The sequence below is a fragment of the Dama dama genome, chromosome 22 (assembly GCF_033118175.1).
Source record: "Dama dama isolate Ldn47 chromosome 22, ASM3311817v1, whole genome shotgun sequence".
NCBI lineage: Eukaryota > Metazoa > Chordata > Mammalia > Artiodactyla > Cervidae > Dama > Dama dama.
The window spans coordinates 20,422,433-20,494,521 of record NC_083702.1 but is presented as its reverse complement, the minus strand read 5'-3'; the positions used below and the strand labels follow the sequence as shown (position 1 = coordinate 20,494,521).

The window sequence follows — 72,089 nt, the reverse complement described above, 5'->3', positions numbered from 1 at the left end:
AGTCATGTAAGCCAGACTGTACCTTACTGGCCAAGAAGGCCTGTTGATTAACCGTAGTGGTTATTCTCACTTAACAAATTTAATTTTGAAGAGCTTGTTGAGGTGGCAGTGGTTATTCTCAGATGACTTGAACCCAGGCTGTTTGCAAAGCATTGTAAATGTCTATCTCCAGTAGTTTTAAAATGTCATATAGATATGTCCCTATGAAACCTATACATGTATTTTTGCAGTCAAATTACTCCATCTGCATAAATTCATTTTGTTGGTCCAATAAAACACCATTTATTAGAAAGTATGTCTTCTGAAAGCAATGTCATGTACTTCTGCAGTTTCACATGTCACTGAAATATTACTACTGTTGAGCACATCCTCAGTAAATGATCCACGATGACTGGGGCAGGGTGAATGTGTGCTGAGCATTGAGAAAAATGTTGGAATTTCATTATACATAGTATCTCTTTACACTAGTAAGTTTTAAATGTCTCCCCTGCCTTTTCATTTTTTTAGCTCACATTCCTGACTCAGAACATATCTCTTTAAGAATCCTTAAAGACAGATGTTGACTGGACTTTTGTGGTGATCATTTTGCAATATATGTGAATATTGAATCATTGTTATACATTTGAAACTAATATAATGTTATATGCTAATCATACCTTAATTAATAAATTAATGAAAAATTATTTGCCCTCTATCTTAAAAAAAAAATTCCTTTTCTCACTCTCACTTTATAGAGGGAGATTTACCTATGACACGACACTCCTCATGCTTACGTTGTCTCTTTCCAGAAACTCTTCTTGTAAGTATATTTTTGTGAGTTTTCCACGGGACTCTAAGTTCTTATTTGAAATAAACGAAATGAGTAGACTATTCAGATGTTCTGTTTCTACTTTATTTTTACTTTTTTTTCTTGGTCTTTTATTTAAAAGACACATTGGTTAAACCTAAAGCTGCTAACATAAAAAATAACCCTTCAAGTAAGTGTGATTTAGATTTCCCCATAAAAAAACCCACATTCATTTCCTTTTATAGATCAAATTTTTTTTAAAAATGTGGTTTTAAGAAAATGTCTGCCTGTATTTCTTATGTCAAGGTCTTGCTTTATTCTGTAGCATTGGCAATGGAAAATGTGGATTAGCTGAAAAGAATATTGGTCAAAGACTATCAGAAGATAACTATTTTTTCCCCTCAATGTGTTTTACAGTCACTTGTTTTGTTTATTCTTGAAATTATTTTGCACTCTCTTTTCCATTTTTCTATCACCTACACTAAAATGTAATCTTCATTACAAGGCAAGAAATTTTGCCTAGATTATTTAACATTCTCAAGGTTTAGAAAAGCGTCTAGCAAATAGTTGTCACTAAAGGATATATAGAGAGAGATATATGTATATATATATATATATTAAATACAATTGTTTATTGTTCAAGTTGAAACATATTACCAAATTTGCTTTCCTTCTTTTCCCAGTATATTGTTAAAATTTTTGAGTTTGATAACCTTGCATTTCCTTATAATTTTAGTGTTTTGTTATCTTATATTATATTTTATTTGTGTTTCAAATAAATGTAATAAATGAAATGAAAATAAATAAAATGTATACTGAATCAATCTTATGAATTGATATCAATTTTCATGGATTTACTTATTTTTATGCACACCAGGTTATGATTTAATTTCCTAATTCTGCATATGATGTATATATGGCACAATGTATATATTCACATTTGGGTTTTTATAATGGTTTAAAAATTCACAGCAGTAATTATGTAATAGTACCTGATTTTCTACTCTATCTACAATGATACCTAATCTATTTTTTCATTGATAAACATGATTTTTTGTTTGTATCTTTTCTATTTCAGTTTGCCTGATTTGTTTATGTTCTCATATCATTTTGTTGTAACAAAACTTTGTTGAACGTAGCTTTAGCAAAAGTCTTGATATCTAGAAGAAAAAGGTCACTATTGTTTTTTCTTCTTCAACAGTGACAGGTCTACTCTTGGATTTTTCTTTAAGGAACATAGCATAACAGGGGATATTAATTGGAAGTGAATTTAACCCCTGAACTATTTTAGGATTAATTGGCATATTTATTAGATCCAGTGGTCCTATTAAAACTTAGCTGTGTTTAACAATATTTATATAAAATTATAGAATAAGTTCCATGTAGATCTTATCTATTTCTGTTAGATTGCTCATAAGTATCTAACAATGTTTCTACTATGGCTGTTAATTAATTGTTTCTGTTTATTATTGACCCCTAGTATGAGAGAATTTACAAATTAATGTTACATTCAGTTATACTAATATTATTTCTATTAACTAGTCATTAAATTATTTTTATATTCTATGTTGATAATTATATCATCAGCAAAAACTTTTTTAAGTCCTTATCTTTTAAACTTTTGTGGTGGTCTTAAGGGTGCTGGAGAATCTCCTCAATGATTTTGAAACAAAGTGGTATTATCATCATTTTGTCGTAATGATTTTCTAAAAAGCTACTAATACCTTGAGGTTAAGAATGATGTTTATCAAATTCAGGTCTGTCAGGGGGAAGGGATAGTTAGGGAGTTTGGGGAGATCATTATACACACTACTATATTCAAAATGGATAACCAACAATGACCTATTGTATATTACATGAAACTCTACTCAATGTTTTGTGCCAGCCTGGATAGGAGGGGTGGTGTGGGAGAAAATGGATGCATGTAAATGTATGATTGAGTCTCTTTGCTGTTTACTTGAAACTACCACACCATTTTTAATTGGCCATGCTCCAATACAAAATAAAAGTTTAAACTTTGAAAAAAAAAAGAATGTTTATATAGATTCTGGTATATATACTAAGATTGTTTATCATGAAAAGTTGTTGAATTGTAAGAAGCATGTACTCCATCTTGATGCAATCATGTTCTTTTATTTCTTAAATCTATTGTTTGTAGCATTTTATTTAACATTCTTCTGAAAGATAATTATTGCAATCCTGAAATAAACTGAATTTGGTCATCTATATGCTAAGCAGTTTTATACAGTGTTTGATATGACTTGGGACTGTTTACAATCTTGTAACAATGTTCATAAATAAGGTTAACTTTTCCTTTTTCTAACACATTTTCATCTAATTTGGAAATCAAGGTAACTCTAGTTGTAGTGAAAAAAATAGCAACAACTCCTTTTCCCCCTATAGTTTAGAAAACTTTGTATAATTTATAATGAAAGTCCTTGAAAGTTAATTTCTCTCGCCTATAAAACTATTTGACGTCTGTGCTATCCATACAGAAATTTTTAAAATGATGTATTGATTCCAGAAAAATAGCTATAGCTTTACCAAATATTGCAGAGCTTACTTTTACCTATGTTAATTTTATCTTACACATTTGGTACATAGCAAATAATTACAGTGTCTATGTAATTGCTCTATTAACTAAAAATTATTTCCTGATAATTATCTCTTATTTATTGAATAGGCCATGAATTTACTGGCTGAAGTTCTGTTTTTACAAGCACATGTTCAGTGAGACAACAGACTGGTTCCAAATTGGGAAAGGAGTACGTCAAGGCAGTACATTGTCACCCTGCTTATTTAATTTATATGCAGAGTACATCATGAGAAATGCTAGACTGGATGAAGCACGAGCTGGAATCAAGATTGCCAGGAGCAATATCAATAACTTCAGATATGCAGATGACACCACCCTTATGGCAGAAAACAAAGAAGAACAAAAGAGCCTCTCTATGAAAGTGAAAGAGGAGAGTAAAAAAAGTTGGCTTAAAAGTTAACATTCAGAAAAGTAAGATCATGGCATCCAGTCCCATCACTTCATAGCAGATAGATGGGGAAACAATGAAAACAGTGACAGACTTCACATTTTTGGTCTCCAAAATCACTGCAGATGGTGACTGCAGCCATGAAATTAAAAGATGCTTGCTCCAGAAGAAAAGCTATGACCAAGCTAGACAGCATATTAAAAAGCATTGACGTTACTTTGCCAACAAAGGTCCATGTAGTCAAGGCTATAGTTTTTCCAGTAGTCATGTATGGATGTGAGAGTTGGGCTATGAAGAAAGCTGAGCACTGAAGAATTGATGCTTTTGAATTGTGGTGTTGGAGAAGATTCTTGAGAGTCCCTTGGACAGCAAGGAGATCTAACCAGTCCATCCAAAAGGAAATCAGTCCTGAATATCCATTGGAAGGACTGATGCTGAAGCTGAAACTCCAAAACTTTGGCCACCTGATGTGAAGAACTGACTCATTGGAAAAGACCCTGATGCTGGGAAAGATTGAAGGCAGGAGAAGGGGACAATAGAGAATGAGATGGTTGGATGGCATCACTGACTCTATGGTCTTGAGTTTGAGCAAACTCCAGGAGTTGGTGATGGACAGGGAGGCCTGGCATACTGCAGTCCATGGGGTTGCAAAGAGTTGGACACGACTGAGTGACTGAACTGAACTGAAATGTTCAGTGAGAGTTCATAAAAATGACTCTTTTTTAAAGTTATTTTCCTTTAGAGTACATATTTTTTGTTTTCTCCTTCAAATTGCCCCCTCTAATTTATAATAAAAATAAAGATAATGATAGCTGCTATTCTATAGAATATAATATTATAAAGAAGTACAAAGAGTCCAACTTTCACTAAAACTTACTTTAAATAAATTTTTATCTTAGAATAGTCTTTAATATAAAAAGTACAAAAAATAATACAAAGAGTTCCCATAACCCAGTGTCCAGTTTCTGTTATTATTGGCAGCATATATTAGAATGGTGCTTTTTTCACAACAAATGAACTGATGCTGATATTAAAGAAACTACTTTATTCATATTTCTTTAGTTTTTACTTAATGTCTATTTTCTGTTCCATTATTCCATCCAGGACACCATCTAATGTTTATTACATTTAGTCATTCAATCTCTTTAAACTTTTGAATGTCACAGTTTGATTGTCATTATTTGTTAATGAAATGAAATGCCATCATTTCTTAAATATAAATTATAAATTTATAATTTATAACAGAAGTTATAAATAGCTAAAAACCAGAGCATTAAGGCATTAGTTGATTTTTGTTGCTACTCTGCCAAGAGATTTGTTGCTATTGTTCTGAGCAACAGAGGAGCAGTTATACAATGAGTGGTGTTCAGAAGGAAAAAAGAGAAAAGAGCCCTACTTATGAGCAGAGATAGACCTGAGTCACTCACATACATAGAAAATGAAATTTGGGATGTAAGTTGATAATTATTTACACTAGGCATATGATGATTCATCCTAGAATTTTTATTTTGTGAACACTATTTTCATTATTAAAAAGTCGTGGGTATGCATACATACAAATGTCCGTATAATCAAAGCTATGGTTTCTCCAGTAATCATGTACAGATGTGAGAGTTGGACCATAAAGAAAGCTGAGCACTGAAGAATTGATGCTTTCAAACTGTGATGCTGGAGAAGACCCTTACAAGTCTTTTGGTCTGCAAGGAGATCAAACCAACCCTGAATATTCATTGGAAGGCTGTTGCTGAAGTTAAAGCTCCAATACTTTGGCCACCTGATGTGAAGAACTGACTCATTGGAAAAGAATCTGATGCTGGGAAAGATGGAAGGCAAAAGAATTGGGTGGCAGACAATGAGATGGTTAGATAGCATCATCGACTCAATTGGCATGAATTTAAGCAAACTTGGGGGAAAGTGGAGGACAGAAGAGAGTGGTGTGCTTCAGTTCATGGGGTTGCAAAGAGTCAGACACAACTTAGGGACTGAACACCACTAACATGTACACACATATGTATATATACACATACATGTTTAGGTATATATACCTATATACGTATGTACGTATTAATAGTATATATATGAAAGCTATCTTTCTGTGGTTTCAGTTTATATGATACAGCACAGTTAAGTCCACTCAAATGAAATGATTAAGAAGTTTAATTTTTCACAAAGTGATTAAGAAGTTTAATTTTTTCTCCTTTTTTCTTCCACCCACTACTTACAGCCATGTTTTATAACAAAGTACTCACTTTTGGAAAAAATTCAGAAAGTGATTCTGTTATCCCATCATTTGTTTCTTAAAACTCTGGCTATTTGTTATCACTTAATTTACCATTTTTAAGTCATAAAGTGATGTTAGAACCTAACATTTATTCTATCAAAAGGGAAACATTCTGTGCAATGAGAGGCGGAAGTACTGTGGTTTGTGTGGTGCTTTTTCAACAGAAAGATGAGATGAGAAAAACACCTATCATATCTTTCTTCAGGGATCAAAATTGAGTGGAAATCACTAGTGTCATTTTTAAATGGGAAACTCGGGACATGTCTTTTTTTTTCAGGAGGCTCTTATCCACAAGAATCAGGATCTTCTTTCTCTGATCAGGTGTGTGTCTGTGTGAGTCGCTCTGTGTGTTTCTAACAGCTGTTGTTCAAGAAATAAGAACTCTTGAGGTTTTAACCTCAAGAAAGTTTCTAAAAATATTTATGCTGTAAGGTAATTCTAGTTGTTTCTTAAGTGTTTGAACTGACTTACTGAAGGCAAGGAATACTTATTACTTCAGGGGTATATTATTTTTCACTTTATTTAATGATGGATAAGTAGGATATACTTATTGAAGAATCAGAAGTTATGATGTTGCTATAAGATGAAGTCTTCAAATAAAGCTAAAAGAATAAATCTTTACTTTTGGGACTAGAGAACTGAATTTCAATTTAAAATTTCACACATGAGTTTTCTACTCTTGTGCAAGTCACTTACCCTCTGTGACATACAATATTACTTGCTAAAAGGAAACAAATTATTTTCATTGTTCCCAACAATCATAGTCAAATATAAAACAACATTTTTAAAAATTCTAAGCATTATGCATACTTATTCAACACATTTTGTCTGAGAGCTATGCTAGACAATGTTAAGATATTAATATATAAACAAATGTGAGATTAGTTTTGTTAGTGATGATGATGGTGATAACTTGTAAATGATGGCAATGATATGGACAGAAGCTCAAAAAAAGCATACTAGGAAAAATCATTCAGTAAAAGTTTATATATCCTACCCAGATTTACCTTGCAAAGAAAGCAGTTACCGCTATATCCTGTGAATTAAAAGCAACTATTACATTTTCTAACAGTTTGAAATGATTATTTTTTTATTTTCTAGTAAGGGAAAATTTAAAGCTTAATGCTACTTGATTTTATATGAATTCTCATTTCCATTCTTTCCTTTTTTTAATATCTGCATGCATGAACCTTTTCTGTAGTCTCACTTTTCTAATGTAAACATATCAACTTACCACAAGGAGACAAAACTAGAAAAAAAAATCCCATTTTTATTTTATTCAGGAACCCTTTCTAAAAAATGAAAACTCTGAATTCATCTTTGATATAGATAAGCAGTCATAATTATACAGTGGGATTGGTCTGAGATAGGTGGGTTCATCATGGCAAAGGTACATACTTTCTGTATAAATGGAGTTTACTCTTTCTGTATAATTTTAAAATACCCAGAATTTAATCAAACATATAAGTCACAGAAAGGCAATTTACTTTGAATCACTTATGTTCATATTATATTTTAAATCAAGGCTTCAAAAACTTGAAAGCTTTTTCTCCCCTTCATTAACTAACAAAGTAATGTATCTCACAATTTGAGGCAGCCTAAAATAATAACAGCTTTAGGATTTGGAGTTAGAATTGAATTTTAATCAAGCTTTTACCAGTCTCTAGCTTTGAGATCTGGGACACTCCACAACCTCTATGGACTTAAGTTTCCTTTTCTAGTAAATAGAGATAAAAAACATTTCATATTTACCTTAGTGGATCTCTGTGATATTCAACTCAAGTGACATAAATTTGAAAATGCTTCTTAAACTAAAGTATTATAAATTACTTATAAGTGGTAGCACTATATTAAGTAAGCAGTATGAATTTGGCCACCTCTAAAATTTAATTTCTTCAACCATAAAATATTCTTACCTTATTCACACATTTAATAACAAAGTTTGCTACATTACATATTATGTGAAAGTCTTTGTCGTTCATTCGTGTCTGACTCTTTGTGACCCTGTGGACTGTAGCCCACCTGAATCCTCTCTCCATGGAATTCTCCAGGCAGGAATACTGAAGCAGGTTGCCATTTTCTTCTCCAGGAGATCTTCCTGACCCAGAGATCAAACCCAGGTCTCTCTCATTGCAGGCAGATTCTTTGCCATCTGAGAAAATACTGTTTTAGTTTAATTTTAGGTGTAAAAGGTAATTTGTATTAGCATTTCATTTATAAAGAGGCTTTTACATATTCAGTAATGATTACTGTTCAAAAAGAAAGAAAAAATGAGTTTTCACTTGCTTTGTTCAGAGGGAAGAGTCTTTGCTTATCTTTATCCTAAAATTATAGACCCTATTTTATTCTTTGCAAGTTCTTCACTATGAAGAACATTAGATACACTACTATATACTCTTTACTACCAAATTTACATTATTGACACTAGATGTATATTATTTACTTTAACTTTTTAAAAGATCCACGCCAGACTGTGTTAATATTCTTTGTCTTCCTTCATCCAAACCCCTCCCTTTTTCTTTCTCTTTCTTTCTTCTTGCAATTTGTGAAGTTATTAACTTAGTAAATGGCACTGTGAATCAAACAAGTGTGTAACTCCTTAGAAACCAGTCTTTTTCATGATGCACTGTTTTATTTTGATGTTATATTTCATTACAACACATTAGCACTTTAATAGTACATAAGATCTTGCTAGAGATATTTTGCCATAGCATAAATGTACTTTTGTTTATATCAGTTCAGTTCAGTTCAGCTGCTCAGTTGTGTCTGACTCTTTGCGACCCCATGGACTGCAGGATGCCAGGCCTCCCTGTCCATCACCAACTCCCTGAGTTTACTCAAACTCATGCCCATTGATTCAGTGATGCCATCCAACCATCTCATCCTCTGTCTTCTCTTCCCGACTTCAATCTTTCCCAGCATCAGTCTTTTCAAATGAGTCAGCTATTCGCATCAGGTGGCCAAAGTATTGGAGCTTCAGTTTCAGCATCAGTCCTTCCAGTGAATATCCAGGACTGATTTCCTTTAGGATGGACTGGTTGGATCTCCTTGCAGTCCAAGGGAGTCTCAAGAGTCTTCTCCAACACCACAGTTCAAAAGCATCAATTCTTCAGTGGGCTTTCTTTATAGTCCAACTCTCACATCTATACATGACCACTGGAAAAACCATAGCCTTGACTAGACAGACCTTTGTTGGCAAAGTAATGTCTCTGCTTTTTAATATGCTGTCTAGGTTGGTCATAACTTTTCTCCCAAGGAGTAAACTTCTTTTAATTTCATGGCTGCAGTCAACATCTGCACTGATTTTGGAGCCCCCAAAATTAAAGTCTGCCACTATTGCCACTGCTTTTCCATCTATTACCCATGAAGTGATGGGACCAGATGCCATGTTCTTTGTTTTCTGAATGTTGAGCATTAAGCCAACTTTTTCACTCTCCTCTTTCAGTTTCATCAAGAGGCTCTTTAGTTCTTCTTCACTTTCTGCCATAAGGGTGGTGTCATCTGCCTATCTGAGGTTATTGATATTTCTCCCGGCAATCTTGATTCCAGCTTGGGCTTCATTCAGCCCAGCATTTGTTTACATCACAAAGCATAAAAATCATAAGGTAATACAAAATAAAAGTAATTTGATGTTATGCTTTAAAAAGGATATGGATGGGAATGCCAACTTAAATTTTAACATTTATGAGCTGAGTGGCAGAAAGACCATGACATAGTGGCTTGAACTGTTTTTCTCCAGAGATGAGTGAATCTCATACTTATGCCAGTGAACGAGTAAAGTCTGGTGCTTCTAGACAAAGCCAAAAGAGAACATGTATATTAACCACAAGTCAACGTGGACAAAACCGTAAGTCTTATGTTTCATTTGTCTCTCTCAGTGTCCTGAGGTGAATCTTAGAAACTGTGACTAAATTGATGATAAGCATTCAGTTTATTTTACCTTCATGAAGAAAGCAGATATGAGATTCTCTCTCATATGCTATATGGTCTTCTCTGGTAGCTTATGTGCTATTGGAATATATAATAAAATTTAGCAGAAGCTGTTGTGTTTAGAATCTTTTCATGCCCTAAAAATGAAGAAATCATCATAATAATGAAGACAGTAATTTCTAAGGGATTGCTGAACAACTAGACTTGTGTGTGTGTTCAGTTACTCTTTGCAACTTCATGGACTGTAGCCTGCCAGGTACTTCTGTCCATGGAATTTTCTGGGGAAGGATACTGGAGTGGGTTGCTCCAGGGGTTCAGGGGATCTTCCTAAGCCAGGGATCAAACCTGAGTCTCCTGCATTGGCAGACAGATTCTTTATCACTGAGCCACCTGGGAAGCCATGAAAACCTAGCCTTAAGGAGAAGTAAATAGAAAAGGAAAACAGAAAGGAAATATCAAATTTCCTTCAGTTCAGTTATGTCCTTAAACATTATGGAGGAGATGACTTGACCGCTATTCACAGAAATGTTTCTGGGTGGTGAAGAAGGTATGCTCTCTTAACCAATCTGGAATATGGTGAAAAATAAAGCCTGAGATAGCTTACACAAAAGGAAAAACAACAGGTTACTCTCACCTATAAATTTTGATTAAATGTTCAAAATATATTATCAAATAACATCATTTTACAATGATTAATTACAGGAATGAAACTGTGCACTATGTAATAATCAAAGTGGAAAGATTGTATAAATGTATACATAATGCTAAAAAGGTTTCAGATAAAAATCGATATGAATTTTTAATTAAAAAGAACTTAATTTTAGAAACCTCTAAAATATAAGTACTGCCTTTGATGTATTTTTTTTTCTAAAGCTACCATTATGCTTATTGCTAAATGGCAGCAGCATTTTCACTGTAGTTAGAAAAAGAGAAGAACTTTCATTATTATTACTGTTGAATAATATTGATTGTTTTGCTGGTGTTAGCAGAATTAACAAGAAAAGAAAGAGGTAAATGATATAAAATTGGAGTTAAAAGGCAAAATTAATATTATTTGAAAAAAATATTTTTTAAACCTTCACCTAAAATATTACAAACAATAAAGATATCTAGTAAGTGGACTTGATTGAAAATAAGACAAAATCAATTACCTTACTAACTACAAAACAAGGAAAATGTGATAAAAAACAAATGCCATATGCATAAAACAAAATATCAGGAAAGAATAGCAGCACACTTTTAAATTGAAAACCCTAGAAATAAACTTACTCATTTAAAATTGTACTGGTGAACATAAAATAAGACATGTGTTATAGAAATAGAAACTGTTCAAGGATAAAAGTCATTTTAAAAATGTAAATTATCTCCGTATTAAAGGAGAAGGGGATGACAGAGGATTAGATGGTTGGATGACATCACCAACTGGATGGACTTGAGTTTGAGCAAGCTCCTGGTGTTGGTGATGGACAGGGAAGCCTGGCATGCTGCATGTAGTTCATGGGATCACAAAGAATCAGACACGACTGAGTGAATGAACTGAACTGAATTTATACATTTAGTGTAATTCTATGGAAAAACCATTGTATCATATTTTTAAACTGACAGGTTCTTGGAAGGCTGATATTAAAATTCTTAAGGTATATATGGGGCTTCCCTATTGGCTCAGACAGTAAAGAATCAGCCTGCTAATGAGGAAGACCTGGGTTCAGTCCCTGGGTTGGGAAGATTTCCTGGAGGAGGGCATGTCAACTCACTCTAGTATTCTTGCCTGGAGAATCCCCATGGACAGAGGAGCCTGATGGGCTACAGTCCATGGCGTCGCAGAGTCTGACACGACTGAGCGACTAAGCACAGGCACATATGAAATGTAATGATAGGGAAAATCATCTGAAAAATGAAATATATATTATATTGTGTGCACTAACAAATACTCAAGTATTTTACATATTAGAAAATTTTACATATTGTTTAAATGGAAACATAGACTAAAACGTATAGGAACAAATGCAGGTACAAATTGGAATATATTATATGCTAAAGGTATGTTTCATATCAATGAGAACACATTGATTTATTGAGCAAATATGTTACAAAAAGTCAGTGTCCACTTGGAAAATAAATTTTTTATAAGTTTAGCTCCCACATAACAGTGAACAGACACACACACACACACACACACCCCTAACCAAATAAACCAAATACAAAAGGAAACCACAAAATATCACAAAGGAACATGGGCATAACATATTTTATAAACTCAGAATAATTAAGACACTTTTATTCATATCAGAAAAAGCATAAGCCATAAAGAAATGTTTGATTAAGTCAACCATTACCCATTTTGACATCTCAAAAGTATCATATGTAAAGTTAAAACAAAATGGTATCTGGGACATGTATTTACAAAACATTGACATGAAGTGAACTAATAGTTTTAACCTGAAAAGAAACAGACCAGACATAGACGTCTCAGAGAAATTTTTTTTAAAAAGCATTGTTTAACCTCATGGAAAAATGTTTAATCTCATTCATAACAGGAAAAACAAAGTTAGATTTTAAAAATAATACTGTGCATCAGATATATATATATATACTTAAAATATAAAGAAATAGAAATATTTGGTGTGAAGGAAAGTGTGAAGAAACAGGCTTTTGAATTTATTTTTGGTGCTACATAAATTGGTATGGCTTCTTTTGACTGAAACATTCAATCATTATAAAAATTGAAAAAGCATGTGCCCTTTAATTAATTTCTCCTAGGGAGGTACTTAAAAAACATGCACAGATATATGTGAATATTACTCATATCATTATATCTAAAAGCAAAAACTAAGAAATCATTTAAGTATGTACTGAAAAAAATAAACATCTGCCAATAATTAGATTTTGCTCATATACTGATGAAACACAATGCAAGAAGCTAATTAAAAAAAAATTGACAACTTTGTAAGACATAATATGGAATAATCACCAGGATATTTTCTTAATGTTTCCAGAATATTTTGTGTACTTCCTTAAGCATGTGTTTTTAAAAGAGAATTGAAGGAAACTGTCTGCATTTCTAATTATATCTGTGTGAAAATTTTTAAATTTTTAAAATGATAACTGAAATTTATTCTAATGGAGGAGTAGGACTAGGGAACTTGAAGAAAGGAGTAAGAGTGGATATTACATTTTTATACCCTTATTTTTAAATAATTTACAAAATACTTGTTTTACCTTTCCTGAGAAAAATAATCACAGAGAAGAACTGATATCAAGCCTCACCCCTCAATTAAAAACACTTCTAATATTTAAGTTAAACAGAAAGATAACAGAACCTTTTCTCATCTTTCTCACTCTTTTTTTTTTTTTGTCTTTGACAGCATCTCCATTTGTCCTTGCCAGATCCGTTGCTATAGCTATGGGGATTCGTTTCATTGGAATGGCAATAATCTGCAGTGCCATGATCATAACTCGTAAGTGATAATAGAGAAAGTAATTAGCAGCAATATTGATCTAACCATTGTAATGCATTACTTTGACTAGTATTCAGAGGCACAGAAATATAAACTAGTAATATTGAGTATATTTTTTATTGAGCTTATATTTTTGCTTAGACTATAAGTTACTAACAATATAAATTCTTTCAATAACTATTATTTTAATAGCATTATTCAACCAAGAAGCTCCAATTTCTTTGAAAGGTAAGTGAAAATTTTCTGATATTTTGATGCACAAACTGCATGCATCTATACATGGGTATAGGCACATATCTGATGGCATGAACAAGAAAGTGAATATGAAAATGATGAATTCTTGTCCATAATTCACTGTAGATGTATTTACTTATAATGAGGAGGTACTTGTAAAAAGTAAAGGACATCATTTTGGCATCCCTCCCTGTATAAATCTGTAGAGATATGTCCTTGGGCAGGATCATAATGAGTTAATTATATTGAATTTTAGAGTCGAAATAAAAAAGGTATTTAACCTGTCCAGGTAAAATCTGCTCTTATGTTCAGACCAGGTGGTGCTAGGGGTAAAGAACCCACCTGCTAATGCAGGAGACATAAGAGAGAGCAGGTTAGATCCCTGGGGTAGGAAGATCCCTGGAGGAGGGCATGGCAACTCACTCTAGTATTCTTGCCTAGAGAATCCCATGGAAAGAGGAGCCTGGCAGGCTACAGTCCATGGAGTCACAAAGAGTCAGACACGACTGAAGAAACAGCATGCACACACACATAATGTCCAGACATGCAGAATTAACAATGTACTCTACCTTTCTAGAAAATTACTGTGGTCCATGTCCTAAAAACTGGATATGTTATAGAAATAACTGCTACCAATTTTTTAATGAGAGCAAAAGCTGGTACCAGAGCCAAGCTTCTTGTATGTCTCAAAATTCCAGTCTCCTGAAGATATACAGCAAAGATGACCAGGTTGAGTATTTGTTTTAATTCCCCTTTTTATATATAGTCTTAAGATATGAACTGACTCACTGGAATGTGAACCTGAAACACAAGAGAGGCACTAAGACTCACATATAACAAAACCAAATCTTTCTGCGTTAGAAATAAGAAAGCACAGAAATTCCAGGTATTTTGTATGCGGTGTTTAAGTCAGAATTATGCTAGTGGAGAGAATGCATTCCCCCAAGTGTGGGGGAAATGGTTAAATGGCTATGGCCTTGCATTTATGAAATTCTGAATTCTGATTTTATTTGCGGTTTCAAACAGGATTTCTTTAGATTGGTGAAGTCATATCATTGGATGGGACTAGTACAAGTTTCCACAAATGGTTCCTGGCAGTGGGAAGATGGCTCCATTCTCTCGCCCAACCTGTAAGTTTCCTTAACAATTGGAAGGAAATGTAATATTGTATTTCATGTAATATTGCAAAAAGGACTATCTATCTTCTGACTTCGTTATATACTTGGAATTTGAAACCCCTTGTACATCTTAGAATTGATCTGGGATGGCCTCATTTCTGTGTTACCCAAGGTTTTACTTTTAACAAAAAAGATTTTACTCTCTGGAAATACTAAGATCTTGTATCATCTCATTTCAATATTTTTCATGCTGCAAGTACAAAATTTCATTTTTGCTAAAAGCAAAACAACTAGCATACACAAGTTCTGTTTCTGCATATTATTAATATTTGTTGAGTGTGACTTGGTTCCCAAGGAACTACACAGAAATAACTACAGAGATGAATAGGGCTTAGAGTCTTCAAAAACTTCACACTTCAGAGATATAGTTATAAATAAATAATGTATAATCCAGTGTAATCATTATCCTCATGAAATGTGATGAGAGTTGGTTGGGGAAACAAACACAGAAATTGAAGAAGCTTATGAAAAAATGTGAGAAAAATTGCAGCTTTAATGTACATAGATTGAGACCAACTAAGAGCAGTTACTAAAAAAAATTCTTAATTTTTTTCCCTAGAATGGCTAGTGTTTCCTACATTAACAAAGTTTGTTCTTTCGTCTTTTTAAATACATACGCTATCAAACCTTGTACTTTGCATTTTCTCAGTTTCACACTGATGTAGCATCATTACCCTTTCTTCAACTTTCAATTTCCTACTGGTTCCTAGTAGAAAACAAACCACCATTTATTACATTAATTATATAACTATAAAATATTCAAAATCCTGGGACAAAATAGATATACAGATATAGCAATCTCTACATGGACTACCAGGCTTCCCAGGTAGTGTTACTAGTAAAAAACCTGCCTGCCAATGCAGGAGACTTAAGAGACTCGGGTTCAGTCCCTGAGATGGGAAGCTCCCCAGGAGCAAAGCACAGCAACCCACTCCAGTATTCTTGCTTAGAGAATCTCACGGACAGAGGAGCCTGGCGGGCTATAGTTCATGGGTTTGTAAAGAGTCAGACAGGACTGATATGACTTAGCATGCATGCACATGGAATAGCTAAACACACATATGCACACACACTTGTATATGTGTATTAGAGGATTTCACAGTTTATTTTTATATTTTTTACCAAGTAAAATTGCATATATCTGAAGAAGATTGTTTATTTTTGCACAAACCAAGACATCTGCCAACTTCTAAATTGAATTCTGAATTCATTTCTAAGTATTTGGGTTTTTTTGCTTTCATTTTGACTTACATACATAGATGAAAAGATTTCAGACTTTTCAAAGTGACTAATTTCTAATGTACAAAAAATAGTGACATAATTTTTTAATAGAATGCAATTTTTATTGTTATTATCTTAGTTGGCTGTATTTTGCATATCTATGAATTAAGAAAGAACACACATGGTCCTAAAATCTCCTGAATGATATTATTTCAGTGTCTATATTTAAATATTATTTCATGTTTGTATTTCTACATTAATAAAGCTGTGAATATAATCTGCCCTTCTCTCTAACCTAGACTAACAATGGTTGAAATGCAGAATGGAACCTGTGCAGTCTATGGCTCAAGTTTTAAAGCTTATACAGAAAATTGCTTAACTCCAAACACATACATCTGTATGCAGAGAATTGTGTAAAATCTTATAGTTAATAAAATATGAAGTATTCAAAGACTCAAAAGCCATTCTCTGAGTGTACTCAAAGAAAGCTCACAACAAGAACAGTTCTTCTTGTGTTCAAGAATGTGTTCAACACACACATTTCTTGAAGAAAAGAAGAAAATTCTATATAGTTACTGAATTTTTCCATGTATAGCATATAAAAATTTTTTTGCAGGGAATAAAAACTAATAGATAAAGACAAAATGGTACACATAAACAATGGAGTAATAGCCATAAAAAAAGAACAAAATAATACCATTTGTGGCAACATAGATGGGCCTAGAGATTGTCATATTGAATGAAGACAGAGAAAGAAAATTATTGTATGAAATAGGTTATTTTTGGACTCTAAAAAATAAATGTTATAAATGAACTTATCTACAAACTAGAAACAGAATTACAGACCTAAAAAATGAATTTATGGTTACCTGGGAGTGGAAGGATACTTAGAGAGCTTAGGATTAACATGTACACACTGCTATATTTAAAATAAATAATCAACAAGAATCTACTGGTTAAAAAAATGGAAAGGGAACAAGAGAATGATATAGATGAGATGTGACTGGCCATGTGTTGATAATTTTTCAAGCTAATTGGTGACTCCATGGGGATTTACTACACTATTTCTTCCAGTTTTGTGTATATTTGAAATTTTCCATAATAAAAAACTTTTTAAAATTTGTTTTAAAAAATTAAAGCTTGGTGGAGGTTATATGAGATTTCATTTAATATTCTATACTTGAAATTTTCAAAGTGAAAGTTGAAAAATCAATAAATACACCCTCAAATCTTCAAAATTCCTCTACAAATTTAATAAAGCATATGACATGTTTGGCAGAAGTTGAATTATTCCTTGCAATAAGAATATGGCATTAATCGCCACAAAACTTAGAAAACAAATAGTTGAATTTGAAGGAGATTTACAAGGCTTCTAGGGAAAAAGAATTCTATGCCTGAGTTGAAACCTGTAGAATGACTAGACGTTGTCTGGGCAAATCATTTAGGGTACCAGAATTCTTGGCAAATGAAATGCTACATGCAAACATGCAGATGTTAGAAGAGTCTGTGACTAGGGAAAGCCGGTTTGGTGGAAATAGAATGGTAGAGAAGACGAGGAACATAAGATGTGGTGGAGAGAGAAGCAGAGTAACAACTAGTAATAACTTTGCATTTTATTCTCTATTCTCAGGGCAATTATTCTCTGTGTGTTTTATGAAGGGCATTAAGAAGTGGGTTGAACAGCATATTTAGGTGGAAATTAGTATAAAATACCATGAAGAAAACTATTTTCTACCCAGCCAATCAAGGGCTGAGGAATGTCTTAGTTCAACTTAAGTTTTTAAATTATTGCCTGAATTTGTATAATAGGCACCACCCAGAATTAAGGAAATGGCAACCCACTCCAGTATTCTTACCTGGAGAATCTCGTGGGCAAAGGATCCTGGCTAGCTACAGTCCATGGGGTCACAAGAGTAGGACAAGACTTAGTGACTAAACCACCACCAACATTCAGTCATGTTTGCCTTAAGATTTTATTATTAAATTTTTAAGTCATAAAAAGCATGCAAAAAAGCACATATGTTTGCTTTGGAGAAATTAAGAAACTTAAATTGGGCTTGGCTTCTGTTTCTGGAACTAAGGAGGGGAAATTATTAAGTTTCACTGAAACTAACAACAAAGAAGTTTTATGATATAGTGTATACAGTTTAGAGAAAGCACTGCTAAACAAACAATGATAAAAACACTGTGGAAACTCAGAATTTAGTGAAAATGAAAACCCTGAGAGCAAATCAACTACAGAAACTTACTTTCATTCTGAGGGTTTTTAATAATCTTGGGGAACCTTACTTTCTGTTTTGATGGTTGTGATAAAGCACTGGAAACAAGCAATAAAGTTCAGGGGCCACCTAATTAAAGGATTAAATACAAGTTTTCGTTCTAAACCTGGGACCTTCAAAGGCTACAATCTCATATTGTTGTTGTTGTTTAGTCAATAAATAATTTCCAACTCTTTTGCAACCCCATGGACTGTAGCCTGCCATGCTCCTCTGTCCATGGGATTTCCCAAGCAAGAATACTGGAATGGGTTGCCATTTTCTTTTCAGGGGATCTTTCTGACCCAGGGATCAAACCCGCGTTTCTTACATCTCCTGCATTGCAGGCAGGTTCTTTACCACGAGCCGCCAGAGAAGCCCAATTTCATATACTGAATAAAAAATAAAAGTTGTACTTCAGGAAATAGTAACAAGGACCCTTGCTAGTGAAGCAAATCAGAATATGTCACCCCAAAATATACCTCTTTGAGATGAAAAGCATTTTGAGCTAAAAATAACTAAGAAGTAACTTGAAATCACTACCTCAAATATATCTGCACCCTATTTTCATAGCATGGTTATTCAAAACACCAAGACATGGACACAGCCCAAGTGTCTGTCAACCATCAAACAAATGAGTGCATAAAAAAAGTGTGATACATAAACAAGGGAACACTATTCAGGTATAAAGAGGAAGGAAACCTTGTCATTTGCAACAATATCAGTGAACCTGGCATAAGCCAGACACAGGCAAACACTGTATGATCTCAGTTCTATGTGGAATCTAAAAAAGCCAAATTCATAGAAGTGAAGAGTTGAATCATGGTTGCCAAGGCCTAGGGGGAGGGAAAATGGGAAGATGTTGGTCACATGTACAAATTTCCAATTATAGTACAAATTTCCAATTATAAGATGAATATGTATAAAACAGATAACTAAAGAGGACATATTGTGTAGCACAGGGAACTTAATACACTGTGGTGACCTGATGGGAAGGAAGTCTAAAAGGAAGCGGATTTAGGTACATGTGTGGCTGATTCATTTTGCTGTCCAGTAGGAACTAACACCACATTGTAAAGTAACCATACTCTAATAAAATTAATTTTTAAAAAGTAAAATAACAAGTATATAAGATGAATAAGGTCTGGGGATTTGCTATACAAGTTGGTTGCTAAGAGAGTAAATCTGAAATATTTTTACACCATAACAACAACAACAACAAATTTGGTGATTCTATGGAGTGATACATGTGTTTCCGAAGCTTATTGCAGTCCTCATTTCATAACATATGTGTGTAAAGCATCATATTGTACACCTTAAATGTATAGAACATTATATATCAATTATATCTCAATAAAACCTATCACAGAAAAAAAAAAACTGTTGGTGGTTTCCTTTTATCACCTAACCAAAACAAAAAACAAAGAGAAACAGCTAACACAGAAAACAAGATCTCTCTACCCTTCTTTTTTTCCATGTAAATCAGACTATAAACTCTCATTTGACTGGAAACAGACCCTTTCGCCCACTGACAGCACAAGACAAATATTAAATCTTACTTCTTTACTTTCTTCCCAGATATTTACCTTCCCACAGTTTGCTGCCCTGGGGAGCTTAAAATTGTTTATTTTTGTTCTAATATCTCTCTACAAATTTCTTGTCCTTTGTGATGCTACATAACCTGCGCTTCTAAGTCCTCACTACTCTTCCATTTAGGTTTCCCCCAAGTGATGTGCACTGTGTGTGTTAGTAAACTTTTTCTCTTGTTAGTCAGTGTTTGATTCAAGAGACCCACGTGAAAACCAAGGATAGATAGAGGCCAAGTTTTGTCTTCCTGGCACTAGTTTTGACCTCTGATGAAAAGAGAAGCAAAAGTCTCCATTGAGCATTTGTGATCACAAATCAGCCCTCCTTTTTAGTTTATAGCTCAAAGTCTACCTGAGAGCGAAGCCAAGAGTATTGTATTCAAAAATGTATTTAAAGTATTCAAGGTGAATATGGTCTGCCTACTAACAATACTAATACCTTCCAAAAGAAAGCAGCTTCAATCCACTTATCAAAAAATTTTGAAAAATAATCTTCCAGATTTCTTGGACAAAGGCAAATATTGAGGATGGGGAGTGGGGAATGATCTACGAGGGGAAGAGAGAGAACAAATATGATAATATTTTAACATAGAAGTAGTCTGGATAAAGGATATATATGTAAGTGTGTGCATATACTTTTTCAGGTTTTTTTTGTGTCAAAATGCAAAGCTAAATGAAACAAACAAAACACTCCTGCAATCATCCTTGAAGTCCCTCTTTCTCTTTCACACCACATCTAATATATTAGCAAATCTGAACACTGCACATATATGCATCAGCCGTCATTTCTTATCACCTCCATTACTATCAGACCTGCTGCTATTGATGAATTGCCAAAAATTGATTTTCCTTAAATATTTTTATTTTACCTTAATCTTTGAAAGATATTTTTACTGGATATAGAATATTATTTTGGTAGGTTTCTTTTTTTTTTTGTCATTTTCAAAGTGAAATAGCATTAAATTCTGCCTTCCGTTATTTCTGTTAACTACTTGGATTACTGATGTTCTCTTTCTCTGGTTATTATTGGTATTTTTCTCTCCATCTTTGTTGCCAGCATTTTGACCACAACATGCCTTGTGGTGGGCTTCCCTGGAGGCTCAGGGGTAAACAATCAGCCTGCAATGCAGGAGTCACAAGAAATACAGGTTCCATCCCTGGGGCCCGAAAATCCCCTGGAGGAGGGCATTGCAACCACTCCAGTATTCTTGCCTGGAAAATCCCTTGGACAGGTTGGTGGGCAGCAGTCCATGGTCACAAAGAGTCAGACATGGCTGAAGAACTTAGCACTTGTGCCTTGGTATGGTTTTGCTTTTGTTTATACTGACCTGAGTGTGCTACGTTTTGTTTTGTTGGGACGAGGGGGGGCGAGGGGGGTGTTACTGGTTCCATTCTTTTTCTACTCTTGCCTCATGACTCTGGTTCTATATAAATTTGTCTTGTGGAGTATCTGACATGTTTTGTTCTTCTATCGACCTGTTTTTCTTTTTCTACTTCATTTTGTCTCTATGCTTGAGTTTGTGTATTTTTATATTGACCAGTCTCTGAGTTCACCAATACTGTACTTTCCATTTCAATCTGATCTTTAATTTATCCCCTGAGTTTTTACTTTAAGATATCACAGCTTTCAAATGTCCATTAGGTTGTTTTTAGAGACAAAAAAGTTTCTGGTGATGTTCTTAACACATCTTAATTACATCTATTCTTGTCTATGTTTTTTTCATAATTTTTTAACACATTTTTCATAGTAAGGGCTTGTCTTCCGGCTCAGCTGGTAAATAATCCACTTGCAATGTGGGGACCTGGGTTTGATCACTGAATTGGGAGGATCCCCTGGAGAAAGGAATGGCTACCCACTCCAGTATTCTGGCCTGGAGAATTCCATGAACTGCACATGACTGAGTGACTTGGCTACTGGCTACTATCACAGTATAGAATTATTTAAAGTTCTAGTCTTGTAACACCACTTATGAACTGTTTATGTATATGACTTTGTGTGTGTGTGTGTGTGTGTGTATAGATTGTTCTTGATTATTGATAATATTTTCCTACCTTTTTGGAAGTCTTATGATTTTTTGATTCTATGTCAAATACCATGTATAAAAGAATCACACTGGTCCAGATGAAGTTATCTTTCACCATAAAGTGACTCATCTTTTAATTTTCTTTAAAGTGCATAGGGTGGGAATGTGTCACTTTAATTAGGCAATTAGAGGGATTAAGTTTGAGTACCACTATAGTTGTGGGCTTCCCTGGTGGCTCAGGTGGTAAAGAATCTGCCTGTAAAACCTGGTTCAATCCCTGCGTTGGGAAGATGCCCTAAAGATGGGAATGGCAACCCACTCCAGTATTCTTTCCTGGAGAATCCCATGGACAGAGGAACCTGGTGAGCTACAGTCCATGGGGTCCCAAAGAGTCAGGCATGACTAAGTGATTAAAGCTTTCATTTTCACAGTTATTTTATCTCTGTGATCTATGAGAAAGTCAGTTCTTCTCTTGACTTATTTTCATTTTAATTACTTCCCATCTTACTACACAGAGCATCAAAGTTTGGCAGATATCTTGAGGGTCTTACCAGTCAGGTATGTAAGATCCTACTATTCTTGGACTTCCCTGGTGGTGCAGTGGATCAGAATCCCCCTGCCAATGCAGGGGACATGGGTTTGATCCCTGGTCCAGGAAGATTCCACATGCCATGAAGCAGCTGAGCCTGTGCACCACAGCTATTGAGCCCATGCTCTAGAGCCTGCAAGCCACAACCACTGAACCTGGTGTGCCTGAAGTCTGCTCCACCACAAGAGAAGCTCCCACACTGAGAAGTCAGTGCACTGCAACTAGAAAACAGCCCCCACTCTCTGCAACTAGAGAAAGCCTGTGTGCATCAGTGAAGACTCAGTACAACCAAAAATAAATAAACACAGAAAATAAATGTTTAAGAGTCTACTATTCTTCAGCTTCAACATCCCCTCCCCACTTTTAAACAGTAAAATCTCCACTTCATTTTTTTTTTTTTTTTTTTTTTTTTGTCCTGAAGCCATGCCTTCCTTCTACTAAAGGTCAAACTTGTGCTTTTTAACTGGGTTTTTAGCTATTCCCAGACTCTTTGTCACAGGTGTGACCTTGGTGCAGGTCTCCAATCTTGGTGCACTACTCCATCCATGGCTTCTATATACTGTTTTTCGTTTCTTTATAACTCTTTCTTCTGGTTAGTCTTTGCTTCCTCAACAGCAGGAAAACTTTGGGAGGTTTCTCTTTTTTTTCCCCTCAGAATCTTTTGACTTTGTTTCAAAGTCTTCTCTCAGTTTTATCTTAGACTTGAACAAACGGCTTGTGGGAAAGGTGACAATTTGAGGAACTTCAAATCTCTAATATTGTTATTCTAGTCTATGTAACCACTGAAAGCTTGTCAGTTTCTCTTTCTTCAGTCATAGGCTATCTGCTTTGGCCAAGATCTGATTCACACACACACACACACACACACACACACACAAACAGAAGCAACAATGGCAGATTGATAACTAATGCTCCCTATTCTGGAATTTAAACTAATTTAATGTGGGAGACCTGGGTTCTATCCCTGGGTTGGGAAGACCCCTGGAGGAGGGCATGGCAACCCACTCTAGTATTCTTGCCTGGAGAATCCCCATGGACAGAAGAACCTGGTGGGCTCCAGTCCATGGGGTTGCAAAGTGTCAGACACAACTGAGCGACTAAGCACAGCAATCCTTCTGTAGACCTTTAAAACCCTAAAAATGTATTTAAAAAAAATTTTAGAGTCTTTCCTTCCCTGTTTTGACTTTTTTAATCTACATTATATCTGGAAGCAGAAATGTGCATTTTGAGTCTCTGTTTTATATTACCATATCCTCCTTCAGTTCACTGAGGCTTTCCTAGAATAACCATTTTAAAATTATTATTAAATTTGTGCTGCTATACTTGTTTGAACTAGAAATTTTATTTTGCTATATTTTTAGAGGAACTGTGCTCCTTAGGTATCTAATAATTTTTGTCTGTGGCCCTATGTCATCTGGCGGTTTTAGCAACCTTGTTTGTGATTGTGTATGGATTTGGATTCTCTGTTCTATCTTTTTTTTTTGTTGTTGTTCTATCTTTTTTAAAAAATCAATTTTTATTGGAGTATAGTTGCTTTACAATGTTGTGTTGGTTTCTTCTGTACAAAAAATTGATTCAGCTAAACATAAATTTATATCCCCTCTTTTTTGGGCTTCCTTCCCATTTAGGTTATCGCAGAGCATTGAATAGAGTTCCTTGTTCTATATCGTAGGCTCTCAAATCTTGGGTGAGTTTAAAGATTGAAAATACCCTGAAGAAGTCAAGAATTTCTCACAGTTTTCAAAGATTCGTGTTTTCTGGTTTTTTTTCCTCCTCTAGGATTATATCAAACTGTTTTCCCCTTCCATCTCTGGGATTCAGTCACCCTGATCTTCATTCCACCTGCTGTTTGGTTGTTTCTTTTTTGTCTCTGCTGCTGCTGCTAAGTCGCTTCAGTAGCGTCCGACTCTGTGCGACCCCATAGACGGCAGCCCACCAGGCTCCCCCGTCCCTGGGATTCTCCAGGCAAGGACACTGGAGTGGGTTGCCATTGCCTTCTCCAATGCAGGAAAGTAAAAGTGAAAGTGAAGTCGCTCAGTCGTGTCCGACTCTTTGCGACCCCATGGATTGCAGCCTACCAGGCGCCTCTGTCCATGGAATTTTCCAGGCATGAGCACTGGAGTGGGGTGCCGTTGCCTTCTCCTTTTGTCTCTGAAATACTCTTAACTGCCGGATCCTTTCTCTTTTCTTTTAATAAAATTATTAATTTCTCAGCTCTCCATATCAGGGAGTTCTTCACTAAATTCTCAGTCTAGATCAAATTCTTTGTTATAATCTGACAACTACTTTTTCCCTTTTTCACTATCTTTTCCCCCTTTCTAAGAACCTATTTTATTTATATTATGCATCTACCAATACGATAACTTTACTAAGGTCTGTCCTTTCATTTTGTTTGAAAGCTCTATGAAAGTAGACATAGTTCTTTGATTTGTACAAACGTGGATCTCCAGTCTTTAAAACTCGGTGCCTGACTAGTGACAGGAAAAAAATTCTTGTTTATGAATGAAATAAGTACTATTTATTCTACTCCAGCTGAGACTATCCATTTTCATTCATTGTATTGATAATTTTTGTGGCTAACAAAGTTTTAACATCTCCTGACTCTCTATAACCACTTTTAAACCATTATTTTCTAGCTTATCAAAAATGCAATTTTTCTTTGAGATTCATTTTATGAGACAATTTTATCTTCTTCAGTTCAGTGTCCAACTATTTGTGACCCAATGAACCACAGCATGCCAGGCCTTCCTGTCCATCATCAACTCCCAGAGTCACCCAAACCCATGTCCATTAAGTCGGTGATGCCATCCAACCATCTCAACCTCTGTCTTTCCTTTCTCCTCTTACCCTCAATCTTCCCCAGCATCAAGGTCTTCTTACTTCATTATTTATTTCTCTGATAGATGACCATAATAAGGCAAAGAAAAAATTGTGTTTTGTAAAAAATTAAAAGCATAAAAAAAATTAAAAGCATGAGGCTAAAGTGATAAAATTTATTTTGAAAGTACTGGAAGACCTGAATAAACCTGAATAAAGCTTGATTTAGTACCTCTGTTCCAGTAATAGAGGAATTTCCTTCATACTTCTATCTCCATAATGTTCCCTCATATTCTTTGTTTTCTCTACATGATCCAATGTTGAACTTTCCCTGTGGTTCAGTGGTAAAGAATCTGCTTGGAATGCAGGAGACATGAGTCTGACTTGTGGGTCAGGAAGATCCCTGGAGAAGGAAATGGCAGCCCACTCCCAGTATTCTTGCCTGGGAATTTCCATGGACAGAGGAGCCTGGCAGACTACAGTCCATGGGGTCACAAAAGAGTCAAACACAACTTAACAATTAAACAACAATTATCCAGTGTTACTAAAATACTGTTTATTGTATTAATCCTGTTACAAATTATGGCTTAAAGTTAAAGAATAACATATAAACTTCAATGTTTAAGACATCTATTTTTAGCTAAACACATTTTTACATAGTTGAAGTCATCTCACTGGAAAATCTCAGGCACTTTATCTAATCTGAATATATTGTCTTCTTACAGATACAATAACCACTACTATGGCAATCTTCAGCAATTATCTGACCATATTTTATGTGTGCACATTTATTATTAGCATTCTCGTGTCCTGGAAGTTGAAGCCTAGAAAAAAAATACTTTCCATTAAGTTCTGAAATTATTTTCTGTATCACTTATACTTTTTAAATTCATATTTTGACATATTTATAAAAAAGAAGTAGAAACATCATTTTCCCAGTTCTCTAATAATAAAATAATGACTATTTTGTCATCTGAAATTTCATATTAAATCTGGTATTGGGATGTTAACATTGCCTTCAATTCTGGCTTTCGTCTCTATGACCTCAAACAATTTCAAAGTATCTTCCATCTTCACAGGAGTCTACTATATTTTGTTTATACATTAGTGTTTTTATAAACATTTTATTATATATACAGTAAAAATAAATTGTCATGAATCATTAATGTCAATTCATTCTCTCCTGAGAAAATTTACCCCAGAGTGAAGATCAGGTTACTCTTTACTAATAAGTCCAGAAAATAGTTTTAAAAGATTAAATATTTAGATATGTCAATGAGAATCAGAGCAATTTATAAATATTTAAAGAAATATATCATATAATTCCTGAAAAGGGGCATGCATTTACTACAAGTACAGCAATTAGAAATGAATATGTAATCACTCAGAATTTTAAGTCAATCCAAAATCTTAATTTAACACAAATTATGTTAGAAAATCATGTCTGCTAAGAGTGGATATACTGGAAGGAATCTTGCATATTTTAGTCATAATATTTTAAGTTAGAAATCATATTTTAATTTAGATTTTATTTTATTTACTTTTCATTATTACTTTTTTTTAAATTTTAGGCATGCTACATAGCACACAGGTTAGTTCCCCAACCAGGGATCAAACCCATATGCCCTGCAGTGTAAGCACAGAGTCTTAACCACTGGACCACCACAGACATCCTGAAATCACATTTTTAAATTAGATTCATCTATTTAAAATTTTATTTGACATTAATTTACTGTTAACATTTTGGGTAGGAGAGGAAAGAGGAGGAGGAAGGAGAGAGAACTTTATTTTCTTAATGAACCATATACTTCTCACATGCTTAAATGTATCAACTACTGTATTTTCACAACTACTCTATGAAGTGGGTTCTATTTTTCATCACATCTTATACAAAATGGAATAGAAACCAAACAGAATGTTTGGATAAAAGACTATGACTGTAGTGGAGAGCCAAGACATAAACCCCAGACACTTAAGAGCCTGCACTATCAATTACTCACTATATTTTAAACCATGGAGCTTAAAACTGGGGAAAAAGAGTACTGGCAGTTCAGTATTTCCCATGGTCTTGCTAAACTGGTTTTTACACACATTGTGTATGTGCACTAGGATACATTTTATACCTCCACTTCAGACACCCTAATAAAATCATGGGAATTGAGGCCTATAAATCCTTTTTTGAGTGTAGGTAGTAGGTTGAACAAGTATTAGTCACTCAATCATGTCTGACTCTTTGTGAACCCATGCACTGTAGCCTTCCAGGCTACTCGGCCCATGGGATTCTCCAGGCAAGAATACTGGAGTGATTTGCCATTTCCTTCTCCAGGGGATCTTCCAGACCCAGGAATTGAATCCAGTTCTCCTGCATTGCAGGAAGATTCTTTACCATCTCAGCCACCAGCCTAGTCAAAGGTTGCATAGAACTCACGAATAAAATTCACACCCACCCAGAACTTCAAAATGTGTCCTTAATTGTGAATAACTTCTTTGTAGATGGAATTAAGATTAGTGACATGAGGTCACAGACATAGAGAACAGACTTATGGACACGGGGAGGCAGGGAGAAAGGAGAGAGTAGGATGTATGGAGAGAGTACCATGGAAACTGACACTACCATATGTAAAATAGATAGCGAATGGGAATTTGTTGTATGACTTAGGGAACTCAAACTGGGGTTCTTTAAATATATAGAGGTGTGGGATGGGGAGGGAGATGGGAGGGAGGTTCAAGAGGGAGGGGACATTGGTATACCTATGATTGATTCATGTTGATATTTGGCAGAAACCAACACAATTCTCTAAAGCAAATTCCCTTCAATTAAAAAATAAATACATTTACATTTAGGTCTTTAATCCATTTTGAGTTTATCTCTGTGTATGGTATTAGGAAGTGTTTTAATTTCATTCTTTTGCATGTAGCTATCCAGTTTTCCCAACACCACTTATTGAAAAGGCCATCTTTGCCCCATTCTATATTCTTGCCTCCTTTGTCAAAAATAAGGTACCCATAGGTGCATGGATATATTTCTGGGCTCTCTATATTGTTCCATTGGTCTATATTTCTGTTTTTGTGCCAGTATTATACTGTCTTGATGATGACTATAGCTTTGTAGTGTAATCTGAAGTCAGGAAGGTTGCTTCCTCTGGCTTCATTCTTCTTTCTCAAGACTGCTTTGGTGATTCAGGGTCTTTCATGTTTCTGTATGAATTGAGAAATTTTTTGTTCTAGTTCTGTGAAAGATACCATTGGTAATTTTATAGGGATCACACCAAATCTGTATATTGCATTTGTCAGTATAGTCATTTTCACAATATTTATTCTTCCTACCCAGGAACATGGAATATCTCTCCATCTATTTATGTCATCTTTGATTTATATCATCAGTGTCTTATAATTTTCTGTACACAGTTCTTTTGTCTCCTTCAGTTCAGTTCAGTTCAGTCACTCAGTCATGTCCAACTCTTTGTGACCTCATGAATTACAGCACACCAGGCCTCCCTGTCTATCCTTAGGTAGGTTTATTCCTAGATATTTAATTCTTTTTGCTGCAATGGTGAATGGGATTGATTCTTCATTTCTTTTTCTGACTTTTATTGTTAGTATATAGTATTGCAAGTGATTTCTGTGTATTGAGTTTGTATCCTGTGACTTTTCTAAATTCACTGATTAGCTCTAATAATTTTCTGATAGTATCTTTAGGGCTTCCTATGTATGGTATCATGTCACCTGCAAACAGTGAAAGCTTTGCTTCTTCTTTTCTGATGTGGATTCCTCTTATTTCTTTTTCTTCTCTGATTGCTATAGCTAGGACTTTCAAAACTTAGTTGAATAATAGCAGTGAGAGTGGACACCCTTGTCTTATTCCTGATCTTAGGGAGAATGCTTACAGTTTTTCACCATTGAGTATAATGTTTCCTGTGAGATTATCATATATGGTCTTTACTTTGTTGAGGTTGGTTCCTTCTATGCCCATTTTTTTAAGAGTTTTAATCATAAATGGGTGTTGAATTTTGTCAAAGGCTTTTCCTGCATCTATTGAGATTATCATTTGGTTTTCGTCTTTTAATTTGTTAATATGGTGTATCACATTGACTGATTTACGTATATTGAAGAATCCTTGCATCTCTGGAATAAACCCAACTTGCTTATGGTGTATGATCTTTTTAATGTGTTGTTGGATTCTGTGTACTAGAATTTTGTTGAGGATTTTTGCATCTTCAAAATGGATTAAAGGCCTAAAGATAAGACCAGAAACTATAAAACTGTTAGAGGAAAACATAGACAGAACAGTCGATGACATAAATCAAAGCAAAATCCTCCATGACCTACACACCTTCTAGAATAATGGAAACAGAAACAAAAGTAAACAAGTGGAAACTGAATAAACTTAAAAGCTTTGGCACAGCAAAAAGAAATTATAAACAAGGTGAAAAGACAACCCTCAAAATGGGAGAAAATAATAGCAAATGAACAACTGACAAATGATTAATTTCCAAAGTATACAAGCAACTCATACAACTCAATACCAGATAAAAAACAACCCAAACAAAAAGTGGGAAAAAGACCTAAACAGACATTTCTCCAAAGAACATACAGATGGGTAACAAACACGTGAAAAGATGCTAAACATCTCTTACTCTTAAAAAAATGCATATCAAAACCACAATGAGTTATCACATAACACTGTTCAGAATGGCCATCATTAAAAAGTCTACAAATAATAAATGCTGGAGAGGGTGTGAAGAAAAGGGGATGCTCTTGCCCTGTTGGTGGGAATGGAAGTTGATACAGCCACTATGGAAGGTGGTGTGGAGATTCCTTAAAAAACTAGATATAAAAAAAACCACCATATGACCCTGCTTTCCCACTCCTAGGCATATACCCTGAGGAAAGCAAAATTGAGAAAGACACGTGTACCCCAATGTCCACCGCAGGACTATTTACAAATAGCTAGAACATGCAAGCAACCTAGATGTCCATCAACAGATGAATGGATAAAGAAGTTGTGGTACATATACACAATGGTATATTACTCTGCCATAAAAACAAATGCATTTGAGTCCATTCTAATGAGGTGGATGAACCTAGAGCCTTTTATACAGAGTGTAGTAAGTCAGAAAGAGAAAGATAAATATTGTATAATAACACAATTATACAGAATCTAGAAAGATGGTACTGAAGAATTTATTTGCAGGTCAGACATAAAGAACAGACTTATGGACATGGGGAAAGGGGAGGAGAGGGTGAGATGTATGGAAAGGGTAACATGGAAACTTACATTACCATTTGTAAAATAGATAGCCCAAGGGAAGCTGCTGTATGTCTCAAGGAACTCAAACAGGGTCTCTGTATCAACCTAGAGGAGTGGGGTGGGGAGGGTGATGGGAAGGAATTTTAAGAGGGAGGGGACATATGTATCTATGGCTGATTCATGTTGATGTTTGACAGAAAACAACAAAATTCTGTAAAGCAGTTATCCTTCAATTAAAAATAAATAAATTTAAAAAATTTTTTAATAAATAAGTTGAAAATTTTAAACAAAGAAGACTAGTGTCATGATGAAACCATATTGCATTGTACCTAAATCCAATAAGAATATCCTTATGGGAGAGCAACAAACACAGAGAGATGCAGAGAAGGAGCAAAGGAAGTTGGGGGTATAGACAGTTGTCTCTTTGTATCCAGGATGTGGGGGTGGGGAGATTCTACGAGGATCCCCAAGATATCCTAGTCTACAGATACTCAAATCGCAGTCAGTCCTCTGTGTCTACATGGTTGCTTGAACTTGAGAATTCAGAACCCACAGATACAGAGGGCTGGCTTGTCTTTAAATGATGCCAAGGATTGGCAGAATATCTTGTATTTTCATGGAAGTTTACTGTATTTCCTTTATACAATAACATTTTTATAAACTAGTTCCACAGTGTATAAAGAAAAAAAAAGTGTTTTTAATCATCAACAACAGTTAGCTTTCTCTCTGGAAAAGTTTAGCAAGCTCCTTCAGACAAAGGATCTTTCCAGAAAGGAATCAACTCTACCAAGATCTTGATTTCAAACCTCTGTTCCCTCTGCTTGAGAGAATAAATTTCTGTGCATTAAGCCACCCAGTTTGTAGTGATTTTTTTATGACAGCAAACTAGACAAAGTATGCTAGGTGAGTCCTAGAGAATTGGAGAGCACATTTTAAGAAAATTTCAATACATGCACATGTATTGCAGTCAGACAAACTACACTGAAATTAAAATGACAAATCTGAAATATACTTACTTTGTAACCTTATGCAAGTTTATTTATTCAATTACCTTTTATTAAAATGCAAAATAGTTATACTTCAATAAGCAATTTCAATGAGCTTTGAAAGGGACATATTTAACTTAGTATAGTATTTAGTATTTTACTAAGTATTTTACTCCTTGCTTCCCATCTTTCCTGTCTTTTACTTATTGATTTCTTACAGGTGCATCTGTTATAAATGTTACCCACATCCACATTAAATATTTCTATTTGGAAGGAAATAATATTGTTCTGTACTGAAATTTTAAAACAGCAAGGACTTACTTGTCCAGGGTAAGTTTTGTATCATCTAGCCAAACCCAGTTCAGTTGCTTAGTGCTGTAGTGTAAGCTAATTGGAAACTTTTCTTCTTGCAAACCACATTGCATTTTTGACAATTTTGTTATAAAATTCTGCAGAGAGGAAAAGGAAAGTGAATCAAAAAGTGGAACTTTTCTTGCAAAAGAGGAATATAATAGTTTAAATATGTACATTTTACTTCTCTTTGGATTCTCTGTTCTTTATATTGAAAGAATCTGGAGAGATTAACCCTAAATTCTTCAGCCATAGGCTGGATGCTTAGAGCTAATAACTCATTTATTAACTGAGTAATTTTTTTGGTACACGTTTTATTCTAGTCGTTTTCTTAAGTTACGGGTTGTAAAAGTAAGCATAAAATCTTAAAACTGTAGTTGCTCAAATTAGGCACTGAAAAACTGAATAGTATTCATTGACTTATGTAATAAATAGTAGTGACACATGGTACAAGATCAGAAATACAGGATTGAAGGAGAGAAATTAACAGGGAATTTTAACAGATTTTAGTGAACTAAGGATGTTTTCCAAGTGGATCGTCTAGTAAGCTAAAATCTTAAAACAAGATGTATTAACAGAGAGATGATAGTTTGGGATAGGAGGTAGAGGAAATAAAATTTGTCACAGGTAAACAGAACAAGGACATAAAAGAGCATAAGGGGACCATGATCTATTTAAATAACGTCAATACAGTTGGAGACCATGGTACACTTTCCTTAGAACAGTGTGATAGAGAGTCCCTAACAGCAGAAGAAGATAGAGAAATCAGCAGAAATCAGACTACAAGTGATCTTATTTACATTTTACTTAGACTTTTCTCCAAGTGCTAGGGGAAAACCACTCAGGTTTTATTGAAGTACACATTCAAAATTACAAATTGCCAAGATTTTGGTGACTACACTATGGAAAGTAATTCAGAAGAATATAAAACTGGAGCGATTGCTGTCATCCTAAATTTTTCTGATGCCAAAATTTATAAAACAAAATCTTGTCCTTACCATCTCTTCTTCAGTATTCAACTTAAGAAATCCGGAATGGAAATCAGTGCAAAAATGGTGACATTCCTTCCAAGGAATAATGTTTCTTGAAAAATAGTAGCAGTTTTCTCCATACTGATGCCAGTTGTTTGAACAAGTAGGGTATTTCCAAACTACTAAAAATTTAAAATGTAACTGAATGATTTCCATCAGTGCAGATCACATCTCTAAGTTGACATAGCAAATCTACCGTCTACAAACAAAAACACTTTTTGATTTTTACATTATAGGCTGTGTGCACTTAAAGTTAGTGTTAAATTTATCTTAAGTTAATAACTCACTTCATTGAAAACATTTTGGTCTTTAAGATTCATAAGCTGTATATTAGGAAATAATCTTTAATGACAAAATTATAAATGTGTCAGGAAACCATCCAGTGTATATGACTGTAAAAATTATGAACATAATATTCTTTCTTTATTTTCACATGAGAATAAAATATGTATATAATTATCTTTAAAAAGCTGTAAGTTTCAAAAATAAGACAATAAGAAATACATAAATGAAATCATATAGATATGCCCCAAAATGATGATGCCTTGTGGAAATATTTTATTTAACTTCAACTTGTCATTTGACAGTGCCATCATCATTTGAGTCTTAATAGATTTGACATATATATATTTTCACGTATCCAGTTACATGCATTAAACAAAATAGTTAATTGTCTCTTATCTCCTGCAAATAAAATTATGACTCAGGGACTCATCCAAAAGTACCTGTTTTATTTGCTTCCTTGTTGGAGGAGCTATTTCCTGGACATCCTTCTGGTTGAAATGGCTTCTTATTCACTGAAGAGAACTCAGAAAGGTCAGTTTTAAACTCAAAAAGAAAAATTTGACACATATCTTTAGGTAAAACATTGTGCTGAATTCAGAGCTACAAAAATGATGAATGAAGCATCATCTACTTCAAAGAACTTAAATGTAATAAAGTCATAATCATAAAAAATCAAATTATAGTACATATACAGCAAGTTCACACAGCCATAAATCAAAGAAGAAAGAAATATTGTTCTGATAACAGTGTAAGAAACCTTTTTCACAGAGTAGAAATTTTTACAGGTATTTCTGGTAAAGGATACATGAGAACAAATAGTAAGGTAGTATGTAATGTTCTTGATATGCTTAAAAATGGACAACATTTTTATATGTCTCTAGGAAATTAACTCAAGTTCTGTGCAGAGAATATTTACTTTGTTAAGAAATTGAACTGATCAAAATAATGTATTATCTTCAACATATTTCACTATGTGAATAATGGAGAAGTAAACTTCTATTTCGTATTTTGACTTACACTCAATGACCAAGTATCCAACAGACAGAAGAAGCCCCAGGCAAATGATCCACAGAAACACAGCAACATATTTCCATGAAGAAAGTTGAGTAGGGTGATCTATATAGAGAGAGATGAATACATCTTGTAACATCAACTCTAAATGTTTATTCAGAGTTCTATTTCTGTTTTAGGTGCAGTAAACTCTACAGCAAGGTAGCTCACATCCTAAAAATAGAGAAAAGGGAGGTAATCTACAAAATCATAACTCATAATGAGGGAATGAGGCAGCTGAATTGATAAAGTGATCAGGTGGTCTGAATTCTAAAGATATAAAGCCCCAACTCTATGGAAAGACAGCACGCAAACTCTACTTCACTTTTGGCAAAGCATAGGAGGAAAATTGCCAGCCATATGAGAGTGAAGTATTTCAACAAATCTTCAAGGCTAAAAGCAGACTTCAAGGCAGAGGAATCATAGATCAAACTGCCAATATCTGTTGTATCATAGAAAAAGCAAAGGTGTTCCAGAAAAACATCTACTGCTTCACTGACTACACTGAAGCCTTTAACTGTATGAATCACAACAAACTGTAGAAAATTCTTAAAGAGATAGGAATAGCAGATCACCTTACCAAACTCCTGAGAAAGCTGTAAAGCTATAACAAACCTAGACAGTGTATTAAAAAGCAGAGGCATTACTTTGCCGACAAAGGTCCATCTAGTCAAAGCTATGGTTTTTCCAGTAGTCATGTTTGGATGTGACAGTTGGACCACAAAGAAGGCTGAAGGACAAAGAATCGATGCTTTCAAATTGTGGTGCTGGATAAGACTTTTGAGAGTCCCTTGAACAGCAAGGCGATCAAACCAATCAATTCTAAAGGAAATCGACACTGAATATTCTTTGGAAGGACTGATGATGAAGCTGAAGTTTCAATACTTTGGCCATCTGATGCAAAGAGCAGACACATTGGAAAAGACCCTGATGCTCAGAAAGGCTAAAGGCAGGAGGAGAAGCGTACAACAGAGGATGAGATGGTTGGATGGCATCACCAACTCAATACACATGAGTTTGAGCATGCTCCAGAAGGTAGTGAAGGACAGGGAAACCTCGCGAGCTGCAGCCCATGGGGTGGCAAAGAATCAGACACAACTTAGCGACTAAAAATCAACAACAAGCCCACCCTGTACCCTGCATTGACAGTAGGCAAAAGCCATCTGCTTCTAGAGAAGAGACAGAAAATAAGCTTCTTCCCAATATCCTGAAGTTGTACAAAGCAGAGGACCTTAGCTGGGGTGGAAAGAAGAAACTTCCTCACACACAAAATCCACCAATACACGATACATGCCACAGAAGAAGGACAGAAAATCCACGTGTTGTCATCAGGAGAAGGAAAGGTTTTGGTCTTTTCAGCTAAAAGTGGATTTCCATCAATTATGCACTCTAATCTCTAGAACATTTAACCATCGTGTCTCTGTTTATATTTTTATATTGGGTAAGCATGAAACATACCTTGTGGAGTTTTTGGTAATTGATTTCCATTTGTGAAAGAATTTTATAGACAGTGAAAATCTAAGAAGCTTTGTTAGGTAAAAATAAACTTACAAGACAAGATAATGTCTCTAAGTCATTCTGGTTGATCCATGGTAAAATATGAACTGTGGTGAAGTATGTCATTTCATACATACTTATGCACATACATACAATTAACAACATCATTAATCAAGTTTTCCCAAACCAGTAGATTTTCCCATACAAATCTAAGAAGTACAGACACTGGTACAATGAATTGTTCATCAGAATTTTAAAAAGAAAACAATTTCTGAATCTATAACAAGCAGAGTGTATTAGGTATTAAGGGCTCTTTAAAAATTTGTTAACAATATATTAAGCAAAGTTTAAAAATACTTCTTCATTAACTGCATGGTGAATCTGTATATCATAAACTGTATTGTAATAATTAGCAATCTAAAAAACTGGAAAGTAATCAATTGAGGTCCTCGTTAAAATAATACATCTTAGCCAAAGTACTGAATATCCATTTGATGTAAGACAAAATAGAATTAGCACATTCATATACAGCTCACTTCTAATCATTCCACATATTGATTTAAAACATATGAGGACTGCAAATTAGCAATAGGAAAAGTACAAATGAAAGAAAATTTTAAATGATAGGAAGATACATCATTGAACTCCATATAATCACATACACTAGTAAATTAATAACATCGGTGTTTGTGTATCAAGAAGCATGTTACTTGGCAAATGTATAGTTTGAACTCACAAGGCCAGCAAATACACAAACCAGGAAAACAAGAAAAATAGTCCCTAATTCACAGCAACTGTGTTAGAATAATGAAATTATCTCTTCATTTTCTCACTTCTCTATTTTCCAAATATCCTACTAGATAGTGTTGATATCTTAAATGACAGAAAATTATAAACAACGTATCTCGATCCTCAAACATTTCACTCATTCTAAAAATGCTGATATAATGTTTACAACATAGTTACAGTTATGACTCTCATGGGCAAAATATAATCTTCCCTCAAAAGCACTTACTTTCCTTGTTTAGTAAGAGAAAAAAAATTTAGATCATGTGTACGTGCATTTACGCCTGATGAATAATTCTGTATATTTTTTAAGTAGAAAACACGAAAGACCTTTTTTCTTGGTAGTTTCAAGTCTTTGGCTCCTCTGTGGATGAGATGATGGTTGAAATAGCAAATCGGAGTAAGTTACAACTTCTTCACTCATTACTGAAAGGGAGAGATACAAGAAATGAAAAAAAATACATTTTAAATTCATGTAAATTGTGAAATCCATAAGTAAAATTGGTATTGAATAAAATGATATTGGGAATGAATTTGAATAACCAGTGATTGATTAGAATACAATTACAAATATTAAAATATTTTAAGAATGAAGAAATTTTAATTTTTAACTGTTACTTAATGAGTTGGTAGGACTTCTCAAGTGGCTCCGCGGTAAAGAATCCACCTGCCAATGCAGGAGAAGCAGGTCCAATCCGTGGGTCAGGAAGAGCCTTTGGAGGATGAAATGGCAACCCACTACAGTCTTCTTGCTGGGACAATCCCCTGGACAGAGGATCCTGGGGGGCTGTAGTCCATAGGGTCACAAAGAGTTGGACACAGCTGAGCGACTGAGCACACATGCAAAGCAGTTGCTATGGTATATTACTTTTGGCCTTTTAAATATTGTCTATTCACAATTGCAAATCTGTTAATATCATTTATTTATAAGTGAAAATGCAAAAGATGATCTGATGGCTTTACTGAATTCTTTCGACTGAAATTTATCCTTATAGCTTGGCACTTCCATTCTTTCACAATTTCACCTGTTCCTGCTTTCTTTCTAGTCTCATCTTTCAACTCAATCTATTTTCATTTTCCCCATAATTCCACTGACATGTCTGTTCTTTCTCAACATATGACAAGCACTTCTCCAATTTTAAATGTTTTGCTCAAATTCTTCCTTCTCAAGTATATTTTCCTCCTCTATTTGCTCATAATGAATCTGTAGATCAAATTCTACCACCTTTAATAAAATTTCCAGATCCTCCAATAACAATTCATCTCTTTTTCCAATTTTTCTCATTACTTTTCGTTTGTCACCATCCAATTAGTTATCTCCTTTTACCTTATCTTATCTTTCATTAACGTCTCCCCAATGTATGATGAATTTCTTGATACATCTTATTAACCTTGTTACTGCTGTAATTGTTTATTAGATTTCTATATGAAGTATAAAAAGTAACGGTTTGTGTATTAAACTTTGAGAAAATTTGAAAAATATTTTTCATGATTAAACATTTTAGAAAAGTTGATAGGAATCTGTGTGAAAATTTTTTATGCCCTTATTAAAGGATAATATATCCAAGTTATGCATAGCTTAATTATGTCTAATTACACTTTACCCTGGTGGAATTTTATATTTCTTCATTTATTTTCTTTAAACCTCAAATTTATACCAGTTAATAATGTCAAGGTATCATAAAATGTCAAATTAAATAAATAGTATCAGTGATAATAATAATGCCATATCAAATAGTATCAGTGAAATTACTAAAAATAGATAATAATTAGAATCACTTCTTTATTCCAACTCATCTGAGTTCTCTTCTAGCATCACTCTTTTCTTCAATTCTTTCTCCCTTTCTTTCTTCTCTGTTCTCTTTTCCCACTCTGTCACTCATACTTTTATTTCCTCTCCTCCCAAATGATATTTATAGAGATATATAAATATATATATATGATTGAAAATTATATATAATCATATAAAATTATATTATTACTTTTAAAACATATCTGCATATTGATATACAAGTTTGCCTTGCATCTGCAACTTCAGTTTCTTTGATCCAAATTCCCTCAAAATTCCAAAAACACATGTTGAGAAACAATAGAAATCTGCGAAATTAGCAAATACCTGATTTTTAGAAGACAGCGTCTGAACTTTTGCAGAGTATGTGTATATATCCTCGGAAGAAGCAATCTTATCTTTTATCACAGCAGTTTGAACTTAAGAATTTTGATCATCAAGAGCCCAGAAAATAAGCCAAGAAAAGAAATACACAGGCTAATAATGCCTTTGCCTGTTGTATGAGAGACTCTGTCAGAGTCAGGTGAGAGCAGAATTCAAGAGTAAGAGTGCTCTGGATGTAGCCACACAGGAAACTGTTTTACTGCTGCTCACTTTAGCTCTGTATCATCTCTAGATTGGGCATGTCATCAATCTTACCTTGAATTACACAAGATACCTAACATATTTTCACTAAAGACCAGTTTTACTCAACCCTTGCTTTGTCACAGACATACTTGAATACATCATTTTTTGTTTTTTTAAAAAGGTAGCTTCAAGTGCTTTTAATTATTTCCAGTGGACTTGATTACAATTTACATTCATTTTATATTTACATTTTACATGCTATTTTGGAACTATTATTTATAGACACTTGTGATGTCTCTTTGTGAACTCTTTCCATTGTAGGGTAAGTACTATTTTTCATCACTAGATGGTGCATGCACAATTTTCACAGTTCTCAGCATTTATTATTAGTGGGTTATTGATTACCAAATAATTTTAATCAGCTATAGTCTCTAAAAAACAGAACTACAAATACTAATCAATGAATTATTCACATTTATATAAAATTCATTTTCTCAATAATTTTACTCTTTGTGGAATAGAAAACACTTAAGACATTTGGGCAATTCTAGCATTATTTTAGCTTAGGTTAGTTTAAATTTTATATTCATTTTTCATTGTTAACATTTTCAAAGATTTTTATTTAGTTAATCTTGGGTCATTCTTCATCACCCTCAGAAAAATGAACATAGTTCAAGACACTAAGTAAAAAGAAAAGATATATATATATATACATATATTTGGATAAATAAATAATATGTGGAAACAGGGGCAATAACCCCTTTATAACTGGATAATTAATATAGAAAAAAAGGAAAATATAATAAAATATCAAATAAATCCAAGAAAGCAGGACAACTTTATCACTAAAAAATGATAAAGTAAATTTCAAAGAAAAAGTGTATCTGACCCCCTGAACTATTTAAATTTTTATTTAATTTTAAATTTATTATTGAAGGTAAACAGGAAGTGAAATATATACATATACTAAAACCTACAAATAATAAGCATAAATAATTATGTCTTGAGAATCCAATTATGTAATATAGGAGAAGACAGAGAACATAGAACATTCACAGACTTTTAGTGTGAATCAAAATTACTAATCAAGGTAAAAGAAAGAAGGAAAACTCTACTATAATAAGATACTATACTCTACTCTCTAAAACTCTACTATAAGATATAATAATAATCTTCAATTAATCTCACTTTAAACATGGTTTAAATAGAAATAACTTCTGCTATTCAGGTATTAAATGTTATCAGACCAATATTTGAAAATTGTATTTAAAATTTACTCTCTCTTAGTCAGAATTCCTCCATTGGAAATTAATTCAATGAAAATAAGCCAAAAAAGGGAAACATTTTCTATTGCTCAGAGAATGGGAATTTATAATTCAAAGGGGAAATTTAAAATGTCTACACGTAGTATAATGGGATAAATTATATTATAAGAAAGTTACCGTGCATTTCTTAAGAGTACAAAAACATATTTCTGTGGCATATTTATTAGTATATAGGTAATAAATAATATTTGTTCCATTCATGTGTTTAGGGAGGAAAATGGCAGGATGAGAAACTTCAAAACATTGACATTTCACTAAATCAATGACAAAACTGGCAAAATTTTTCCAACTCAATTTCTTTCAGAACTCTGGAATCTAATAAAATACAAGAAGTAGGGAACCATTTCATGAAGAAATAAGTTGCTAAATTTTGGTAATAAGCATTTGTTTCATTCAAAGTGAATAGAAACAGGATGCTAATTTTTTTTTAATTGAAGTATAGTTGATTTACAATTTGTTAGTTTCAGGCATACAGCATAATGATTTGTTTGGGGGATTTTTTTTTGCAGTGTTTATTCCAGTATAGGTTGTTACAAGATATTGGATATAATTCCCTATGCTATACAGTGAATTCTTGCTGTTTACCTATTTTATATAGTTTGCATCTGTTAACTTCATACTCCTAAATTGTCCTTCCTCACCTCCCTTTCCCCTTTGGTAACCAAAATTTGTTTTCTCCATCTATAAATCTGTTTCTGTTTTGTATATAGATTCATTTGTATTATTTTTTATAATACACATATAAGTGCTGTCATACAGCATTTGTCTTTCTCTGTCTAACTTATTTCACTAAACATACTATTCTCTAGGTCCATCCACATTGAAACAAATGGCATAATTTCATTCTTTTCATGGCTGAGTATATTCATATATTGCCACATCTTCCTAATCCAGTTGTCTATTGACAGACACTCAGGTTGGTTCTGTCTTGGCGACTATAAATAATGGTGCTATGAACATTGGGATGCATGTATTATTTTAAGTTACACTTTTCATTTTTTTCATATATATACCCAGTAGTGGATTTACTAGATTATAAGGTAGCTCTATCTTTAGGTTTTTAAGAAACCTCCAAACTGCTTTCTATAGTAGCTGCACCAATTTACATTCTCACTAACAGTGCCAGAGGGTTCCCTTTTCTCCACACCAGCACTTATTATTTGTAGACTTTTTGATGATGACGATGTTGGCCATTCTGATGTGATCATTCATTTGTCCAACATTTACACTATCCATGCTATATATACTACCTATTCTTTTTGTTTTGTTTTGTTTTAGTATAGAGGAAAGTAGTTTATATAAAACTTGATACTATCTTCTATTTCAAGCATCCACTGAGTGTCTTAGAACATTTCCCCTGTGAATAAGGGGAGACTACTGTACTGATGCCTTCAACAGAGAAAGCCAGATTCTGAAGAAGTTTGCAGCAAATGAAGCAAAGGTGCTTCCCTAGTGACTCAGACAGTAAAGAATCTGCTTCCAGTGTGAGAGACCTAGGATCAATCCCTGGATCAGGATGATCCCCTGGAGTAGGGAATGGCTACCCACTCCAGTATCCTTGCCTGGAGAATTCCATGAACAGAGAAGCCTCGAGGGCTATATAGTACATGGGGTTGCAAAGAGTTGGATGTGACTGAGAGAATAACATTTTCAATTTCAAGGAAAAGTATGAAAGAAAAATCTGAGATCCACACCAATGGGGTCTTTGAGTTGAGTCTGAGGTGTGTTTTAAAGGGGAAGAACAAAGTAGCTGGAATTAATCATCATCTTCCAACATTTCTGCGACATTTTTTAATCATGGTTTCAACATTCAGGATATCTCTGGTTTATAATTCTCTGGCCAGGTGGTCCATGGCTTAGGAATCTGTCAGCTCATCTTAACCTGGGGAAACAACCAGAGCTTGTACATTGTTGTTGTTAGGTAGCTAAGTCATGTCCAACTTTGTGACCCCATCAACTGCAGCATATCAGGCTTCCCTGTCCTTCACTATCTCCCTGAGATTGCTCAAACTCATGTTGATGGAGTTGATGATGCCATCCAACCAATTCATCCTCTATCGATCCCTTCTCCTCTTGGCCTAAATCTTTCCCAGCATCAGGGTGTTTTCCAGTGAGTCAGGTGTCCGCATCAGGTGGCTAAAGTATTGGAGCTTCAGCTTGAGCATCAGTCCTTCCAATGAATATTCAGGGTTGATTTCTATTAGGATTGACTGTTTTTATCTCCTTGCTGTCCAAGGGACTCTCTCAAGAGTCTTCTCCAGCACCATAGTTAGAAAGCATCAAGTTCGTATGTTGATAATAAGAGTCTACCTGTCAATATAGGGGACACGTGTTCAATCCCTGGTCCAGGAAGCTTCCACATGCTACAGAGTTACTAAGCTCATGAAACACAACTACAGAGCTTATGTGCTATAGAGCCAGCAAGCTGCAATTTCTGAGCCCACATGATGCAGCTACTGAAGCCTGTGTGCCCCAGAACCTGTGCTCTGTAACAAGAAAGCCACTGCAATGAGAAACCCATGTATTGCAACAAACAGTAGCCCCTGCTTGCAGCAACTAGAGAAAGCCCACGCAAAGCAGCAAAGATCCACTGCAGACAAAAATGAAGAAATAAATATTTTAAAAGAAGCAACTATTCTATAGGAATGATATTATGGACAACAGCAATTTTAATCACCTGATTTTGGTTGATTAGCATTCAGTCAGCATAGAATTGACCCACTCCATTGTTCTTGCCTGGAGAATCCCAGGGACGGGGGAGTCTGGTAGGCTGCAGTCCATGGGGTCACACAGAGTTGGACAGGACTGAAGAGGTTTAGCAGCAGCAGCAGCAGCATAAAATTGAGGTCAGGGAAGACAAGAAAGAGAAGAAAATTTTGGACAGAAAGATTAATCATTAATTCAGTAAGGGAAGTTGGTTTTAAGGAGACTCAGCTTCACTCAGTAACAGCCAAGTGGAGGAAATGAACAATACAGGGTATGTGTAAAGACCAGAGACTTTCTATGCCCTCTCTGGGCAGGTGCACGACCTTCCCAGCATATGGATGTGTTTAGCAATCCAGAACCTCTCTAAATCCTTTTGCTTAGGGTTTTTGTGGAGGCATCATCATGTATACATGGTTAATTAAATCATTTGCTATTGGCAACTCAGTTCATCATCAGCCCTTCTCCCCTCTCTGTCCTTCTGAGTTGGGACTGAAATTTCCAACTTTCTAATCCTATGGTTGGCTCCTTGGGCAACCAATCCTGGTTCTTTAAGAGTTACCTCATGGGTATAAACTTAAAAATGGTTGCAAGGGGCTTATTATAAACCACAAAAGATGCTCCTTTCACTCTCCACACAGGAAATTAGGAGGGTTTTAGAAAGTCTCAGGTACCAGGGAGTGAGACCAAACATGCATTTCCTACAATGTCACAGTATTACAGATAATATATATGAGCAAACTGTTGTATGCTTTTTCAGCTCTACACTTTTTCAAAAGTCCTTATCTTCATTCCAAAAGAGTGAGACAAAAAAATCACTGAAATTATTCTTTTCAGAAAACTGAGGATGGAACTTCCCAAGTTAGCAGACCACATGCTGTGCTGTGCTTAGTCGATCAGTCGTGTCTGACTCTTTGTGACCCCATGGACTGTAACCCGCCTGGCTCCTCTGTCCATGGGATTCTCCAGGCAAGAACGCTGGAGTGAATTGCCATGCCCTACTCCAGGGGATCTTCCCAACCCAGGGACTGAACCCAGGTCTCCTGCATTGCAGGCAGATTCTTTACCATCTGAGTCACTAGGGAAGCCCATAACTGCTGGAACTGAACAGAACCTGTGAGTTCTAACTCTTGCCTGGGCATGCTCAGTCTCTTCAATTGTATCCCACTCTGTGTGATCCTATGGACTACTGCCCCCAGTCTCCTCCATCCATGGAATTCTCCAGGCAAGAATACTGGAGTGGGTAGCCATTCCCTTCTTCAGGGGAATCTTCCCCACCCAGGAACTGAACCCATCTCCTGAGTCTCCTGCATGGCAGGCAAATTCCTTACCCACTGAGCCTCCTGAGAAGCCCCATGGAGCACTGAAATAAAGTCAATGTGTGTAATTTAGTGCCAGTTTTTTTTTGTTTTTTGATGTTTTTTGTCCAATGCACTTGACACATGGGATTTTGATCAAACCAGTGAGGGAACTAAGATCCCACGTTTTCATATTTTTATCTGAAAAAATAGTGTTTGATATGTACCTTATGAAATCCTTTAGATATAAAATACTTATGTTTTAATGACACTAAGATTATTTTACTTTCATAGCATCATAGTATTCTATATTTTTAGACACATATCAAATATTGATTTATCATCCCTTAATAAATTGTTCCCAAAATGCTACATACACTCTATATGATATCTTTGATTTTTATCCTTATTCTATAAATCTTTGAGGTGCTTTGTACCAATTTTGTAATGAGTATTTCAAGGTACAGGGAATTAACCAACAATTCTTTTCTAAAGAAATATTCATTTAGTATTTGAATGGGAAGCCATGTCAAAGCATTCAACTTACTTGGTTAGTTTCCTTCCCTAGATAAACCTGCCAAAAGAAAATGTATAAAATCAGAATTAAGTACACCTAACTCATCTTTGCTTTCCAGTTTAAGTCTAATGAAATTCTGCGTAGCACAGAGAACGCAGCTTTCTGTTAAACTTTATTCTTCATTAGTAAAGAACTAAGTTACATCTGTATTCAATCTATTTTCTACAAGCACTGAAGCCAGAGTCTAAGGTTGGAATATAAAACACAATTAATGTTGGAATTTCCAACATTTTTTACTGGTATTTATTCAATCAAAAAGCATCTGTTATTTGTTCATTTCTGTGAGCAAACAAGCTGGACTCAAGACTGCCAAGAGAAATATCAATAACCTCTGATATGCAGATGACACCACCCTTATGGCAGAAAGTGAAGGTGAACTAAAGAGCCTCTTGATGAAAGTGAAAGAGGAGAGTGAAAAAGTTGGCTTAAAGCTCAACATTCAGAAAACTAAGATCATGGCATCTGGTCCCATAATTTTATGGCAAATAGATGGGGAAACAGTGGAAACAGTATCAGACTTTATTTTGGGGGGCTCCAAAATCACTGCAGATGATGACTGCAGCCATGAAATTTCTTAAATGAACTTACTCCTTGGAAGGAAAGTTATGACCAACCTGGATAGCATATTTAAAAGCAGAGACATTACTTTGCCAACAAAGATCCGTCTAGTCAAGGCTATGGTTTTTCCAGTAGTCATGTAAGGATGTGAGAGTTGGATGGTGAAGAAAGCTGAGCGCCGAAGAACTGATGATTTTGAACTGTGGTGTTGGAGAAGACTCTTGAGAGTCCCTAGGACTGCAAGAAGATCCAACCAGTCCATCCTAAAGGAGATCAGTCCTGGGTGTTCATTGGAGGGACTGATGTTGAAGCTGAAACTCCAATACTTTGGCCACCTCATGCGAAGAGTTGACTCACTGGAAAAGACCCTGATGCTGGGAAGGGTTGGGGGCAGGAGAAAAAGGGGACGACAGAGGATGAGATTGTTGGATGGCATCACTGACTCTATGGACATGAGTTTGGGTGGACTCTGGGAGTTGGTGATGGACAGGGAGGCCTGGAGTGCTGCGATTCACAGGCTTGCAAAGAGTCGGACATGACTGAGCGACCGAACTGAACTGATGAGCAAAATTAATTAAGAAACTACTATATTCACTGAAGTGTGAAGTGCTCAGGGATATGACTAAATAACTCAGAAATAATCCTTTACACCATATTATAAAGGGTAATTTATTAATTACAATTAATTATCACTAATTTATTAATTAAAAGTTGTTCAATAAGTTGAACAATAAGTTATTCTTATTAATTATATTGTAATTAATATTACCAATAACTTATTAATGGCATTTTCACATTTACTGGGCCAGGAAAGAACCTTGTATATTGACTAATTTTTTTAGCAATCATGGTTGCTATTATTGAATCATGGTTGCCAAGGCCTAGGGGGAGGGAAAATGGGAAGATGTTGGTCACATGTACAAATTTCCCATTATAAGATGAATATGTATAAACAGGTAACTAATGAGAACATGCTGTGTAGCACAGGGAACTTAGTACACTGAGGTGACCTGATGGGAAGGAAGTCTAACAGGAAGCGGATTTAGGTACATGTGTGGCGGATTCATTTTGCGGTCCAGTAGGAACTAACACCACATTGTAAAGTAACCATACTCTAATAAAATTAATTTTTAAAAAGTAAAATAACAAGTATATAAGATGAATAAGGTCTGGGGATTTGCTATACACGTTGGTTGCTAAGAGAGTAAATCTGAAATATTTTCACACCATAACAAAAAAAATAATAATTTGGTGATTCTATGGAGTGATACATGTGTTTCTGAAGCTTATTGCAGTACTCATTTCATAACATATGTGTGTAAAGCATCATATTGTACATCTTAAATGTATAGAACATTATGTATCAATTATATCTCAATAAAACCTGTGAAAGAAAAAAAAAAAAACTGTTGGTGGTTTCCTTTTATCACCTAAACAAAACAAAAAACAAAGAGAAACAGCTAACACAGAAAACAAGGTCTCTCTACCCTTCTTTTTTTCCATGTAAAGTCAGGCTATAAACTCTCATTTGACTGCAAATGGACCCTTTCGCCCACTGACAGCACAAGACAAATATTAAATCTTACTTCTTTACTTTCTTCCCAGATATTTACCTTCCCACAGTTTGCTGCCCTGGGGAGCTTAAAATTGTTTATTTTTGTTCTAATATCTCTCTACAAATTTCTTGTCCTTTGTGATGCTACATAACCTGCGCTTCTAAGTCCTCACTACTCTTCCATTTAGGTTTCCCCCAAGTGATGTGCACTGCGTGTGTTAGTAAACTTTTTCTGTTGTTAGTCAGTGTTTGATTCAAGAGACCCACGTGAAAACCAAGGATAGATAGAGGCCAAGTTTTGTCTTCCCTGAACTAGTTTTGACCTCTGATGAAAAGAGAAAGGAAAAGTCTCCATTGAGCATTTGTAATCACAAATCAGCCCTCTTTTTTAGTTTATAGCTCAAAGTCTGCCTGACAGCGAAGCCCAAGAGTATTGTATTCAAAAATGTATTTAAAGTGTTCAAGGTGAATAATGGTCTGCCTACTAACAATACTAACACCTTCCAAAAGAAAGCAGCTTCAATCCACTTATCAATAATTTTGAAAAATAATCTTCCAGATTTCTTGGACAAAGGCAAATATTGAGGAGGGGGACTGGGGAATGATCTAAGAGGGGAAGAGAGAGAACAAATATGATAATATTTTAACATAGAAGTAGTCTGGATAAAGGATATATATGTAAGTGTGTGCATATATTTTTTCAGGTTTTTTTTGTGTGTCAAAATGCAAAGCTAAAGGAAACAAACATGCCTGCAATCATCGGTGAAGTCCCTCTTTCCCTTTCACACCACATCTAATATATTAGTAAATCTGAACACTGCACATATATGCACCAGCCGTCATTTCTTATCACCTCCATTACTATCAGACCTGCTGCTATTGATGAATTGCCAAAAATTTATTTTCCTTAAATATTTTTATTTTACCTTAATCTTTGAAAGATATTTTTACTGGATATGGAATATTATTTTGGTAGGTTTCTTTTTTTTTTTTCTGTCATTTTCAAAGTGAAATAGCATTAAATTCTGCCTTCCATTATTTCTGTTAACTACTTGGATTACTAATGTTCTCTTTCTCTGGTTATTATTGGTATTTTTCTCTCCATCTTTGTGTGTGTGTGTGTGTGTGTAGATTGTTCTTGATTATTGATAATATTTTCCTACCTTTTTGGAAGTCTTATGATTTTTTGATTCTATGTCAAATACCATGTATAAAAGAATCACACTGGTCCAGATGAAGTTATCTTTCACCATAAAGTGACTCATCTTTTAATTTTCTTTAAAGTGGATAGGGTGGGAATGTGTCACTTTTATTAGGCAATTAGAGGGATTAAGTTTGAGTACCACTATAGTTGTGGGCTTCCCTGGTGGCTCAGGTGGTAAAGAATCTGCCTGTAAAACCTGGTTCAATCCCTGCGTTGGGAAGATGCCCTAAAGATGGGAATGGCAACCCACTCCAGTATTCTTTCCTGGAGAATCCCATGGACAGAGGAACCTGGTGAGCTACAGTCCATGGGGTCCCAAAGAGTCAGGCATGACTAAGTGACTAAAGCGTTCATTTTCACAGTTATTTTATCTCTGTGATCTATGAGAAAGTCAGTTCTTCTCTTGACTTATTTTCACTTTAATTACTTCCCATCTTACTACACACAGCATCAAAGTTTGGCAGATATCTTGAGGGTCTTACCAGTCAGGTATGTAAGATCCTACTATTCTTGGACTTCCCTGGTGGTGCAGTGGATAGGAATCCACCTGCCAATGCAGGGGACATGGGTTTGATCCCTGGTCCAGGAAGATTCCACATGCCATGAAGCAGCTGAGCCTGTGCACCACAGCTATTGAGCCCATGCTCTAGAGCCTGCAAGCCACAACCACTGAAGCTTGTGTGCCTAAAGTCTGCTCCACCACAAGAGAAGCTCCCACACTGAGAAGTCAGTGCGCTGCAACTAGAAAACACCCCCCACTCTCTGCAACTAGAGAAAGCCTGTGTGCATCAGTGAAGACTCAGTACAACCAAAAATAAATAAATACATAAAATAAATGTTTAAGAGTCTACTATTCTTCAGCTTTGTCATCCCCTCCCCACTTTTAAACAGTAAAATCTCCACTTCATTTTTTTTTTTTTTTTGTCCTGAAGCCATGCCTTCCTTCTACTAAAGGACACACTCGTGCTTTTTAACTGGCTTTTTAGCTATTCCCAGACTCATTGTCACAGGTGTGACCTTGGTGCAGGTCTCCAATCTTGGTTCACTATTTCATCCATGGCTTCTATATACTGTTTTTTGTTTGTTTGTAACTCTTTCTTCTGGTTAGTCTTTGCTTCCTCAACAGCAGGAAAAGTTTGGGAGGTTTCTCTTTTTTTTCCCCTCAGAATCTTTTGACTTTGTTTCAAAGTCTTCTCTCAGTTTTATCTCAGACTTGAACAAACGGCTTGTGGGAAAGGTGACAATTTGAGGACCTTCAAATCTCTAATATTGTTATTCTAGTCTATGTAACCACTGAAAGCTTGTCAGTTTCTCTTTCTTCGGTCATAGGCTGTCTGCCTTGGCCAAGATCTGATTCACACACACACACACACACACACACACACACACAAACAGAAGCAACAATGGCAGATTGATAACTAATGCTCCCTATTCTGGAATTTAAACTAATTTAATGTGGGAGACCTGGGTTGGGAAGATCCCCTGGAGGAGGGCATAGCAACCCACTCTAGTATTCTTGCCTGGAGAATCCCCATGGGGTTGCAAAGTGTTGGACACAACTGAGCGATTAAGCACAGTAATCCTTCTGTAGACCTTTAAAACCCTAAAAATGTATTTAAAAATTTTTTTAGAGTTTCTCCTTCCCTGTTTTGACTTCTTTTATCTACATTATATCTGGAAGCAGAAATGTGCATTTTGAGTTTTATATTACCATATCCTCCTTCAGTTCACTGAGGCTTTCCTAGAATAACCATTTTTAAATTGTTATTAAATGTGTGCTGCTATGCTTGTTTGAACTAGAAATTTTATTTTGCTATATTTTTAGAGGAAATGTGCACCTTAGGTATCTAATAATTTTTGTCTGTGGCCCTATGTCATCTGGCCGTTTTAGCAACCTTGTTTGTGGTTGTGTATCGATTTGGATTCTCTGTTCTATCTTTTTTAAAATATCAATTTTTATTGGAGTATAGTTGCTTTACAATGTTGTGTTGGTTTCTTCTGTACAAAAAAATTGATTCAGCTAAACATAAATTTATATCCCCTCTTTTTTGGGCTTCCTTCCCATTTATGTTACCACAGAGCACTGAATAGAGTTCCTTGTGCTATACAGTAGGCTCTCAAATCTTAGGTGAGTTTAAAGATTGAAAATACCCTGAAGAAGTCAAGAATTGCTCACAGTTTTCAAAGATTTGTGTTTTCTGGTTTTTTTTCCTCCTCTAGGATTATATCAAACTGTTTTCCCCTTCCAACTCTGGGATTCAGTCACCCTGATCTTCATTCCACCTGCTGTTTGTTTCTTTTTTGTCTTTGCTGCTGCTGCTGCTGCTAAGTCGCTTCAGTAGCGTCTGACTGTGTGCGACCCCAGAGACGGCAGCCCACCAGGCTCCCCAGTCCCTGGGATTCTCCAGGCAAGGACACTGGAGTGGGTTGCCATTGCCTTCTCTAATGCATGAAAGTAAAAGTGAAAGTGAAGTCACTCAGTCGTGTCCGACTCTTTGCGACCCCATGGATTGCAGCCTACCAGGCTCCTCCGTCCGAGGAATTTTCCAGGCAAGAACACTGGAGTGGGGTGCCATTGCCTTCTCCTTTTGTCTCTGAAATACTCTTAACTGCCGGATCCTTTCTCTTTTCTTTTAATAAAATTATTAATTTCTCAGCTCTCCATATCAGGGAGTTCTTCACTAAATTCTCAGTCTAGATCAAATTCTTTGTTATAATCTGACAACTACTTTTTCCCTTTTTCACTATCTTTTCCCCCTTTCTAAGAACTTATTTTACTTATATTATGCATCTACCAATGTGATAACTTTACTAATGTCTGTCCTTTCTTTTATTTTGAAAGCTCTATGAAAGTAGACATAGTTCTTTGATTTGTACAAATGTGGATCTCCAGTCTTTAAAACTCAGTGCCTGACCAGTGACAGGAAAAAAATTCTTGTTTATGAATGAAATAAGTACTATTTATTCTACTCCAGCTGAGACTATCCATTTTCATTCATTGTATTGATAATTTTTGTGGCTAACAAAGTTTTAACATCTCCTGGCTCTCTATAACCACTTTAAGTCATTATTTTCTAGCTTATCAAAAATGCAATTTTTCTTTGAGATTTATTTTATGAGACAATTTTATCTTCTTCAGTTCAGTGTCCAGCTATTTGTGACCCAATGAACGACAGCATGCCAGGCCTCCCTGTCCATCATCAACTTCCAGAGTTCACCCAAACCCATGTCCATTAAGTCGGTGATGCCATCCAACCATCTCATCCTCTGTCTTCCCCTTCTCCTCCTACCCTCAATCTTTCCCAGCATCAAGGTCTTCTTACTTAACTATTTATTTCTCTGATAGATGACCATAATAAGGCAAAGAAAAAATTGTGTTTTATAAAAAATTAAAAGCATAAAAAAATTTTTTTTGAAATTAAAACCATGAGGCTAAAGTGATAAAATTTATTTTGAAAGTACTGGAAGACCTGAATAAACCTGAATAATGCTTGATTTAGTATCTCTGTTCCAGTAATAGAGGAATTTCCTTCATACTTCTATCTCCATAATGTTCCCTCATATTCTTTGTTTTCTCTACATGATCCAATGTTGAGCTTTCCCTGTGGCTCAGTGGTAAAGAATCTGCTTGGAATGCAGGAGACATGAGTCTGACTTGTGGGTCAGGAAGATCCCTGGAGAAGGAAATGGCAGCCCACTCCAGTATTCTTGCCTGGGAATTTCCATGGACAGAGGAGCCTGGCAGACTACAGTCCATGGGGTCACAAAAGAGTCAAACACAACTTAACAATTAAACAACAATTATCCAGTGTTACTAAAATACTGTTTATTGTATTAATCCTGTTACAAATTATGGCTTAAAGTTAAAGAATAACATATAGACTTCAATGTTTAAGACATCTATTTTTAGCTAAACACATTTTTACATAGTTGAAGTCATCTCACTGGAAAATCTCAGGCACTTTATCTAATCTGAATATATTGTCTTCTTACAGATACAATAACCACTACTATGGCAATCTTCAGCAATTATCTGACCATATTTTATGTGTGCACATTTATTATTAGCATTCTCATGTCCTGGAAGTTGAAGCCTAGAAAAAAAATACTTTCCATTAAGTTCTGAAATTATTTCATGTATCAGTTGTACTTTTTAAATTCGTATTTTGACATATTTATAAAAAAGAAGTAGAAACATCATTTTCCCAGTTCTCTAATAATAAAATAATGAATATTTTGTCATCTGAAATTTCATATTAAATCTATAATCGGGATGTTAACAATGCCTTCAATTCTGGCTTTTGTTTCTGTGAACTCAGACAATTTCAAAGTATCTTCCATCTTCACAGGAGTCTACTATATTTTGTTTATACATTAGTGTTTTTATAAACATTTTACTATATATACAGTAAAAAAAAATTGCCATCAATCATTAATGTCAATTCATTCTCTCCTGGGAAAATTTACCCCAGAGTAAAGATCAAGTTACTCTTTACTAATAAGTCTAGAAAATAGTTTTAAAAGATTAAATATTTAGATATGTCAATGAGAATCAGAGCAATTTATAAATATTTAAAGAAATATATAATTCCTGAAAAGGGGCATGCATTTACTACAAGTACAGCAATTAGAAATGAATATGTAATCACTCAGAATTTTAAGTCAATCCAAAATCTTAATTTAACACAAATTATGTTAGAAAATCATGTCTGTTAAGAGTGGATATACTGGAAGGAATCTTGCATATTTTAGTCATAATATTTTAAGGTAGAAATCATATTTTAATTTAGATTTTATTTTATTTACTTTTCATTATTACTTTTTTTTAAATTTTAGGCATGCTACATAGCACAAAGGTTAGTTCCCCAACCAGGGATCAAACCCATATGCCCTGTAGTGTAAGCACAGAGTCTAAACCACTGGACCACCACGGACGTCCTGAAATCACATTTTTAAATTAGATTCATCTATTTAAAATTTTATTTGACATTAATTTACTGTTAAGATTTGGGGTAGGAGAAGAAAGAGAAGGAGGAAGGAGAGAGAACTTTATTTTCTTAAAGAACCATATACTTCTCACATGCTTATATTTATCAACTACTGTATTTTCACAACTACTCTATGAAGTGGGTTCTATTATTCATCACATCTTATATAAAATGGAATAGAAACCAAACAATGTTGGATAAAAGACTATGATGGTAGTGGAGAGCCAAGACATAAACCTCAGACACTTAAGAGCCTGCACTATCAATTACTCACTATATTTTAAACCGTGGAGCTTAAAACTGGGGAACAAGAGTACTGGCAGTTCAGTATTTCCCATGGTCTTGCTAAACTGGTTTTTACACACATTGTGTATGTGCACTAGGATACATTTTATACCTCCACTTCAGACACCCTAATAAAATCATGGGAATTGAGGCCTATAAATCCTTTTTTGAGTGTAGGTAGTAGGTTGAACAAGTATTAGTCACTCAATCATGTCTGACTCTTTGTGAACCCATGCACTGTAGCCTTCCAGGCTACTCGGCCCATGGGATTCTGCAGGCAAGAATACTGGAGTGATTTGCCATTTCCTTCTCCAGGGGATCTTCCAGACCCAGGAATTGAATCCAGGTCTCCTGCATTGCAGGAAGATTCTTTACCATCTCAGCCACCAGCCTAGTCAAAGGTTGCATAGAACTCACGAATAAAATTCAAGCCCACCCAGAACTTCAAAATGTGTCCTTAATTGGGAATAACTTCTTTGTAGATGGAATTAAGATTAGTGACATGAGGTCACAGACATAGAGAACAGACTTATGGGCATTGGGAGGCAGGGAGAAAGGAGAGAGTAGGATGTATGGAGAGAGTACCATGGAAACTGACACTACCATATGTAAAATAGATAGCAAATGGGAATTTGTTGTATGACTCAGCGAACTCAAACTGGGGTTCTTTAAATATATAGAGGTGTGGGATGGGGAGGGAGATGGGAGGGAGGTTCAAGAGGGAGGGGACATTTGTATACCTATGATTGATTCATGTTGATGTTTGGAAGAAACCAACACAATTCTCTAAAGCAAATTCCCTTCAATTAAAAAATAAATGCATTTACATTTAGGTCTTTAATTCATTTTGAGTTTACCTCTGTGTATGGTATTAGGAAGTGTTTTAATTTCATTCTTTTGCATGTAGCTATCCAGTTTTCCCAGCACCACTTATTGAAAAGGCCATCTTTGCCCCATTCTATGTTCTTGCCTCCTTTGTCAAAAATAAGGTACCCATAGGTGCATGGATATATTTCTGGGCTCTCTATATTGTTCCATTGGTCTATATTTCTGTTTTTGTGCCAGTATTATACTGTCTTGATGATGACTGTAGCTTTGTAGTGTAATCTGAAGTCAGGAAGGTTGCTTCCTCCGGCTTCATTCTTCTTTCTCAAGACTGCTTTGGTGATTCAGGGTCTTTCATGTTTCTGTATGAATTGAGAAATTTTTTGTTCTAGTTCTGTGAAAGATACCATTGGGTAATTTGATAGGGATCACACCGAATCTGTATATTGCATTTGGCAGTATAGTCATTTTCACAATATTTATTCTTCCTACCCAGGAACATGGAATATCTCTCCATATATTTATGTCAACTTTGATTTATTTCATCAGTGTCTTATAATTTTCTGTACACAGTTCGTTTGTCTCCTTCAGTTCAGTTCAGTTCAGTCGCTCAGTCATGTCCAACTCTTTGTGACCTCATGAACTACAGCACACCAGGCCTCCTGTCTATCCCTAGGTAGGTTTATTCCTAGATATTTAATTCTTTTTGCTGCAATGGTGAATGGGATTGATTCCTTCATTTCTTTTCCTGACTTTTATTGTTAGTATATAGTATTGCAAGTGATTTCTGTGTATTGAGTTTGTATCCTGCATCTTTTCTAAATTCACTGATTAGCTCTAATAATTTTCTGATAGTATCTTTAGGGCTTCCTATGTATGGTATCATGTCACCTACAAACAGTGAAAGCTTTGCTTCTTCTTTTCCGATATGGATTTCTTTTATTTCTTTTTCTTCTCTGATTGCTATAGCTAGGACTTTCAAAACTAAGTTGAATAATAGCGGTGAGAGTGGACACCCTTGTCTTATTCCTGATCTTAGGGGGAATGCTTACAATTTTTCACCATTGAGTGTAATGTTTCCTGTGAGATTATCATATATGGTCTTTACTATGTTGAGGTAGGTTCCTTCTATGCCCATTTTCTGAAGAGTTTTAATCATAAATGGGTTTTGAATTTTGTCAAAGGCTTTTTCTGCATCTATTGAGATTATCATTTGGTTTTCATCTTTTAATTTGTTAATATGGTGTATCACATTGACTGATTTATGTATATTGAAGAATCCTTGCATCTCTGGAATAAACCCAACTTGCTTATGGTGTATGATCTTTTTAATGTGTTGTTGGATTCTGTGTACTAGAGTTTTGTTGAGGATTTTTGCATCTTCAAAATGGATTAAAGGCCTAAAGATAAGACCAGAAACTATAAAACTGTTAGAGGAAAACATAGACAGAACAGTCGATGACATAAATCAAAGCAAAATCCTCTATGACCCACCCACTGTCTAGAATAATGGAAACAAAAACAAAAGTAAACAAGTGGAACCTGATTAAACTTAAAAGCTTTGGCACAGTAAAAAGAAATTATAAACAAGGTGAAAAGACAACACTCAAAATGGGAGAAAATAATAGCAAATGGAACAACTGACAAATGATTAATTTCCAAAGGATACAAGCAACTCATACAACTCAATACCACATAGAAAACAATCCAATTAAAAAGTGGGGAAAAGACCTAAACAGACATTTCTCCAAAGAAAACATATAGATGGCTAACAAACACATGAAAAGATGCTAAACATCTCTTATTCTTAGAGAAATGCAGATCAAAACCACAATGAGATATCACCTTACACTGTTCAGAATGGCCATCATCAAAAAGTCTACAAACAATAAATGCTGGAGAGGGTGTGAATAAAAGGGGATGCTCTTGCCCTGTTGGTGGGAATGTAAGTTGATACAGCCACTATGGAAGGTGGTGTGGAGATTCCTTAAAAAACTAGATATAAAAAAAACCACCATATGACCCTGCTTTCCCACTCCTAGGCATATACCCTGAGGAAAGCAAAATTGAGAAAGACACATGTACCCCAATGTCCACCGCAGGACTATTTACAAATAGCTAGAACATGCAAGCAACCTAGATGTCCATCAACAGATGAATGGATAAAGAAGTTGTGGTACATATACACAATGGTATATTACTCTGCCATAAAAACAAATGCATTTGAGTCCATTCTAATGAGGTGGATGAACCTAGAGCCTTTTATACAGAGTGTAGTAAGTAAGAAAGAGAAAGAGAAATATTGTATAGTAACACAATTATACAGAATCTAGAAAGATGGTACTGAAGAATTTATTTGCAGGTCAGACATAAAGAACAGACTTATGGACATGGGGAAAGGGGAGGAGAAGGTGAGATGTATGGAAAGAGTAACATGGAAACTTACTTTACATTATGTAAAATAGATAGCCCAAGGGAATTTGCTGTATGTCTCAAGGAGCTTAAACAGGGTCTCTGTATCAACCTAGAGGGGAGGGATGGGGAGGGAGATGGGAAGGAGGTTTAAGAGGGAGGGGACATATGTACCTATGACTGATTCATGTTGATGTTTGACAGAAAACAACAAAATTCTGTAAAGCAGTTATCCTTCAATTAAAAATAAATAAATTTAAATTTTTTTAAATAAATAAGTTGAAAATTGAAAACAAAGAAGACTAGTGTCATGATGAAACCATATTGGATTGTACCCTAAATCCAATAAGAATATCCTTATGGGAGAGCAACAAACACAGAGAGATGCAGAGAAGGAGCAAAGGAAGTTGGGGGTATAGACAGTTGTCTCTTTGTATCCAGGATGTGGGGGTGGGGAGATTCTACGAGGATCCCCAAGATATCCTAGTCTACAGATACTCAAATCGCAGTCAGTCCTCTGTGTCTACATGGTTGCTTAAACTTGAGAATTCAGAGCCCGCAGATACAGAGGGCTGGCTTGTCTTTAAATGATGCCAAGGATTGGCAGAATATCTTATATTTTCATGGAAGTTTACTGTATTTCCTTTATTAAGATTTTTATAAACAAGTTCCACAGTGTATGCTGAACAAAAAAAATGTTTTAGTCATCAACAACAGTTAGCTTTCTCTCTGGAAAAGTTTAGCAAGCTCCTTCAGACAAAGGATCTTTCCAGTGAGGAATCAACCCTACCAAGATCTTGATTTCAAACCTCTGTTCCCTCTGCTTGAGAGAATAAATTTCTGTGCGTTAAGCCACCCAGTTTGTAGTGACTTTTTTATGACAGCAAACCAGACAAAGTATGCTAGGTGAGTCCTAGAGAATTGGAAGGCACATTTTAAGAAAATTTCAATACATGCACATGTATTGCAGTCAGACAAACTACACTGAAATTAAAATGACAAATCTGAAATATATTTACTTTGTAACCTTATGCAAGTTTATTTATTCAATTACCTTTTATTAAAATGCAAAATAGTTATACTTCAATAAGCAATTTCAATGAGCTTTGAAAGGAACATATTTAACTTAGTATAGTATTTAGTATTTTACTAAGTATTTTACTCCTTGCTTTCCATCTTTCCTGTCTTTTACTTATTGATTTCTTACAGGTGCATCTGTTATAAATGTTACCCACATCCACATTAAATATTTCTATTTTGAAGGAAATAATATTGTTCTGTACTGAAATTTTAAAACAGCAAGAGACTTACTTGTCCAGGGTAAGTTTTGTATCATCTAGCCAAACCCAGTTCAGTTGCTTATTGCTGTAGTGTAAGCTAATTGGAAACTTTTCTTTTTGCAAACCGCATTGCATTTTTGACAATTTTGTTATAAAATTCTGCAGACAGGAAAAGGAAAGTGAATCAAAAAGTGGAACTTTTCTTGCAAAAGAGGAATATAATAGTTTAAATATGTATATTTTACTTCTCTTTGGATTCTCTGTTCTTAATATTGAAAGAATCTGGAGAGATTAACCCTAAATTCTTCAGCCATAGGCTGGATGCTTAGAGCTAATAACTCATGTATTCACTGAGTAATTTTTTCGGGACACGTTTTATTCTAGTCATTTTCTTAAGTTATGGGTTGTAAAAGTAAGCATAAAATCTTGAAACTGTAGTTGCTCAAATTAGGCACTGAAAAACTGAATAGTATTCATTGACTTATGTAATAAATAGTAGTGACACATGGTACAAGATCAGAAATACAGGATTGAAGGAGAGAAATTAACAGGGAATTTTAACAGATTTTAGTGAACTAAGGATATTTTCCAAGTGGATCGTCTAGTAAGCTAAAATCTGAAAACAAGATGTATTAACTGAAAGATGATATTTTGGGATAGGAGGTAGAGGAAATAAAATTTGTCACAGGTAAACAGAACAAGGACATAAAAGAGCATAAGGGGACCATGATCTATTTAAATAACGTCAATACAGTTGGAGACCATGGCACACTTTCCTTAGAACAGCAGAAGAAGATAGAGAAATCAGCCGAAATCAGACTGCAAGTGATCTTATCTACATTTTACTTAGACTTTACTCCAAGTGCTAGAGGAAAACCACTCAGGTTTTATTGAAGTACACATTCAAAATTACAAATTGCAGAGATTTTGGTAACTACACTATGGAAAGTAATTCAGAAGAATATAAAACTGGAGCAATTCCTGTCATCCTAAATTTTTCTGATACCAAAATTTACAAAACAAAATCTTGTCCTTACCATCTCTTCTTCAGTATTCAACTTAAGAAATCCAGAATGTAAATCAGTGCAAAAATGGCGACATTCCTTCCAAGGAATACTGTTTCTTGAAAAATAGTAGCAGTTTTCTCCATACTGATGCCAGTTGTTTGAACAAGTAGGGTATTTCCAAACTACTAAAAATTTAAAATGTAACTGAATGATTTCCATCAGTGCAGATCACATCTCTAAGTTGACATAGCAAATCTACCATCTACAAACAAAAACACTTTTTGATGTTTACATTATAGGCTGTGTGCACTTAAATTTAGTGTTAAATTTATCTTAAGTTAATAACTCACTTCATTGAAAACATTTTGGTCTTTAAGATTCATAAGCTGTGTATTAGGAAATAATTTTTAATGACATAATTAGAAATGTGTCAGGAAACCATCCAGTGTATATGACTGTAAAAATTATCAACATAATACTCTTCCTTTGTTTTCACATGAAAATAAAATATGTATATAATTATCTTTAAAAAACTGTAAGTTTCAAAAATAAGACAATAAGAAATACATAAATGAAATCATATAGATATGCCCCAAAATGATGATGCCTTGTGGAAATATTTTATTTAACTTCAAGTTGTCATTTGACAGTGCCATCATCATTTGAGTCTTAATAGATTTGACATATATATATTTACACGTATCCAGTAACATGCATTAAACAAAATAGTTAATTGTCTCTTATCTCCTGCAAATAAAATTATGACTCAGGGACTCATCCAAAAGTACCTGTTTTATTTGCTTCCTTGTTGGAGGAACTATTTCCTGGACATCCTTCTGGTTGAAATGGCTTCTTATTCACTGAAGAGAACTCAGAAAGGTCAGTTTAAACTCAAAAAAAAAAAAAAATTGACACATATCTATAGGTAAAATATTGTGCTGAATTCAGAGCTAAAAAAATGATGAGTGAAGCATCATCTACTTCCAAGAACTTAAATGTAATAAAGTCATAATCATAAAAAATCAAATTATAGTACATATACAGCAAGTTCACACAGCCATAAATCAAAGAAGAAAGAAATATTGTTCTGATAACAGTGTGAGAAAGCTTTTTCACAGAGAAGAAATTTTTAAAGGTATTTCTGGTAAAGGAAACATGAGAACAAATAGTAAGGCAGTATGTAATGTTCTTGATATGCTTAAAAATGGACAACATTTTTATGTGTCTCTAGGAAATTAACTTAAGTTCTGTGCAGAGAATATTTACTTTGTTAAGAAGTAGAACTGATCAAAATAATGTATTATTTTCAACATATTTCACTATGTGAATAATGGAAAAGTAAACTTCTATTTCATATTTTGACTTACACTCAGTGACCAAGTATCCAACAGACAGAAGAAGCCCCAGGCAAATGATGCACAGAAACACAGCAACATATTTCCATGAAGAAAGTGGAGTAGGGTGATCTATAAAGAGAGAGATAAATACATCTTGTAACATCAACTCTAAATGTTTATTCCGAGTTCTGCTTCTGTTTTAGGTGCAGTAAACTCTACAGCAAAGTAGCTCGCATCCTAAAAATAGAGAAAAGGGAGGTAATCTACAAAATCATAACTCATAATGAGGGAATGAGGCAGCTGAATTGATAAAGTGATCAGGTGGTCTGAATTCTAAACAGATAAAGCCCCGACTCTACGGAAAGACAGCACGCAAACTCTACTTCACCTTTGGCAAAGCATAGGAGGAAAAGTGCCAGCCATATGAGGGCAAAGTATTTCAACAAATCTTCAAGGCTAAAAGCAGACTTCAAGGCAGAGGAATCAGAGATCAAACTGCCAATATCTGTTTTATCATAGAAAAAGCAAAGGTGTTCCAGAAAAACAACTACTGCTTCACTGACTACACTGAAGCCTTTAACTGTATGAATCACAACAAACTGTAGAAAATTCTTAAAGAGATAGGAATAGCAGATCACCTTACCAAACTCCCGAGAAACCTGTAAAGCTATGACAAACCTAGACAGTGTATTAAAAAGCAGAGGCATTACTTTGCCAACAAAGGTCCCTCTAGTCAAAGCTATGGTTTTTCCAGTAGTCATGTGTGGATGTGACAGTTGGACCACAAAGAAGGCTGAAGGACAAAGAATCGATGCTTTCAAATTGTGGTGCTGGATAAGACTTTTGAGAGTCCCTTGGACAGCAAGGCAATCAAACCAATCAATTCTAAAGGAAATCAACACTGAATATTCTTTGGAAGGACTGATGATGAAGCTGAAGTTTGGCCACCTGATGCAAAGAGCAGACACATTGGAAAAGACCCTGATGCTGGGAATGACTGAAGGCAGGAGGAGAAGGGGATGACCGAGGATGAGATGGTTGGATGGCATCACCAACTCAATAGATATGAGTTTGAGCACACTCCAGAAGATAGTGAAGGACAGGGAAGCCTGGCGAGCTGCACCCATGGGATTGCAAAGAATCAGACACAACTTAGCTACTAAACAACAACAAGCCCACCCTGTACCCTGCATTGACAGTAGGCAAAAGCCATCTGCTTCTAGAGAAGAGACAGAAAACAAGCTTCTTCCCAATATCCTGAAGTTGTACAAAGCAGAGGACCTTAGCTGGGGCGGAGAGAAGAAACTTCCTCACACACAAAATCCACCAATACACGATACATGCCACAGAGGAAGGACAGAAAATCCACGTGTTGTCATCAGGAGAAGGAAAGGTTTTGGTCTTTTCAGCTAAAAGTGGATTTCCATCAATTATGCACTCTAATCTCTAGAACATTTAACCATCATGTCTCTGTTTATATTTTTATATTGGGTAAGCATGAAACATACCTTGTGGAGTTTTTGGTAATTGATTTCCATCTGTGAAAGAATTTTATAGACAGTGAAAATCTAAGAAGCTTTGTTAGGTAAAAATAAACTTACAAGACAAGATAATGGCTCTAAGTCATTCTGGTTGATCCATGGTAAAATATGAACTGTGGTGAAGTATGTCATTTCATACATACTTATGCACATACATACAATTAACAACATCATTAATCAAGTTTTCCCAAACCAGTAGATTTTCCCATACAAATCTAAGAAGTACAGACACTGGTACAATGAATTGTTCATCAGAATTTTAAAAAGAAAACAATTTCTGAATCTATAACAAGCAGAGTGTATTAGGTATTAAGGGCTCTTTAAAAATTCGTTAACAATATATTAAGCAAAATTTAAAAATACTTCTTCATTAACTGCATGGTGAATCTGTATATCATAAACCGTATTGTAATAATTAGCAATCTAAAAAACTGGAAAGTAATCAATTGAGGTCCTCGTTAAAATAATACATCTTAGCCAAAGTACTGAATATCCATTTGATGTAAGACAAAATAGAATTAGCACACTGATATATAGCTCACTTCTAATCATTCCACATATTGATTTAAAACATATGAGGACTGCAAATAAGCAACAGGAAAAAATACAAATGAAAGCAAATTTTAAATGATAGGAAGATATATCATTGAACTCCATATAATCACATACACTAGTAAATTAATAACATCGGTGTTTGTGTATCAAGAAGCATGGTACTTGGAAAAAGTATACTTTGAACTCACTAGGCTGGCAAATACACAAACCAGGAAAACAGGAAAAATAGTCCCTAATTCACAGCAACTGTGTTAGAATAATGAAATTATCTCTTCATTTTCTCACTTCTCTATTTTCCAAATATCCTACTAGATAGTGTTGATATCTTAAATGACAGAAAATTATAAACAACATATCTCGATCCTCAAACATTTTACTCATTCTAAAAATGCTGATATAATGTTTACAACATAGTTACAGTTATGACTCTCATGGGCAAAATATAATCTTCCCTCAAAAGCACTTATTTTCCTTGTTTAGTAAGAGAAAAAAATTTAGATCATGTGTATGTGCATATGAGCCTGATAATGAATAATTCTGTATATTTTTTAAGTAGAAAACATGAAAGACCTTTTTTCTTGGTAGTTTCAAGTCTTTGGCTCCTCTGTGGCTGAGATGATGGTTGAAATAGCAAATCGGAGTAAGTTACAACTTCTTCACTCATTACTGAAAGGAAGAGATACAAGAAAATGAAAAAAAATACATTTTAAATTCATGTAAATTGTGAAATCCATAAGTAAAATTGGTATTGAATAAAATGATATTGGGAATGAATTTGAATAACCAGTTCTTGATTAGAATACAATTACAAATATCAAAATATTTTAAGAATGAAGAAATTTTAATTTTTAACTGTTACTTAATGAGTTGGTAGGACTTCTCAAGTGGCTCCGTGGTAAAGAATCCACCTGCCAATGCAGGAGAAGCAGGTCCAATCCCTGGGTCAGGAAGAGCCTTTGGAGGACGAAATGGCAACCTACTACAGTCTTCTTGCTGGGACAATCCCTTGGACAGAGGATCCTGGGGGACTATAGTCCATAGGGTCACAAAGAGTTGGACACAGCTGAGCGACTGAGCACACATGCAAAGCAGTTGCTATGGTATATTACTTTTGGCCTTTTAAATATTGTCTATTCACAATCGCAAATCTGTTAATATCATTTATTTATAAGTGAAAATGCAAAAGATGATCTGATGGCTTTACTGAATTCTTTCGACTGAAATTTATCCTTATAGCTTGGCACTTCCATTCTTTCACAATTTCACCTGTTCCTGCTTTCTTTCTAGTCTCATCTTTCAACTCAATCTATTTTCATTTTCCCCATAATTCCACTGACATGTCTGTTCTTTCTCAACATATGACAAGCACTTCTCCAATTTTAAATGTTTTGCTCAAATTCTTCCTTCTCAAGTACATTTTCCTCCTCTATTTGCTCATAATGAATCTGTAGATCAAATTCTACCACCTTTAATAAAATTTCCAGATCCTCCAATAACAATTCATCTCTTTTTCCAATTTTTCTCATTACTTTTCGTTTGTCACCATCCAATTAGTTATCTCCTTTTACCTTATCTTATCTTTCATTAACGTCTCCCCAATGTATGATGAATTTCTTGATACATCTTATTAACCTTGTTACTGCTGTAATTGTTTCTTAGATTTCTATATGAAGTACAAAAAGTAACGGTTTGTGTATTAAACTTTAATTTGAGAAAATTTGAAAAATATTTTTCATGATTAAACATTTTAGAAAAGTTGATAGGAATCTGTGTGAAAATTTTTTATGCCCTTACTACAGGATAATATATCCAAGTTATGCATAGCTTAATTATGTCTAATTATGCTTTACCCTGGTGGAATTTTATGTTTCTTCATTTATTTTCTTTAAACCTCAAATTTATACCAGTTAATAATATCAAGGTATCATAAACTGTCAAATTAAATAAATAGTATCAGTGATAATAATAATGTCATATCAAATAGTATCAGTGAAATTACTAAAAATAGATAATAATTAGAATCACTTTATTCCAATTCATCTGAGTTCTCTTCTAGCATCACTCTTTTCTTCAATTCTTTCTCCCTTTCTTTCTTCTCTGTTCTCTTTTCCCACTCTGTCACTCATACTTTTATTTCCTCTCCTCCCAAATGATATTTATAGAGATATATAAATATATATATATGATTGAAAATTATATATAATCATATAAAATTATATTATTACTTTTAAAACATATCTGCATATTGATATACAAGTTTGTCTTTGCAACTATAACTTCAGTTTCTTTGATCCAAATTCCCTCAAAATTCCAAAAACACATGTTGAGAAACAATAGAAATCTGCGAAATTAGCAAATACCTGATTTTTAGAAGACAGCGTCTGAACTTTTGCAGAGTATGTGTATATATCCTCGGAAGAAGCAATCTTATCTTTTATCACAGCAGTTTGAACTTAAGAATTTTGATCATCAAGAGCCCAGAAAATAAGCCAAGAAAAGAAATACACAGGCTAATAATGCCTTTGCCTGTTGTATGAGAGACTCTGTCAGGTGAGAGCAGAATTCAAGAGTAAGAGTGCTCTGGATGTAGCCACACAGGAAACTGTTTTACTGCTGCTCACTTTAGCTCTGTATCATCTCTAGATTGGGCATGTCATCAATCTTACCTTGAATTACACAAGATACCTAACATATTTTCACTAAAGACCAGTTTTACTCAACCCTTGCTTTGTCACAGACATACTTGAATACATCATTTATTGTTTTTTTAAAAAGTAGCTTCAAGTGCTTTTAATTGTTTCCAGTGGACTTGATTACATTTTACATTCATTTTATATTTACATTTTACATGCTATTTTGGAACTATTATTTATAGACACTTGTGATGTCTCTTTGTGAACTCTTTCCATTGTAGGGTAAGTACTATTTTTCATCACTAGATGGTGCATGCACAATTGTCACAGTTCTCAGCATTTATTATTAGTGGGTTATTAATTCCCAAATAATTTTAAACAGCTATAGTCTCTAAAAGACAGAAGTACAAATACTAATCAATGAACTATTCACATTTATATAAAATTCATTTTCTCAAAATAATTTTACTCTTTGTGGAATAGAAAACACTTAAGACATTTGGGCAATTCTAGCATTAGTTTAGCTTAGGTTAGTTTAAATTTTATATTCATTTTGCATTGTTAACATTTTCAAAGATTTTTATTTAGTTAATCTTGGGTCATTCTTCATCACCCTCAGAAAAATGAACATAGTTCAAGACACTAAGTAAAAAGAAAAGATACATATATATTTGGATAAATAAATAATATGTGGAAATAGGGGTAATAATCCCTTTATAACTGGATATAATATAGAAAAAAAGGAAAATATAATAAAGTATCAAATAAATCCAAGAAAGCAGGACAACTTTATCACTAAAAAATGATAAAATAAATTTCAAAGGAAAAAGTGTATTTGACCCCCTGAACTATTTAAATCTTTATTTAATTTTAAATTTATTATTGAAGGTAAACAGGGAGTGAAATATATACATATACTAAAACCTACAAATAATAAGTATAAGTAATTATGTCTTGAGAATCCAATTCTGTAATATATGAAAAGACAGAGAACATAGAACATTCACAGACTTTTAGTGTTAATCAAAATTACTAATCAATTAAGATAAAAGGAAGAAGGAAAACTCTACTATAATAAGATACTATACTATACTCTCTAAAACTCTACTATAATAAGATATAATAGTAATCTTCAATTAATCTCCCTTGCAAACATGGTTTAAATAGAAATAACTTCTGCTATTCAGGTATTAAATGCTAGCAGACCAATATTTGAAAATTGTATTTAAAATTTACTCTCTCTTAGTCAGAAATTCCTCCATTGGAAATTAATTCAATGAAAATAAGCCAAAAAAGGGAAACATTTTCTATTGCTCAGAGAATGGGAATTTATAATTCAAAGGGGAAATTTAAAATGTCTACATGTAGTATAATGGGATAAATTATATTATAAGAAAGTTACCGTGCATTTCTTAAGAGTACAAAAACATATTTCTGTGGCATATTTATTAGTATATAGGTAATAAATAATATTTGTTCCATTCATGTGTTTAGGGAGGAAAATGGCAGGATGAGAAACTTCAAAACATTGACATTTCACTAAATCAATGACAAAACTGGCAAAATTTTTCCAACTCAATTTCTTTCAGAACTCTGGAATCTAATAAAATACAAGAAGTAGGGAACCATTTCATGAAGAAATAAGTTGCTAAATTTTGGTAAGAAGCATTTTTTCATTCAAAGTGAATAGAAACAGGATGCTAATTTATTTTTTAATTGAAGTATAGTTGATTTACAATTTGTTAGTTTCAGGCATACAGCATAATGATTTGTTTGGGGGATTTTTTTTGCAGTGTTTATTCCAGTATAGGTTGTTACAAGATATTGGATATAATTCCCTATGCTATACAGTGAATTCTTGTTGTTTACCTATTTTATATAGTTTGCATCTGTTAACTCCGTACTCCTAAATTGTCCTTCCTCACCTCTCTTTCCCCTTTGGTAACCAAAATTTGTTTTCTCCATCTATAAATCTGTTTCTGTTTTGTATATAGATTCATTTGTATTATTTTTTTATAATACACATATAAGTGATATCATACAGCATTTGTCTTTCTCTGTCTAACTTATTTCACTAAACATACTATTCTCTAGGTCCATCCACATTGAAACAAATGGCATCATTTCATTCTTTTAATGGCTGAGTATATTCATATATTGCCGCATCTTCCTAATCCAATTGTCTATTGACAGACACTCAGGTTGGTTCTGTCTTGGCTACTATAAATAATGGTGCTATGAACATTGGGATGCATGTATTATTTTAAGTTACACTTTTCATTTTTTTCATATATATACCCAGTAGTGGATTTACTAGATTATAAGGTAGCTCTATCTTTAGGTTTTTAAGAAACCTCCAAACTGCTTTCTATAGTAGCTGCACCAATTTACATTCTCATTAACAGTGCCAGAGGGTTCCCTTTTCTCCACACCAGCACTTATTATTTGCAGACTTTTTGATGATGATGATGTTGGCCATTCTGATGTGATCATTCATTTGTCCAACATTTACACTATCCATGCTATATATACTACCTATTCTTTTTGTTTTGTTTTAGTATAGAGGAAAGTAGTTTATATAAAACTTCATACTATCTTCTGTTTCAAGCATCCACTGAGTGTCTTAGAACATTTCCCCTGTGAATAAGGGGAGACTACTGTACTGATGCCTGCAACAGAGAAAGCCAGATTCTGAAGAAGTTTGCAGCAAATGAAGCAAAGGTGCTTCCCTAGTGACTCAGACAGTAAAGAATCTGCTTCCAGTGTGAGAGACCTAGGATCAATCCCTGGATCAGGAAGATCCCCTGGAGTAGGGAATGGCTACCCACTCCAGTATCCTTGCCTGGAGAATTCCATGAACAGAGAAGCCTCGAGGGCTATATAGTACATGGGGTTGCAAAGAGTTGGATGTGACTGAGAGAATAACATTTTCAATTTCAAGGAAAAGTATGAAAGAAAAATCTGAGATCCACACCAATGTGGTCTTTGAGTTGAGTCTGAGGTGTGTTTTAAAGGGGAAGAACAAAGTAGCTGGAATTAATCATCATCTTCCAACATTTCTGTGACAAATTTTAATCATAGTTTCAGCATTCAGGATATCTCTGGTTTATAATTCTCTGGCCAGGTGGTCCATGGCTTAGGAATCTGTCAGCTCATCTTAACCTGGGGAAACAACCAGAGCTTGTACATTGTTGTTGTTAGGTAGCTAAGTCATGTCCAACTCTGTGACCCCATCAACTGCAGCACACCAGGCTTCCCTGTCCTTCACTATCTCCCTGAGATTGCTCAAACTCATGTTGATGGAGTTGATGATGCCATCCAACCAATTCATCCTCTATCGTCCCCTTCTCCTCTTGGCCTAAATCTTTCCCAGCATCAGGGTGTTTTCCAGCGAGTCAGGTGTCCGCATCAGGTGGCTAAAGTATTGGAGCTTCAGCTTGAGCACCAGTCCTTCCAATAAATATTTAGGGTTGATTTCTATTAGGATTGACTGTTTTTATCTCCTTGCTATCCAAGGGACTCTCTCAAGAGTCTTCTCCAGCACCACAGTTAGAAAGCATCAAGTTCGTATGTTGATAATAAGAGTCTACCTGTCAATATAGGGGACACGTGTTCAATCCCTGGTCCAGGAAGCTTCCACATGCTACAGAGTTACTAAGCTCATGCAACACAACTACAGAGCCTATGTGCTATAGAGCCAGCAAGCTGCAATTTCTGAGCCCACATGATGCAGCTACTGAAGCCTGTGTGCCCCAGAACCTGTGCTCTGTAACAAGAAAGCCACTGCAATGAGAAACCCATGTATTGCAACAAACAGTAGCCCCTGCTTGCAGCAACTAGAGAAAGCCCACGCAAAGCAGCAAAGATCCACTGCAGACAAAAATGAAGAAATAAATATTTTAAAAGAAGCAACTATAGTACAGGAATGATATTATCAACAACAGCAATGTTAATCACCTGACTTTGGTTGATTAGCATTCAGTTAGCATAGAATTGACCCACTCCATTGCTCTTGCCTGGAGAATCCCAGGGACGGGGGAGTCTGGTAGGCTGCAGTCCATGGGGTCGACCAGAGTCGGACACGACTGAAGAGACTTAGCAGCAGCAGCAGCAGCAGCATAGAATTGAGGTCAGGGAAGACAAGAAAGAGAAGAAAATTTTGGACAGAAAGATTAATCATTAATTCAGTAAGGGAAGTTGGTTTTAAGGAGACTCAGCTTCACTCAGTAACAGCCAAGTGGAGGAAATGAACAATACAGGGCATGTGTAAAGACCAGAGACTTTCTATGCCCTCTCTGGGCAGGTGCACGACCTTCCCAGCATATGGATGTGTTTAGCAATCCAGAACCTCTCTAAATCCTTTTGCTTAGGGTTTTTGTGGAGGCATCATCATGTATACATGGTTAATTAAATCATTGGCTATTGGCAACTCAGTTCATCATCAGCCCTTCTCCCCTCTCTGTCCTTCTGAGTTGGGACTGAAATTTCCAACTTTCTAATCCTATGGTTGGCTCCTTGGGCAACCAATCCTGGTTCTTTAAGAGTTACCTCATGAGTATAAATTTAAAAATGGTTGCAAGGGGCTTATTATAAACCACAAAAGATGCTCCTTTCACTCTCCACACAGGAAATTATGAGAGTTTTAGAAAGTCTCAGGTACCAGGGAGTGAGACCAAACATGCATTTCCTATAATGTCACAGTATTACAGATAATATATATGAGCAAATTGTTGTATGCTTTTTCAGCTCTACACTTTTTCAAAAGTCCTTATCTTCATTCCAAAAGAGTGAGACAAAAAAATCACTGAAATTATTCTTTTCAGAAAACTGAGGATGGAACTTCCCAAGTTAGCAGACCACATGCTGTGCTGTGCTTAGTCGATCAGTCGTGTCTGACTCTTTGTGACCCCATGGACTGTAACCCGCCTGGCTCCTCTGTCCATGGGATTCTCCAGGCAAGAACGCTGGAGTGAATTGCCATGCCCTACTCCAGGGGATCTTCCCAACCCAGGGACTGAACCCAGGTCTCCTGCATTGCAGGCAGATTCTTTACCATCTGAGTCACTAGGGAAGCCCATAACTGCTGGAACTGAACAGAACCTGTGAGTTCTAACTCTTGCCTGGGCATGCTCAGTCTCTTCAATTGTATCCCACTCTGTGTGATCCTATGGACTACTGCCCCCAGTCTCCTCCATCCATGGAATTCTCCAGGCAAGAATACTGGAGTGGGTAGCCATTCCCTTCTTCAGGGGAATCTTCCCCACCCAGGAACTGAACCCATCTCCTGAGTCTCCTGCATGGCAGGCAAATTCCTTACCCACTGAGCCTCCTGAGAAGCCCCATGGAGCACTGAAATAAAGTCAATGTGTGTAATTTAGTGCCAGTTTTTTTTTGTTTTTTGATGTTTTTTGTCCAATGCACTTGACACATGGGATTTTGATCAAACCAGTGAGGGAACTAAGATCCCACGTTTTCATATTTTTATCTGAAAAAATAGTGTTTGATATGTACCTTATGAAATCCTTTAGATATAAAATACTTATGTTTTAATGACACTAAGATTATTTTACTTTCATAGCATCATAGTATTCTATATTTTTAGACACATATCAAATATTGATTTATCATCCCTTAATAAATTGTTCCCAAAATGCTACATACACTCTATATGATATCTTTGATTTTTATCCTTATTCTATAAATCTTTGAGGTGCTTTGTACCAATTTTGTAATGAGTATTTCAAGGTACAGGGAATTAACCAACAATTCTTTTCTAAAGAAATATTCATTTAGTATTTGAATGGGAAGCCATGTCAAAGCATTCAACTTACTTGGTTAGTTTCCTTCCCTAGATAAACCTGCCAAAAGAAAATGTATAAAATCAGAATTAAGTACACCTAACTCATCTTTGCTTTCCAGTTTAAGTCTAATGACATTCTGAGTAGCACAGAGAACGCAGCTTTCTGTTAAACTTTATTCTTCATTAGTAAAGAACTAAGTTACATCTGTATTCAATCTATTTTCTCCAAGCACTGAAGCCAGAGTCTAAGGTTGGAATATAAAACACAATTAATGTTGGAATTTCCAACATTTTTTACTGGTATTTATTCAATCAAAAAGCATCTGTTATTTGTTCATTTCTGTGAGCAAACAAGCTGGACTCAAGACTGCCAAGAGAAATATCAATAACCTCTGATATGCAGATGACACCACCCTTATGGCAGAAAGTGAAGGTGAACTAAAGAGCCTCTTGATGAAAGTGAAAGAGGAGAGTGAAAAAGTTGGCTTAAAGCTCAACATTCAGAAAACTAAGATCATGGCATCTGGTCCCATAATTTTATGGCAAATAGATGGGGAAACAGTGGAAACAGTATCAGACTTTATTTTGGGGGGCTCCAAAATCACTGCAGATGATGACTGCAGCCATGAAATTTCTTAAATGAACTTACTCCTTGGAAGGAAAGTTATGACCAACCTGGATAGCATATTTAAAAGCAGAGACATTACTTTGCCAACAAAGATCCGTCTAGTCAAGGCTATGGTTTTTCCAGTAGTCATGTAAGGATGTGAGAGTTGGACGGTGAAGAAAGCTGAGCGCCGAAGAATTGATGCTTTTGAACTGTGGTGTTGGAGAAGACTCTTGAGAGTCCCTAGGACTGCAAGAAGATCCAACCAGTCCATCCTAAAGGAGATCAGTCCTGGGTGTTCATTGGAGGGACTGATGTTGAAGCTGAAACTCCAATACTTTGGCCACCTCATGCGAAGAGTTGACTCACTGGAAAAGACCCTGATGCTGGGAAGGGTTGGGGGCAGGAGAAAAAGGGGACGACAGAGGATGAGATTGTTGGATGGCATCACTGACTCTATGGACATGAGTTTGGGTGGACTCTGGGAGTTGGTGATGGACAGGGAGGCCTGGAGTGCTGCGATTCACAGGCTTGCAAAGAGTCGGACATGACTGAGCGACCGAACTGAACTGATGAGCAAAATTAATTAAGAAACTACTATATTCACTGAAGTGTGAAGTGCTCAGGGATATGACTAAATAACTCAGAAATAATCCTTTACA

The 72,089-nt window shown here is 35.0% G+C and overlaps 3 protein-coding genes across 7 annotated transcripts; 1 reads left to right on the top strand and 2 right to left on the bottom strand.

The window, feature by feature from the left end:
* The first annotated feature begins 6,219 nt into the window (after positions 1-6,219).
* Positions 6,220-16,533, top strand: KLRK1 (killer cell lectin like receptor K1). The gene is made up of 7 exons (XM_061124971.1): positions 6,220-6,373; positions 9,792-9,899; positions 13,348-13,440; positions 13,633-13,668; positions 14,252-14,403; positions 14,701-14,804; positions 16,373-16,533. Exons 2-7 carry the CDS (start codon positions 9,794-9,796, stop codon positions 16,488-16,490), a joined length of 609 nt encoding a protein of 202 aa, XP_060980954.1. The 5' UTR covers positions 6,220-6,373; positions 9,792-9,793; the 3' UTR covers positions 16,491-16,533.
* Positions 16,534-25,885: 9,352 nt separating this feature from the next.
* LOC133043758 (natural killer cells antigen CD94-like) lies at positions 25,886-38,961 on the bottom strand. 4 transcript variants are annotated; one of them, XM_061124968.1, is made up of 8 exons: positions 38,698-38,961; positions 37,200-37,368; positions 36,912-37,007; positions 34,266-34,364; positions 33,689-33,760; positions 32,931-33,085; positions 31,903-32,030; positions 25,886-26,168 (listed from the first exon to the last, which is right to left on the bottom strand). In XM_061124968.1, the coding sequence occupies exons 3-8, from the start codon at positions 37,003-37,005 to the stop codon at positions 26,042-26,044; spliced, it is 675 nt and encodes a 224-aa protein (XP_060980951.1). In that variant the 5' UTR covers positions 37,006-37,007; positions 37,200-37,368; positions 38,698-38,961; the 3' UTR covers positions 25,886-26,041. The 4 variants fall into 4 exon arrangements, with proteins under 4 accessions (XP_060980951.1, XP_060980952.1, XP_060980953.1 ...); XM_061124969.1 differs by having other exon boundaries at positions 37,249-37,368; XM_061124970.1 differs by lacking the exon at positions 37,200-37,368 and having other exon boundaries at positions 32,931-33,082.
* A 13,020-nt stretch (positions 38,962-51,981) lies between these two features.
* On the bottom strand, positions 51,982-64,996 carry LOC133043757 (natural killer cells antigen CD94-like). 2 transcript variants are annotated; one of them, XM_061124966.1, is made up of 8 exons: positions 64,748-64,996; positions 62,958-63,053; positions 61,800-61,829; positions 60,322-60,420; positions 59,743-59,814; positions 58,985-59,136; positions 57,979-58,106; positions 51,982-52,251 (listed from the first exon to the last, which is right to left on the bottom strand). In XM_061124966.1, exons 2-8 carry the CDS (start codon positions 63,049-63,051, stop codon positions 52,125-52,127), a joined length of 702 nt encoding a protein of 233 aa, XP_060980949.1. In that variant the 5' UTR covers positions 63,052-63,053; positions 64,748-64,996; the 3' UTR covers positions 51,982-52,124. The 2 variants fall into 2 exon arrangements, with proteins under 2 accessions (XP_060980949.1, XP_060980948.1); XM_061124965.1 differs by having other exon boundaries at positions 58,985-59,139; positions 64,748-64,995.
* Between the last annotated feature and the right edge of the window lie 7,093 nt (positions 64,997-72,089).

Coding starts and splice junctions, on each gene's coding strand:
- KLRK1 (XM_061124971.1), top strand. CDS start 9,794: ATGAGTGAATCTCATACTTATGCCAGTGAACGAGTAAAGTCTGGTGCT. Junction 9,900..13,347: donor AAGTCAACGTGGACAAAACC/GTAAGTCTTATG, acceptor TGTCTTTGACAG/CATCTCCATTTGTCCTTGCC. Junction 13,441..13,632: donor CAGTGCCATGATCATAACTC/GTAAGTGATAAT, acceptor TTATTTTAATAG/CATTATTCAACCAAGAAGCT.
- LOC133043758 (XM_061124968.1), bottom strand. CDS start 37,005: ATGAGTGAAGAAGTTGTAACTTACTCCGATTTGCTATTTCAACCATCA. Junction 32,031..32,930: donor TGAATACTGAAGAAGAGATG/GTAAGGACAAGA, acceptor TCCTCTCTGCAG/AATTTTATAACAAAATTGTC. Junction 26,169..31,902: donor ACAAAACTTACCCTGGACAA/GTAAGTCCTTGC, acceptor TTTTTTTTCTAG/GCTTCAACTTCCAGGACACG.
- LOC133043757 (XM_061124965.1), bottom strand. CDS start 63,051: ATGAGTGAAGAAGTTGTAACTTACTCCGATTTGCTATTTCAACCATCA. Junction 59,140..59,742: donor CAAGGAAGCAAATAAAACAG/GTACTTTTGGAT, acceptor TTAAATTTTTAG/TAGTTTGGAAATACCCTACT. Junction 52,252..57,978: donor ACAAAACTTACCCTGGACAA/GTAAGTCTCTTG, acceptor TTTTTTTTCTAG/GCTTCAACTTCCAGGACATG.